Genomic DNA, 72,089 nt, shown 5'->3' with positions numbered 1-72,089 from the left:
GCCCTGGTGGTGTTTGACCGGAGGTTAAGGAGAGATGAGAATTAATTCTGTAATGCAATTATTCTAATGTTTCAGTCCCAATTTAAATTCCAACTGTTGACCAATTTATCCCAGAGTTCTTATCTCAACGTAAAATTAATGAAGCTAATGTCATTAATCTCCCCCTTGATCTCTGACATCATCTGACATACACCAATCAAGATGGTGTGAATCAGCCAAGCTTTACCTGCAAGAAATAGCAACCTAAATGCTTTTAAATCAGATCCCAATGCTGGATGTTCAAGAACCAAATGAAGGGACATCCTGATTCCAAAAAGGTATAGTATGTCTATCTAGAGCAAATGTTGACTGAGATACAGGGGTCCTAGACAGACAGAGTTTTGCATTTATTGTTATAGAAGATATGACAACATGTTAGCTAGGAAAGCTAGTTATATTGTCATGTTGTGAGAGGCAGAAAAATTGTGTTCATTGTAGACAAATGATTCCTTTAAAACAGGCAATGACCAAGAAACTTGCTTTTTTGTAGACCTCTGTTGCCTCTCAGATTGTGGTATGCATTTTAATTTATAGCTGTTTCAGTGAGAAACTCATGAAAATTTCTGTTTGAAATTATACAAACAATTAGAGTCGAAATACTATTGGCCAATAATTAGGCCAAATCACTTGATATACTGTGGCCTATTTCTTGTTACTGAGCTAATGTGGTTTCAAAATCTACGCCCCACTAATATTTATTTGTGTTTTCATATATTCTATTTAACCTGCACTACTTATTTTTATTTGCATACATATAAATAATTTTATAGAACAAGAGGAATCTTCTGTAGTACAACTTATGTACTATGTAATACGAAATTAGTTCTTAGTTATTGAAGATGAAATTAGTTGAAGTTAAAACCTGAGCATATAACTAATACATAAGCATGTTAAAACGGAAATCTAAAAGAAAGCAAGAGACCAACTCACTGAGTAAAGTGGTATAGTTTCATGTGGAATCTAGTCTGATGTTGAATTTAACCAGCTTTTTATAACCATAAACCAATTTTTCAAGAACCTTTTATCAAGTTATTTGGTAAGAAAACCCACATACATACTTTAAGGTTTAACATGGCAATCATGACAAGTCAGCCAATGATGATTAGTCAAGCCATATTCACATAGCCATGCCTTTTATGGTGATAATATAGTCTTAAGTTGGGAAAATCTAAAAGCAATGGTTCGCAATTCAGCAGAAGGTCCACTACATAGCTATAGTATTTAGATATGATGCTTTAAACTCTATAATCAAATCATGTCACTTTTAACTTTGCCTTTCATCCTTGCGGGATCAATAAATTAAAACATCAGTTAATTACTGGGCTTCTTCCATTCACATTCACATCCTAGATGTAAATAGACCTATAAGTGATAAAAACAGAGAAATTCTCATGGTAAGGGTTTTCTTTTTCTCTTTTATGTTCCTCAGATTGTCACATCTGAGGAACAAAATTCTCAACCATGTGTTCTTGGATTCAGTCCCAACGTGAAGTACCTTGGACAAGTGTCTTCTCCTCTAACCAAAGCCTTGTGACTGTACTTGCTAGACAGAAACTGAAAGAAGCTGATCATATATATATATATATATATATATGCATATATCTATGCATGTGTGTGTGTAAAGGTAACACACTTAGTCGCATTAACAAAGGGATGTGGGTCCAACTCTCCCGTGGATAGGAAAGCCTTCCTTTTTCTGTTGGGGGCTTATAATGCCCCTTAATTAGACTGTTTTCCTTAGTCATTTCACGGTGAAAGATTTATGATTGACACTAAATATGATTAGGGTGTTAGGAAACATCTGCATTGAGCTAGAAATAAGAGCTAAAGTGCTCTAGTGCTGTACTTAACGCACATGGATGAAAACATATATGCTAACAGAGATTGTAGTTATCCCAAAAAATGCCGATTGAGAATTCTTAATACTGCCAACAGTTTCAGCAATTTCCATTGCTTCATCAGTTAAGCCCACTTGATTGTTCAACTTTCTCCAGACCTGCCTCACTCTTAGTATTTATGTTTTTGTCATCCAAATTATTGGATGATTTAGCGATTTGCTAATGTGTATATATAAAATTAAGATAAAGAGCAGTTTGCAATTTTTCACCAAAATGGAGAATTATAATTGTCACTAATATATATAAAATATAGCAAATGGCACATCAACAAATAGTTCTGACACTGCTTATATATAGTCATAGACTGGTGATTCAATTCAAAATGGTGAAATGTCAGGATCTGTCACTCCTGAATTTGATCCAAGTTGAGTTGTCTCGTGTGTCTATGAATTTCAAGTGCTTTAACTAGCAAAGCATATGCTGAGTATGTGCGATAATTGATAATATATATAGGAGAAGATGTTTGGTAATCAATCAACTCTCTTTAGAAATGCTATGACATAATAGCAAATTATGATCAAAGCTATGAATGTTTTCAAAGAGTGTAGGGGATGTAGAGGGAAGTTGCACAGAATATAGACAGTCGTATATATATTTATTAGCATGGAAAACGGACGTTAAACGATGATGATGATGATGATGATATATATATGTTTATGAATTTATTCACAGATTCATATACACATGCAGAAACATACATATATACTTGGATTAGTTTATTCAACTTCAACCTTTCAATGTAACCCAGCAGCTCACCAGTTTTCTATTAGACTGTCCTATGCATACCTGCATGGAAAATGGATGTTAAACAATGATGATGATGATGCTGATATATCTATGATGAGCTTCTTTCGGTTCCTATCAACAAAACCCACTCACAAAGTTTTGGTCAGTGTAAAGCTATAGCAGAAGACATTTGCTCAAGGTGCCATGTAGTGGGATTGAACCCAGAACCATTTGGTTGAGAAGCAAGCTGCTTACCATATAGCCACACTTGCACCTATCACAGCCTTGCCTATGCCTGTTTGATATGAACAAATGGAATGATATAAATTATGTGTCAGATACTGTGCTTTGCCTTTGGCAATAACACTTAACCCTTTTGCATTCAGGTTTCTTTGTCAAATTATAATACTCATTTATTCATATTGTTTTGAATTAATCACATGTTATTTTGTAGCTTCAAGATTTCAATGGCGTGTTGATATATTTTAAGAATGATATTGGAGAGTAAATTTCAGAGGTTGGATGTAGTCAGTTTAACATAAAACAGGTAGAATATTTGGGATGGATATGGCTGGATTAAATGCTAAAGGGTTAAATCTCAGTAGTTTAACTTGGTATTACTAGATTCTTTGGAGAATAACTTTAACATTGAAGAATGCTTCAAAAGCTTACCATATAGAGCTGTAATCCAGACAGAAGCTACTGGTGATTTGACAGGTATTATAAGACTTATAACAACACTATAGAGCGCTATATATAGCATGTTATCATAGGAAGTGATATTTGGAAGCAGTTGTTGTTTAACCTGAATTCAGCTTTGACTGAACAAGCCTAGGATTAAAGGCTCTCTGATCATGACCATCTCATCTTTTTTTTGTATATGCTGTTTACCATATATGCTGTTTACCATAAACTGTTTCACTTTTCATGGTTGTGGGGGCCTCTGATCAAAGCATTCCAGCCATGATTATTCTGTCTTTTTTTTTCCACACGATGTAGTGAGACAGTATCTAATATATCTTCCTTACTGAAGACAGTAGTGTGTGTTTTGAAAAAAATTAGGTTGCTATTCTTGCAGTTTAAATGGCATCTTTGAGACAATAGTGTTCACATTAGCTTGTGTGCATCATTGCCACTGTTTTTGTGGTTGCTTAGTCAAGGAAATCTGTAATCATCAAAGGCATTCCAACTGTTTCAGACATAGTGTATCTGGACAACATTACTAATGTGTATAGTAGGTTGCAATTTATAGCAGATTTAGCTGTTATTTCTAGCAGGTTGAAGAATCATCTAAAAGCTCTCTCATCAGTTTGTGAGCATTGTAAAGTAATGAGTTAGTGAATTCTGTTGATTTCTATAAAGAGGATCCATCATTGAAATCAATTGAGTTGTTTGTCCATTTGGATTATCTGCTCATTGAATTAGCATGGAAGTGGATAAGAATTATACAGACACCTGTTTCTGTAATGTAGATCTGAGGCAGGATCAGCATGACACAGTGTGAAAAGACTACCTTTGAATGACATGTACAATCCATTCAATGAGCTTGTGCACAGTTTCTGTCTTCCTAGTTTCCATTAGATTGATCTGAGGTAATGGTAAAAGACACAAGACACTTACCCGTAATGCCAAGCATTATGGGTAAGCATTAATCAGTGCGATTAAACTTTGGACCTCAGGATTATAAAACAAACTTCTTAACCATTTTGCATCCATATGTGAGCAGTAGAGAGTATATACTGTGTAATGATAATATTTAACCCTTTCGTTACCATATTACTGTTGAAATAGACCAACTTTGTTTCAGTTAATTTTAAAAACACTGAAAAATTTACACAAATAATTATCGCAATTAAACTGGTATTTAGAACATAAATTAACCTGAAATTTTGATGGAAGATTTTAATTTAAAGGTTTGTATCATGGAACCAAGGCTGGCTTCAGGCAGGTTGGTATCAAAAGGGCTAAATGTGATAATGTAGAACAGAAATGATTGGAAAACAATAGTTACTTGATTATTAATAAGGCCATTTATTATATATCAATTATCATGTCATTACAACTTTGAAGATGATTATAATATTAGTTATTACAATATATAAGAAATATACAATCTTATCTGGTTGTTTGTTTGTGTACACAGCTTTTTGTGCATGCAGTAGAATATTTGTCTCTGGTTCCATGATCTTTGTATGTGGGAGCTAGCTTCATCCTTGTGCTGTTAAAGAGAAAGACAGAATAAAACAATCAAGGTAGAATAATATATTAAGAGGTCTACCTTTGTATGTATTGATCAGCATACTGACAGAGATGCTGTCTGTCCTCAGTAAATTGACTAAGTAGAAGATAGCTATTTGCTTGTGTTTTTATAACTTGCTGACTAAAGTAAGTTGAGCTAAACAATAGGGTTCTTCATCCTTAATCAGAATTGATCAAAGAATGACTTGAGAAATATCAAAAGATCAACTTTTTCTCATTAATCTGGAAGTGCATTAAGGCTAAATCAACAGACTGAAGATTTGCTTGACAATGTATAAAAATGTGGATTTGGTTTCAAATTCCACCTTAGCTATTCTGTAGCCGTTTGCTACTACTGTATTTGCCCACATGCTGAGACAGCAACCTGGAATTAATTCTGTTGCTCAGCATATTTTGCAGTCATTAACACTCATGGTTAAAGTTATAAGTTCTGCAGCTCCTTTTAATTCTTGAAATCAAGGGCTTCATAATTATAGGAGAAGATGGTTGGTAATCAATCAACTCGCTTTAGAAATGCTATGACATGATAGCAAATTAGGACCAAAGCTATGTATATTTTCAAAGTGTAGGGGATGTAGAGGGAAGTTGCACAGAATATAGACAGTCATATATTTATCATCATCATCATCATCATCATCATCATTTAACGTCCGCTTTCCATGCTAGCATGGGTTGGACGGTTCAACTGGGGTCTGGGGAGCCCGAAGGCTGCACCAGGCCAGTCAGATCTGGCAGTGTTTCTACAGCTGGATGCCCTTCCTAACGTCAACCACTCCGAGAGTGTAGTGGGTGATTTTATGTGCCACCGACACAGGTGCCAGGCGAGGCTGGCGAACGGCCATGCTCGGATGGTGTTTTTATGTGCCACCGACACAGGTGCCAGACGAGGCTGACGAACGGCCACGATCGGATGGTGTTTCTTACGTGCCCACAGCACGGAGGCCAGTCGATGCCGTACTGGCTACGGCCACGTTCGGATGGTTTTCTTGTGTGCCACCGGCACTGGTACCACAAAGATACAAATTCCATTGATGTTCATCTATTTTGATTTGATTTGATTTGATTTTCACTTGCCTCAACAGGTCTTCACAAGTGTCACAAGAAGGAAGGAAGGTATGCACAGGTGAACTGACAACGTCCCAGGTAGGGGACCACGGGTTATGGCCTGACTAGTCTTGCCGGGTCTTCGGATGATGTTTTTATGTGCCTCCGACACAGGTGCCAGATGGATGGTGTTTGTTACGTGCCCACAGCACGGAGGCCAGTCGATGCGGTACTGTCTACGGCCATGTTCAGATGGTTTTCTTGTGTGCCACCGGCACTGGTACCACAAAGATACAAATTCCATTGATGTTCATCTATTTTGATTTGATTTGATTTGATTTGATCACTTGTCTCAACAGTCTTCACAAGTGTCACAAGAAGGAAGGTATGCACAGGTGGACTGACTACGTCCCAGGTAGAGGCCACGGGTTATGGCCTGACTAGTCTTGCCGGGTCTTCGGATGGTGTTTTTATGTGCCACCGACACAGGTGCCAGATGAGGCTGGCGAACGGCCACGATCGGATGGTGTTTGTTATGAGCCCACAGCACAGAGGCCAGTCGATGCGGTACTGGCTACGGCCATGTTCGGATGGTTATCTTGTGTGCCACCGGCCCTGGTACCACAAGATACAAATTCCATTGATGTTCATCTATTTTGATTTGTTTTGATTTGATCACTTGCCTCAACAGGTCTTCACAAGTGTCACAAGAAGGAAGGTATGCACAGGCGGACTGACTACGTCCCCGGTAGGGGCCACGGGTTATGGCCTGACTAGTCTTGCCGGGTCTTCAGATGGTGTTTTTATGTGCCACCGACACAGGTGCCTGATGAGCTGGCGAACGGACATGATCGGATGGTGTTTTTACGTGCCCACAGCACGGAGGCCAGTCGATGCCGTACTGGCTACGGCCACGTTCGGATGGTTTTCTCGTGTGCCACCGGCACTGGTACCATAAAGATACAAATTCCATTGATGTTCATCTATTTTATTTTGATTTTCACTTTCACTTGCCTCAAAAGGTCTTCACAGTGTCACAAGAAGGAAGGTATGCACAGGTGGACTGACTACGTCCCAGGTTGGGGCCACGGATTATGGCCTGACTAGTCTTGCCGGGTCTTCGGATGGTGTTTTTATGTGCCACCGACACAAGTGCCTAGTCTTGCCGGGTCTTCGGATGGTGTTTTTATGTGCCACCGACACAGGTGCCGGATGAGGCTGGCGAACGGCCACGATCGGATGGTGTTTGTTACGTGCCCACAGCACGGAGGCCAGTCGATGCGGTACTGTCTACGGCCATGTTCAGATGGTTTTCTTGTGTGCCACCGGCACTGGTACCACAAAGATACAAATTCCATTGATGTTCATCTATTTTGATTTGATTTGATTTGATTTTCACTTGCCTCAACAGGTCTTCACAAGTGTCACAAGAAGGAAGGAAGGTATGCACAGGTGAACTGACAACGTCCCAGGTAGGGGACCACGGGTTATGGCCTGACTAGTCTTGCCGGGTCTTCGGATGATGTTTTTATGTGCCTCCGACACAGGTGCCAGATGGATGGTGTTTGTTACGTGCCCACAGCACGGAGGCCAGTCGATGCGGTACTGTCTACGGCCATGTTCAGATGGTTTTCTTGTGTGCCACCGGCACTGGTACCACAAAGATACAAATTCCATTGATGTTCATCTATTTTGATTTGATTTGATTTGATTTGATCACTTGTCTCAACAGGTCTTCACAAGTGTCACAAGAAGGAAGGTATGCACAGGTGGACTGACTACGTCCCAGGTAGAGGCCACGGGTTATGGCCTGACTAGTCTTGCCGGGTCTTCGGATGGTGTTTTTATGTGCCACCGACACAGGTGCCAGATGAGGCTGGCGAACGGCCACGATCGGATGGTGTTTGTTATGAGCCCACAGCACAGAGGCCAGTCGATGCGGTACTGGCTACGGCCATGTTCGGATGGTTATCTTGTGTGCCACCGGCCCTGGTACCACAAGATACAAATTCCATTGATGTTCATCTATTTTGATTTGTTTTGATTTGATCACTTGCCTCAACAGGTCTTCACAAGTGTCACAAGAAGGAAGGTATGCACAGGCGGACTGACTACGTCCCCGGTAGGGGCCACGGGTTATGGCCTGACTAGTCTTGCCGGGTCTTCAGATGGTGTTTTTATGTGCCACCGACACAGGTGCCTGATGAGGCTGGCGAACGGACATGATCGGATGGTGTTTGTTACGTGCCCACAGCACGGAGGCCAGTCGATGCCGTACTGGCTACGGCCACGTTCGGATGGTTTTCTCGTGTGCCACCGGCACTGGTACCATAAAGATACAAATTCCATTGATGTTCATCTATTTTATTTTGATTTTCACTTTCACTTGCCTCAAAAGGTCTTCACAAGTGTCACAAGAAGGAAGGTATGCACAGGTGGACTGACTACGTCCCAGGTTGGGGCCACGGATTATGGCCTGACTAGTCTTGCCGGGTCTTCGGATGGTGTTTTTATGTGCCACCGACACAAGTGCCTAGTCTTGCCGGGTCTTCGGATGGTGTTTTTATGTGCCACCGACACAGGTGCCGGATGAGGCTGGCGAACGGCCACGATCGGATGGTGTTTGTTACGTGCCCACAGCACGGAGGCCAGTCGATGCAGTACTGGCTACGGCCACGTTCGGATGGTTTTCTTGTGTGCCACCGGCACTGGTACCACAAAGATACAAATTCCATTGATATTCATCTATTTTGATTTGTTTTGATTTTCACTTGCTTCAACAGGTCTTCACAAGTGTCACAAGAAGGGAGGTATGCACAGGTGGACTGACTACGTCCCAGGTAGGGGCCATGGTTTATGGCCCGACTAGTCTTGCCGGGTCTTCGGATGGTGTCTTTATGTGCCACCGACACAGGTGCCAGATGAGGCTGGCGAACGGCCACGATCGGATGGTGTTTGCTATGTGCCCACAGCACGCTATATATATATATATATATATATATATATATATATATATGTTTATGAATTTATACACAGATTCACATATACATGCACAAACACACATATATACTTGGATTAGTTTTTTTCAACTTAAACCCTTCAAGGTGGTACCCCAGCAAGGCCACAGGCCAATGACTGAAACAAGCAAAAAAAAAAAAAATAAAAGATTCTTGCAGATCTGAGTTTAAGCCATGCTGGGTTTGTCATTTCTTTTCTTCCTCCACAGTGATCAAAATAAATATCGGTGTACTAGTAATATACTAGGGCATAAATTCAATCAGCTTTCTCCAGATTTATTAAAATGGTACCAATCTAAGAAATCATTATTACTGCTGTCATTGACCTAATGATAATGGTGCCGTAAATCATGGTTGTCATAGATTATTGATGTTGTGCGTTATTTACATTTTATGTTAAATTTATATCAGCTATAAGTAATGCATCATCAGTTATTGGTGTTAGCTCTTTGTGATTCCATAGCACATTAATGTCATCTTCGAGCTAAGTTATTGTTGTTATGCCTGATATTGATAGCACTTGTATTTCTTCCGGTAGTTTAAGTTCAATTAATTTATAACTGCTAACATTCTTATCACTTCATCATTTTCTACATCATGACACATTGAAAATTTATTAATATATTTCGATTTCTGGGCTTGCATTGTTGTAAACATTACAAGCAAATATACTTCGTTGATAATAACAAATGAAGTACCTGTTTTTGGGATTATCACTTAAGTTTGAATTTTTAAAGAAAATAAAACTTTTATGATTTAATCAGTACACATGACCTTTGCAGAATCTCAATGGCTAATAGATTGGAGTAAGAAGTAGGAAATTTTTTTTTAAAAAAAGCTAAAAAAACAATGAGATATTAGGAAGCAACAGATTAAGGTATCAGGTTTCTCTCAATCTTGCAATCTTGAAATCTGGTCTGAATGCTTTCAACAAAGTAAAAATAGTTTGCCTCAAGCAAACAGCCTCATGTAATCAGATCATATCCAAATTGTCAAGATATTTAAGGTTTAGATTAGTGGTTCTCTACTGGGGTCTACATGACCCTATATAAAATTTTGTTAAAATTTATGTGCAATAAATTTCTTATACTTCTACAATACACAAATTATTTTCCTAATAATATTTAATTATAAAATACAGTAGGATGTTTTTTTACACAAATTGAATGGCTATGTGGGACCAGTAAAATTAAATAGGAATCAAAGGGGTCCATAGACAAAAAGTGGTGGAGACTAATTTAGTATATAAAACTTCCCATTGACCAGAACACCAATCAGCTACAGGGCTAATCCCCAAGTATCACTTGCATTCATTTTCTGCCGAGTTTAGTGGTGCAACACAAAAACAAGAGTCTTGCTCAAGAACTCAATGTGCTGCCCAGTTCAAAAATTGAACCTATGATCTACTAATCTTTAGTTCAAAACCTTAACCATTACACTAAGCATCTTCACCTGCAACAGATTGGGATCCTCTAAACATATTCTGAATGTTTGCAATATCGTAGACTCTGGTAAACTTTAAACTATAACTTTCCGAATTATCTTGTCTTTAATTCTTTTTATCGATTGATTTATTTCCTATGTATTTATCTGTCTAATCTCTTATAACTCTCATAGCGGTGATAAGACTCTTCCCAAGCCTAATCTGTGATGTGGTATGATTTTCTAGTTGATGTCATTTTTCACTACCTGAGTGTTACAAGTGTCTTTAGACAGCTTAATACTTTTGTAAGAACAGCAGAGAAACTAACAAAAAAAAAATACTTTGGCAAGTACAGTGAAATCTATGCTTCACTGAGGAAATTTAATAACATTAAAACATGCCTGGGGTTGTCTCCCACATTTGCCAGAATATTATTTTATTCTTTTACTTGTTTCATGTTAGGATACCATCTTAAAAGATTTAGTTGAACAAAGAGATCCTAGTACTAATTTTTGAAGAGTAGTACTTATTCTGTTAGTCTTTTTGCTGAACTGTTAAGTTACAGAGACACAAACAAACTAATACTATTGGTCTGGTGGTGAAGATACACATGTAAACACATACACACACAAGTGCGTGCGCACACACACACACACACAAAACAGGTTTTCTCACTGTTTCTGCCTACCAAATTCATTCACAAGGCATTGGTTGGCCAAAGGTAATAATATATAACAATAAGAGTACAATGCAGAGAAACTGAACTCAAAACTACACAGGTGTGAAGCAAACTTCTTAATCACATTGCCTTGGTCATTGATTAATAGTCTTTTCCTCACAGCATAATTATTCCTAATTAGTTCATTAAGACTCATGGCATTAAATATGGTAAAACTACCTTGGCTATTATTTTTATTGCAGATGGTGCATCTAAGTAATTTTTCTCAGTTATTTTTTTTTCTCTAAAATATATGAAAACAACTTTTCGAAATTAAATTATTCTCAAGATCTTAGAAAAATCTTACTTGATTTGAAATCGCATCTGGAAAAACATCATATTTCTTTATCATAGGGGAGCTATATCTAGAAACAGTGTCTTTTTTTAATCCCAAGTCAGCCTTGATTGATCAAGCCAAAACTTTTAGTCATTCCAGCCATAATCATCTCTTCATTTTGTATATCTATGTCTACAGTCTTCAATGCATCCTTCCTTTCTTAAGATGATGATGTGTAATTTGAGGGCAGTTTTAGTTGTAATTTCTGGCTGATACATCACCCACACAGACGTTTCTTCACTGGCTCATCTAAAAACAGAGAGGCTACTTTGTGAATGAAAAAAAAGTGGATAGAAAGAAATAAGAAGCTTTTATTAAATTAATAAGATGTCCTTGCTCATAAAATGACTATAAAATTTCCATTCTAATTTAATGTTTCTTTATGAAAAGAAAATATTTCTCAAGTTGTAATATTTCATTTTATATTATAATTTTTTTCAGTAAATTTAATGTAATTCAAATGATAATGCTTGAGATGATGTAACTTGCACACTATTTTATTTCTTTAGTGTGAGCTAGCCGTCATGGCATAGTCTGCTATACTGGAATACAATCTTCAAACCATTATTGCTACTAACATAAAAAAAAAAAAAAAAAATCCTCACCAAATTACTCAAGTTAAATCTCTGAATTTAACCATATATAAGGCATGAAATTTCTTATAAAATTAAACTGAAATATAACTTGCTTACAGCTATAATTTCTACTTTACTTGAATTAATCTTCTCACTAACACATTAATATTCTATAATCTATGGTAGAAGGAGTTGAAATGTTGAAAAGACGATCTGATAATGAAATTTTGCTCCTTAAATTTTAACCTACCACTGGCAAAACTCCAATAAACGGTGCATAGGTGTATTTATATGAATAGGAATAAATGTGTGTATACATGTGTGTTTGTCTGTGTATGAGTGCATACAAATGTATGTATGTATGTATGTATGTATGTATGTATGTATGTATGTATGTATGTATGTATGTACGTATGTATGTGTGTATGTATATATGTATGTATGCATGTATGCATGCATGCATGCATGCACATATGTAATATGTATGTATGCATATGTACATACATGCATATATTCCTTCACTTACATTTACATATATGCAACTATGCATATAAATGTACATGGTTGCAAATACACACACACATGAATATGCATATATTCACACATGCATATTCATGTGTGAGTGAATGAGATAAAGATATATATTCATGTGTATATAAATATGTATATATATATACATACATATATATGTATATGTGTGTGTGTGTATATATATACATATATGCACATATGTATGCATATACGTATGTATGTATGTATGTATGTATGTATGTATGTATGTATGTATATATGTATGTATGTATGTATGCATGCATGCATGCATGTATGTACGTATGTATGTATGTTGTATGTATGTATGTACGTATGTATGTATGTATGTATGACATTGTTCAGTTTTATTTCTAGATTTCTTGCCAATAAAGAAAGAGCCAGTTTCTAACCTAGATTCAAGGCTCCTTCATTGGAATTTAACATCAACAACAGGGTTTTTTTTTGCTTGTATGTATGTATGTATGTATGTGTGCAGATTTCTATATTTTGCATTATGTATGTATTCTCATGCATATAGTTGCATATTTAGACATGATCATATATATTTAAATGATAAACTTATGGAAAGTTTTACAGATTTTTACAGTTCCAGTGATGGATTGGAACTGTAGTCTTCGAATTAGCTTTCTCCTTTCTGATTTTGGGAAGCCTAATTTCTTAAGATTGGTATTTAGATAGTGTGTTACATATACCAGGGCCCTAATAATTACAGGTATAAACCTGAACTTGTAATTTGGATAGGGTAACTGCAGATTTTTCAATAGTTCATGGGTAAATTGTAACCACTTCATATTGTTTGTTTTTGATTTTGTCAACTACACAGTATTGTAGGGTCAGTTGGGCACCATCTGTGAAAAAAACAGCACCATGACACAATTTACTCTGCCAGAAATTTTGGAAATGATATGTTGTACTGCTTGGTATTCGCACTGGAAGCTCCAATATGAACATTTAAGAGTGTTTGAGTGTCAATCTGAGTGTTTGTCATGTCCCCAAAACATGTACTGAGATTAATAAAAATCAAACATCTACTCAACATCATGTTGTTTGGAGTGATCACTAGTGATGGGGATGTTATGCCTCCATTCATCTTTCCATACGACCTCATACACAATACAGATGCCTACATCAAGTGCCTGGGTTAAGAGGGTGGCTGCTGGAAGACTCTATGCCTGGCAACAGGACTCTGCACAATGCCACACAAGCAAGAGAAGCCAGTCATGGCTGTCAGACAATTTCTGCGACCACATCACTCCTAACATCTGGCCACCTAACTCTCCAGACTGCAACCCTCTTGATTATTATGTGTGGGGTTCAGTTGAGCAAGAGACCAACAAAACACCTTATAGCACCAAAGATAAAATGAAAGCAAGGATTATGGCAGCATTCACCAATTTAAACAAAGAGACCATCCAGAAGAGTTACAGGAGATTTCGAAGTCATCTGGAGGCCATGGTTGAAGCCAATAGCAATTTTATTGAATAAATTTACTATTTAGTATTTCAAGCTATTTTTATGTAATTTTGGTAAATATATCTGTTAAAATGAGATGTCAGTGTTATTTTCATTTTTGCATAATTTAGACAAAAGTTTATTCACAGCACCATGTACATATATATACATATACATCCATACATATATATATATATATATATATATATATATATATATATATATATATATATATATATATATATATATACATATATATACATACATATTTATATATACTCACACACACACACACACACATATATACATGTACGTATATATATACATACACACACACACACACACACCACACACACACACATATATAGCCCACTCTGCAGGGCATTCAGCCGTAAAACTATGCCAAAAAAGACAGTGAATCATGGTGCAGTCTTCTGCCTAGACGGCTCCTGTCAAACTATCCAGCCCATGCCAGTATGGAAAATGGCTGTTAAATGATGATGATGATAATATATATATACATATATTGTTAGTTCACACTACTTTGTACGGAGCATAGTGTTGGTTTCCTAGTTTCTCTGGTGTATGTATATTCTTCCCTTGGTGGGATGCTGCTCTGTCACAGAATTACTCATTTTTCCCATTTGAGTGGGCTGGAGCAATGTGAAATGAAGTGTTTTGCTCGAGAGTACAATGCATCACCTGATCCAAGAATCAGGACCACAATCTTACAATCACCTCTAAGCCATGCACCTCCACCATATATATATTTTGAAACTATCCTCCAGTAAAGAATTTTTTGTTTTGTCCCCCACCCCACTACCTTTGATGTCCAGTATGTTTGAGGACTGCATCTCCTACATGCCCAGCCCTACAGCCCTAACATCCACAAACGAAACACCACTGTAAAGTCATTTGGTTTGCCCCACTCTTCTCACTCAATGTCAAAACTTGTGTGGGAAGGATATTCATCGGATTAGTGGACAAACACTTCACATAGTTACATAGATATAGGTGTTTGATTAATAGATACAACTTAAGGGTATCTTTCAGGTGTATGCTGAGCATTAAAAAAAATATTAGTGGGCACCCTTAAACCACGCTAAGGTAGTGACCTGCACTGGTGACAACAGTGGTATTGGTAGCAATAGCAGCCACAACCAAATGCCACCACTGATACAGCCATTTGTCAGGCGGTTATTCGTCAAACGTTCTAGCCGATGCCAATTCAACACCCCCGTCTGAAGGAAGTCTTCACAAAGAAGCCGGATGACAGAACTGAAGCAGCCCTCTCGAAGACAGACTTCACAGACATGATATGCTTCCGTAGCGGTCATCATCTGGCACTCAGGTGGTGGCAAAAGAGTGCAGGATGCAGTGACACAGATCAATGCAGACTCTGTAATGAAGAGGTGGAATCTGCAGAACATCTCTGGCTGAGATGTCCAGCCCTGATGGTGGAACGCTATATCTGCCAACTAGGGGCTACACTGGATGAGATGATTCGTTTCCCTTCCGCTGCTCTAGCGCTTCTGAGAGTTATCATCAGGTGCTTGAGGTGACCAACAGCAACAACAACAGCAGCAATGGCATTAACAACACTACCATCAATAACAACAATGGTGACAGCAATTGTAATAGTCATGGCAGTTAAACCAGCAGCCCATAAAGCAGCAGTGCATTAAGCAGCAGCTATGGCAGCAATAGCAACAGCTACAATAGTAACAACAGCACCAACATTGCAATCAGAAATAACAGTGGAAACATTAATGATACCAGTAACAGCACCAGTGGCAGCAGCAACAGAGTAACAGCACCAGCAGTGGGTCTGGTAGTGACAAGAGCAAAAACAATAACAACAACTGCAGCTGTAATGCCATCAGCACAAGGGCACAGACATGGAAATATGTTGATTCTATAGGTGGCCCATTCAAGCATTCTCTTAGCAGTCACAGGTCCTCTTTTAGAATACCAGAGAAGAACAACATCACATTCCTGACCAGTTACACATGGCATTTAAAAAAGTAGGGTGCACCATGCAAAATTAAATCCTAGAACAACTGGGGCCATACTTCAATGGGAGAAAACGATGTAAGCTTTGCTTGACCAAAATAGTAAGAATCCCAAAAAATGTATTTGACTCGGAGGCACTAGCATAGCTAGAGGGAGACAGAGGGGACAATCCGTCCTGGGTGGCACTTTTATGGGGATGGCAGTACTTTTCAGTCTACTACAGGCAATATGTATTTCTTGTGGAGGTCCAGGGGCAGCAAAATGGAGGGTCAGCCTGGAGAGCACACACTTTAACTACGCTAGTGCTTGAGGACCTTTTTAAACTCTAAGAAAGAGGTGTTTTGTCAGTGTCTTCATTAGGGGAAATTCCTGTTGGAATCATAGAATTCCCTATTTGTTGACTAGAGAAATGCTACCACCTTCAGAACCTTTTGGCAGGGGTAGTGGACATAACTGGAACTGATCTAATGGGGGTAACTTAGCATTCTCCAATGCTTTGCCAACAGAGTTTCATTCTGTAATTTTTTGTTTATAAATTTAACTGACCCTGGTGTTTCCCTCCCTTCAGTTGTTGAGAGGTTATGTGCTTCTGGCCATCTGAGTCTGATGAGTCACCTATACAGCTAAGTTTTTTACAGGTGCAAAACTAATGGTCACTCTCTGACCAACGATAACAAACTATCTTCTAATGATATATATATATATATATATATAATATATATATATATATTATATATATATATACCGTATATAATTATATATATATATATATACACACACACACATATATATATATATATATATATATATACAGTATATATATATATATATATATATATATATATATTATATGTAGAAAAATGCAAACTGGGACGAGAACGTAAAACATTTAGAAGACGATACAAAAAACACGGACGGGACATTCGAAGCCTTCAATCTTCAGTCAAGAACCGGATCATCCTCACAATTTCGCCTGATTAATCTTGAGATTAATATATATGTATGCATGTATATAAGTATATATATATATATATATATACATATCATCATCATCATCGTTTAACGTCCGTTCTCCATGCTAGCATGGGTTGGACGGTTCGACCGGGGTTCTGGGAAGCCAGAAGGCTGCACCAGGCTCCAATACACACATACACACATATACCATATATGTATTTGCGCATGTGTGTGCGCGTGTGTGTGTGTGTGTGTGTCAGTGTGTGAGTGGGAATCTGTTTGTATGTGTGTTAGCAATGTAAAACTGAATATCAGACCCATGTTGAAAATACATGAAAATACATGCACATTGCTTATAATAGCATGATTATATTTCTTAATGGTGTATACAACTATTAATTTGTGTTGATAGGAAGCTAGAAATATTTTGTGATATATATTTTTGTTCTGTTGAAAATAAAAAGTAAATAATGTGTCAGAGGTGAATTTATGTGATAATTGTAATTTAGTTTAAGAAATAGCGGTGTAAATAATTTTATTTATAGACCCAATTTAAACTGTAAAGCAGTTTAACAACTCCATTCTCATTTCTCCATTGGCAATCAATGCATGTGATTGAATAAATATGCTATGAAATTGTAATTAAATCAATCAAGCCTGAAACAAAACTATCATAGATATTGATTAGAAAGAACAGTCGAAGTCTTATTCAAAACAGCAAAGCACATTTGCATCATTTCACATTAACATTTTTTTTAGGTGCTTACATTCATGGTGGTGGTGGTGATGGTGATGGTGGTGGTGGTGGTGGTGGTGATGGTAGCTGGGTGCAGATATATTCAAGGTTTGATGACTGAATAGTGAAGGTGCTGCACCTACAGAGATGAGTTTTAGCTTTACTACACTAATCTGGACTTTTTTTTTCTTTTGTTTTGCTATTCTTTTGATAAATTTCTGAAGAAAGTGGAAATATTCTTGATGCCTTCACAGACCCTCTGAAGCTTAACTTGATCAACCAACGCATAACACCAATTCTTAATATTTTACTAGTGTGACCTATTTTTAGTAAATCAATTATCCTCTATGACCCTCTTTTTTCGTTTAATACTTAAAAAAAAAAATATTGGGTTGCACTTAACATTTGATACTTTTCTTGGAGAAAGGTAGTGCTTTCTGTCATTACTTCACATTCCATGCCATTTTTGTCTTCAGTTCTTTTGACATGACTAAAATAAAGACTATAGAGCATTCTTTTGTCCTTTATCTTTTACTTGTTTCAGTCATGCTGGAGCACTGCCTTGAAGGTTTTACTTGAATATATTGACCCCACCAAAACTTCGTTCTTTTTTTTAAGCCTGGTACTTTTTCTATCAGCTTTTTTGACGAACTGCTAAGTTACAGAGAGAGAGAGAGAGAGAGAAATGTATATAAATATACATACGATGGCCTTCTTTCAGTTTCCAGCTATCAAATCCACTCACAAGGCTTTGGTCAGCCTGAAGCTATAGTTAAAGACACTTGCCCAAGGTACCATGCAGTGGGACTGAACCCAGAACCATATGGTTGGGAAGCAAGCTTCTTACAACACAGTCACACCTGTGCTTGTGAATAATTGTATATGAATGTATAATTGTAAATATGAACATATGTATGTGAATGCAGAGATTAACCCACATATCAAAATGAAACTGAATGAATGTATCATCATCATCATCATCATCATCATGCTCTTCCTCTCCTTCCTCCTCCTCATTATCATCATCATCTTCTTAACGTCCACTTTTCCATGCCTGCATGGATTGGAAAAATTCTAATTGTGGCAGAGTTTCTACTGCCACATGCCCTTCCTGTCATCAACCCTCACCTGTTTCCAAGTCAGGTAATATCTTTCCATGATCAGATATGTTTACACAGACTATTGGGAATAAATGACACCACTTGTCTAACAGTGATTATCATTTACGACTATCAGGCATTGTCAAAACAAGGTGAAACAAACACATATACTTACACACAAACATAAACAAGCATTCATGTGTGTGTGTGTGTGTGGTGTGTGTGTGTGTGTGTGTGCATGTGCGTGCATGTGTGTGTGGGTTTGAGTAGATGGATGGGTGTATGTGAATGTTTCACTATAACAAACAATATAGAATATTTGATGGAAATTGCTAGAAAATGTTGTTGTTGATGTTGTTGATGTTGATGATGATGATGACGACTACGATGTTACAAAGAGGTACATTTGTTATAGTTATTGTTGTTTAATTTTAGACCAACCCTCATTCAGTAGATATCATTAAATGCATTCCAGTTGTGACCATCCCACTTTTATGTAAGATGGTGTAGAGTATTTGAAAAAAATTTAGCTACTATTTCGGGCAGTTAATCAGTTACTTAAATCAGTTGGCACATCTACGCTACTGAAGGCCAGTAACGAAGTAAATATTCTTTTAAAACTAAACTTATAATGATGATGCCCTGAATCAAAAATGTAACTTTAAAATAGTTACCCGAAATTAAGATAAAGAAGTTGTGAAGTATTCAAGCAATTCATATCACATATTCAGTATTGTTTGCTCTGTTGCTACTTATATGCAAATAACTGAGTTACTGCCAGAAATTTAAAAGCTAACATTAAAAAATAGAAAGGAAAGAAAAAGTGAAAGCATTAATGCTAACTTTTTTTACTTTTGGTATTAAGAGATAATATAATGTTAAAACATTTTGTTATTTTTATAATTTCATTTATCTTTTTCTTGAAAATTACTAATCAATATTTTCAATTATATATACTTGATGCTGATTTTATTTTCAAGTGTTGAAAGTACTAATGATAAATACCAAACATATTTACAATAAGAAAATGTTGAAAGGTCAGTCAAGGTGGCTTAGAACTAGAACCAATAGTGATAGCTGATATAAATTCCAATCATTTTGGAGTTAGTAAAATTAGAACAACAAACAGTGCAGTATGTTAATCCTTTTATGAACATATTTCAAACAAATATATACCCCATTCATTGTGTTTTAATTTTCAAATTAATCAAAAATTATGAGAGATTTAATGAAATAACTAACTTTCAACTTGATAAAAGACAAATGTTTACCTATTGAAATTATTATCACTTAGTTAATGAGATTTCAGTCCAAAATTTTAATGTAAATTGGCATCTTTTAATTGAGGTGATTTTGAGCAAGTTGGTGAAGAAGTGATCACTGAAGAATTTGGAGTGCTAAATTGAGTAAATCCTGGTCAGAAGAGTTGGATGGTGCATAACTTGAATGCAGTTTCACTTTGTGAGGAAAGACCACAGGACTGCTAGAAAATCTCTCAAAATATATACCTATATGTATGTATATATGCATGTTTTCTTCTGTTTTTAATTATTTAAATTCTTCCTCTGAGGAAGGAGCTGGTTTCTAACAAAGATACAAAGCTCTCTCATTGGAATGTAGATATCAAAGAATATTACAGCTTAAACGTGAGAAAAGTCTTGCATATTTTAAAGTGTCCCACTTACATATTGTATTTATAATGTGTGAGTTAGCTGGTTCATTTCTTTTTCTGAAAACCCTAGCTTATCCAGATTGTCACTTAGGTATTTACTCTCAAAACCAAATGCACCAATTATTATGGTATAAATGGGAATTTGTAATCTGGATATAAAGCTGGAGGTGTTGAAGAAGTTGTCCATAGTTATCCTCTTTTCCTTTGATTTTCAAAGAGATATTCACATCAGCAGGACAGCTGACCACTATGATGGTGCATGCTTTTTCTTGTCTGTCCCAAACAACAATATCCAACCTGTAATATTTATACTTGAAAGATGTTTTGAAGGGAATGTTCTACCAGTATTCCTTGTGTTGATGTTTGTGTACATATTCAATAACAGAGGGATTCTCTATATTCATACATGTGTATATGCATGTATCAATGGATCAATGTAATATGTATGTATGTATGTATGTATGTATGTATGTATGTATGTATGTATGTATGTATGTATGTATGTATGTATGTAAGTAAGTTTTTGTTTAAGATTTATTAAATTTCTCTTTCCTTTACAGAATTCAACCTAATTACTTACAAAATTGCAAGGTCATTTTGTTTAAGTTAAGATGGCTCTTAGAATTTGCAGTTATCTGAATTGGTTGGTGTGCATATATATATATATGTGTGTATGTGTGTGTGGACAAACTTGCATCCATATAGCATGTGTGTATGTGTGTGTGTCACATTAGTACATAAGAGCGTGTGCTTCATTACTGTGTAATGGAATGGAAAGTTTACGATACCTGCAGAGTATCTTCTTCTCCCATTATAATTATAAAATGGTGACACCAGTCTAAAAGGATTTTCAGCAGCCGAGAGCTTGTATCATTGTTAAAATGGCTCCCCTGACTTAGAATACGCATTCCTTTCTGTAGTTCAGTCTCAGCTTTCATTTTACTTTAATGACCAACTGTTCTTTCTAATTTCACTCGAGTGTATGCTACAGATAGCCCCTCACCAGTCATTTTGTGAGAGACAAAATAGACAATAAAAGGAAGATATTTCTGTAATGAAGAGGTGAAATTAGAAAGAATGGTTGGTCATTAAAGTAAAATGAAAGCTGGTACTGAACTACAGAAAGGAAAGCATGTTCTAAGTCAGGTGAGCCACAACTAAAAATCAATGGCCTGATGTCAGAATACCTTCTCTCATTCAAGTGAATCTTTAGAATTCATGTTCTTTGCCTCAAACTTGTACCTCGCAGAGTATGCATTCTTCTTACAAGGAAATATACAGTATTCTTTCAAATAATCTCCTTTTGAAGTAATTTCTCCCGCAACGTTGACGGTCAATATTTAATACCAGTAAATACACCAAATACAGCAACGGGAGGACACTTCAAGCAAGCCGGCCATCCACATCCAGTCATTGTTTCCATCTACCACTATGTTCGGATGCTTGATGTGTTGAGACAGAAAATTACCAGTTCACCCACCATTTTCTGATGCCTTCTTAAACAAAAAAAAAAATTCTTTTAGCAGACTGCAACACAGGTTTGGCAACTAAAAAAAAAAAAACTGTAGTGTACAGTCGAGTGAAATTAAAAAGAACGGTTCGTTATTAAAGTAAAATGAAAGCTGGCACTGAACAACAGAAAGAAATGCGGGTTCTAAGGCAGGTGAACCATTTTAATAATAGAAACTTTCAGCTGCTGAAAATCCTTTTAGACTGGAGTCACCATTTTATAATGAAATGGAAGGTTTGTGACACCTGTGGAGTATCTCCTTTTCCCATTATAATTATAAAATGGTGACCCCAGTCTATAAGGATTTTCAGCAGCCAAAAGCTTCTATCATTGTGAAAATGGCTCACCAGACTCAGAACACGCATTCCTTTCCATAGTTCAGTGCCAGCTTTCATTTTACTTTAATGACCAACCATTCTTTCTGATTTCACTCGAGTGTCTGCTACAACTGTTCATGTATATACTTGTGTGTGTATTCCAACCGTATATGTGATTATGTGCATATGTTCACCCTAATGGAGAATCCTGAGATATTTTAGATATTTTAAAAATTCTTAGTCTACCTCTTAACAATTATATTTGAAGAATGTGAACCACTCTCCTCTTTTCCTTTTTTTGGAGAACCCTAGTATTTTCAGATTTTTTATTCAAATCTGTTGTTTCATAGTCCAATGCAACAAGTACAAAAGAAAATCTATAACCTGGTTATAAAATTTGTAGATTTTTCATTAGTTCTCCATTGTTGATCTTAACAATTTCTAATGAGAGATTCTTATCCAATGAGAAGCTGATCTCTACAATATTGCATGTCTTTTGTTCCTTATTCGATACAATAATATCTGGTGGAATATATTCATACTAGTTGTTTTTACTGGAATGTTCCATTAGTATTCTTTATTTTTAAAGGTGTAGATACTTTCTGGTTCTGGTGTGTCTTTTGTATGGCCACCAAGAGAATCTTTTCACCATATAGCAGTTCAGATGGTTTTAGTGACTAATGTCATATGAGAAGGTAGCATATCAGGCATTTTTGGATAGCTGCTGATATGGATGGTATCTTTCACACTGGTATAGTACAATTGATATTTTCTATCACAAAATGGAGGTCTACTGTCATCTTTAATTCTCTTATTGATCAGATAGTTAATAGCTATCTCCTGTTTTTGAATAGCAAAGACATAGCCTGCTACGTGAGATATAACGTACTTATTGTATGCCTAAGAGAGGTTACTTTTCCTGTCAATATTGATAGTATTCTTGAGCTTACAGGATATATACCTGTGCATAACTTTCTGCTGGTATAGTATTTCTCAGGGTGAGTATTTCTCCTCCGTGTTTTTATTTAAATAGATTAGTCTGGTCACCCTTGGTTCACATGAAACAGCATGAGAACAGATGAAAATTTCTTGTTCAGGAGTTTTTCACCTGTTCTTATGATGTCATTACCTTTATTGTTGAGTATACATGTTAGATACACATTTATCTCTTTACTGTTCAGAAGGTATTATCTAAGTGACAATGTTGCACTTAAAAGCCTTCTAGACTGATCTTATGCCTCAATCTCCATTGAACTATTTAGCCTTGAGCTTGTCAGTATCACTGTTGATGTAGAATTTATCAATCTTAATATCTTCTTAACCTTAATGTCCAAATTGCAGATTTCTTGAGACATCCAGTCTACTATCCCAAATATTGGTGCTAGCACTGGCACTGTAAAGGCACTTAGTTTTATTGAATGCAAACAGCTCTGACTTCTATAGTTTTTGGGATCTGTTGAAGTCACTCTAACTTTACTCACAATACCGTTGTATACAATTTTCTCAGCAATTCTGAGATTTTTGTAACAGTCATCACTGGTGATAGGGGAGACAAACAAGCCATTGGTATTCATATTCTTTGCCTGGTTGACAATCTTTCCTCATTTGACGAACAATTATGAACATTTATCTTGACCAAGCTTTATTCCTATGTCTCACAAGAATGTTGCCACCAGTTCTAGTGGTCTTTTGGTATTGTGAATATTACTCAGGAACAGCTTAAGGTTGTAAACAAAAAAATGGAGATAACATAAATTTTTCTTCCATCAGCAGAGCCTATCATGTTGTCTTTGTTATTCCTTAACAGAACTCACAAAGAGTTCACTTCTAGGATAAAAAACATTACAAATATTGAAATATTTATTGGTAGCCTAATTCTGTTAGTGATGATAGTAGTAGCTTCAGTTCATATCAATAGCTCTATAAATCAAGTTGTTATCAGTCTCTTAATGCTAAAGCAGTTGGAACATCAGCAAGGCATAATGACTCTATTATACACGAGTAAGGAACAGAATCAACTGCCTTCTTATAATCTGGCCATACTGTCAGCAGGTTTCAGCAGTGCTGTTTCACCTTCATAAGGACAACTTTGTTAATGAGGAGTTGTTCAGCACAGCCCCAGACTTCTTTATTTAATGTTGCCTACTCATTAGTCATCAGACTGTATGATCCTGGAATTCATTCTTCAGTGATCCTGGAAGAATGAATTCAAACAACTTGTGCATAATTTATACACCACATTCAAGCATGTTTTGGGCCTGAAGATTTTGGTAACATGAATCACCTGGTTTTTAGCTACTAGTGTTGTATATACAAATGCCAACCAGTCTGGTACATCAATCTCAGCATTTGTTGAACTAATTAACAAAGGCAGCCAATAACTGATTATGAGGTCTCTCCCAGGTGATTTTTCCATTCAGTAGTTGCCACCTTCTGGATTTCCAACATCCCTCTGCCTACATTTTACTCTAAGTACATTGTTATATAGGTGCAGGCATGACTGTGTAGTTAGGAAGCTTGCTTTGTAACCATGTGGCTTTGAGTTCAGTCACACTGCATGACACCTCGGCCAAGTTGCTTCTACTATAGCTCCCAGGCTGACCAATGCCTTGTGAATGAACTTGGTTGATAGAAACTGTGTGGAAGCCTGTCATATATATATATATATAAATTATAAATTAGGGTATCTATGAGATACCACAATGCTGAAAATAGCAGCCATGATCTGACTCTAAAACCACCTTAATTGTCCATATAGAGTCAGATCATGGCTGCTATTGTCAGCATGGCGGTATCTCGTAGATACCTTAATTTATAATTTGTAATAATTATTACCATTGAAGGTTATTTTTTCCATGCTGGCCACTTGATAAAATCATTATTTTATTTTAAATTAATGATCTTATCCTTATATATATATATATATATGTATATATATATTATATATATATATATATATATTATATATATTATATATGTATATATATATATATATATATATATATATATATATATATATATATATATATATGTCAGGTTTCCACACACTTACATATCATCATCATCATCATCATCATCAACATCATTGTTTAATGTCTGCTTTACATGTTGGCATAGGCTGGATGGTTTGACAGGAGCTGACCAGCTGGAGAGCTGTTCAGGTTCCAGTTGTCTGATTTGGTATGGTTTCTATGGCTTGATGCCCTTTCTAATGCTGATCACTTTACAGTGTGTGCTGGGTGCTTTTTTCATGCCACCAGCACAAGTGCATTTTATGTGGCACAAACACGATTGGACTTGTGGCATGAGTGCATTTTATGTGGAACTGACACCTACAAAACAAAGCTTGCAGAGGGTATGGAGGCATGGCCATAAAGTACATGCCTGTATTTCATCTGGGAACACTTTATGGCATTATATTTGTAGAAATCAACTGATTTCTGCAACATCCAATGCAGAAATTCCGAACAACCACAAGTGTGATACTTACATAGAGAACAAATGATATAAACCTGTGTTAATCATAATTTCTTCAATATTTGCTCAGTATAACATAACAAGAATTACTACAAAGTATAGAAGTAATCAAACAACTATACTGGAAGCAGAATGGGTGATGATAATCTACGTAGAGTTCTAAATGCAATAGTAGCAGTAGTACATCTAACTGTACACACAAGATATGGTGTGCATATATGTGATGATAATGATGATGATGATGATGATGATGATGATTGTGTGTGCATGTGCATATGTATCTATGTGTGTGTGTGTGTGTGTGTGTGTGTGTGTGTGTGTGTGTGTGTGTGTGTGTGTGTAATTATAAGATCCAAGGATCTAAGTGTAGAAAGGTTGTAAACTTCAAGCAGCTTGTGGTAGGTATAATAAACAATGTTCGGGAATAATAGCAATTTATTGGTATTAAAGGTTTTAGGCTTTCTCATATTGAAGTTCAATAAGCTGGAAAAATTTTTTTATAACTCACGGTTAGCAGCTTGAGTTGCTATGAATGTGAATAAATATCCAAATTGAGAGTATGGAAACAGGCAAAATCCCGGCTATATATGTTTCCTAGGAAGCAGATCCTTTGATGTAATAATTACTAAATGCAAGGTACTCAGCTAGCTACTCATTAGACTGAAGATCCCTTAATTATATGAAGCTACATTGTCATTGAGGAATCCTAAGTTAATTTGCCAAGGTATTTTTTTAATTAACAAAAAATAAAAAGTAAAAATAAAAGCCACAAATGTTGTTGTTTTCCTGTGGTGGGTTTTACATACATGCATGTACATGTATATACACATGTATGTGTATGTACATTCGGGGTGAGCTGTCTAAACCTGTCTATGACTTTCAGATGTTTTAGCACCTGGTATATGAAAAGAAAGTCATGTCTACTGTGTCAAATCACATACATTAAGTATGCACATTCGATAATGTATATAGATACATACATACATTCATGTATACATACATACATACATACATACATACATACATACATACATACATACATACACACACACATACATACATACATACATACATACACACACACACATACATACATACATACATACACACACACACATACATACATACATACATACACACACACATACATATATACATACATACATACATACACATACATACATACATACATACATACATACATACATACATACATACATACATACATACATACATACATACATACATACATATACATATATCATTATTCAGTTTATTTCAAGATTTCTGGCCAATAGCGAAAGAACCAGTTTCTGACCTAGATCCAAGGCCCCTTCATTGGAATTTCAACATCAACAACAGGGTATTTTTGTTTGTATGTATGTATGTATGTATGTATGCATGTATGTATGTATGTATGTACACTATTCACATCAGCGGGACAGCTGGTCTCTATGATGGTGCATGTTTTTTCTTGTCTGTCCCAAACAACAATATCCAACCTGTAATATTTATACTTGAAAGATGTTTTGATGGGAATGTTCTACCAGTATTCCTTGTATTGATGTTTGTGTACATATTCAATAACAGAGGGATTTTCTATATTCATGTGTGTATATGCATGTATCAATGGATCAATGTATGCATGCATGGATGTATGTATATATGTCTTTATGTATGTGCGCGTCTTTGTGTTTGTTTCAGTCATTTGACTGCGGCCATGCTGAAGCATCGCCTTTAGTCGAGCAAATCAACCCCGGGACTTATTCTTTGTAACCTAGTACTTATTCTATCAGTCCCTTTTGCTGAACCCCTAAGTTATGGGGACGTAAACACACCAGTATTGGTTGTCAAGCGATGTTGGGGGGGGACAAACACACACACATATATATACATATACAAGGCTCCAGTCTTATCTGGCAATGTTTCTACAGCTGGATGCCCTTCCTAACGCCAACCACTCCGTGAGTGTAGTGGGTGCTTTTTACGTGCCACCTGCACAGGTGTCAGGCGAGGCTGGCAACGGCCACGGTCGGATTGGTGTATTTTACGTGCCACTGGCACGGAAGCCAGTCGAGGCGGCGCTGGCATCGGCCACGAGTCGGATAGTGCTTTTTACGTACCACCAGACCAGGGGTCCTGGCTGGTTCAATTCGATTTTGATTTCGCTTGCCCCAACATGTCTTTGCAAGCAAAGGGGGTTGGCATGGGTGCCTGTCATTGGATGAGGTTCTATATCGACTTCGCTTGCCTCAACAGGTCTTTGTATATATATATATATATGTGTGTGTGTGTGTGTGTCTGTGTATCTATATATATGTATACACACATACAAAGTATTCCTGCTCTTTTAGGTCACAGGTTAATCACTGCTTGAATACCTAACTTCTACTTGAATTATATTTGTACTGTGAATTTTTTTGCTTTTTTTCATCATTATTTTAATAATATATATATACGATGGGCTTCTTTCAGTTTCTGTCTACCAAATCCACTCACAATAATACTTACAAGGAATACTGGTGGAACATTCCCATCAAAAGGCTTTGGTCAGCCTGAGGCTATAGTAGAAGACACTTTCCCAAAGTGCCACACAGTGGGACTGAACCCGGAACCATGTGGTTGGTTTGAAGACTTAACAAAAAATAAGTGGCGGGGTTGATTTTCTTCAGCCACGATGGTCTCTCAGTATGGCTATATGCTAGTGACTGGAGTAATTAAAAGGTAAATAGCAGAAAAGATACAGACCATGAAGCTTCCATCTCATCAGTCTGAGAACACCTGCAAAAGTTATGACTGTTTACAATTATCCTCAGAATAACTAAATGAAAATTAAAAAAAAAAATCTTCTAAGGAGATGGAAGTGACAGTTCCTTCATTAATGCATCACATATCTTTGATCCTATGATATAATATGCAAATACTGGTGTGATCAGTTTGTATATTTAGATAATTTTTATTTATGTAAATATTTAGAGCAAATCATATATTTGTTTAAATAACTTTAATTGGTGATGTTTCAGTTCTGATGTTTAAGTCTAATCTTTATAAGTATAAATGCAAATAATTTGTATGTTTGTATTAATGTACTTATGTTTGCATGTATGTATATGTGTCTGTATGTGTGTGTGTGTGTGTGCACATATGTATTTATGTATGTATGCATGCATAATTGTACGTACACATATTCGTATATGCATATGTGTGTGTGTGTGTGTATGTTTATATGTGAATATCTCTCTCTTTCTCTCCATTTTCTCTCTCTCTCTCTCTATATATATATATATATATATAGAGAGAGAGAGAGAGAGAAAGAAAGAAAGAAAGATAAGGGAGAGAGAGAAAGAAAGAAAGAGAGAGGAGGAGAGAGAGAGTGAGCGACATACATATGTGTGTATATATACATATGTATACACACACACATACATACATACACACATGCAGACAAACACTCACACACACATGCAAATGTATATTCATATATGACTAGAACAGCTTTCCTCCTAGGTCATATCAAAACTTTGGCAATGCTCTAGTTTTGATGTGTTATTAGGGTTTTCTGTATCCTTACATCCATATACTGTCTTGCAGTTCATTTGGAACAATAAAGTTCCTAAATATATGATCAGCATTTTTAAGCTTTGATAGTCTCATTATTCACATGTAAAGTGTTAAAGGCATGTGTAACTGTCACTTTTATGGTGGGCAAATGTAATTTCTGTAGATTTTATCACCTAAATTTGTTTAAGATGTTACTGTTGGAATTTGAAATGTGATCATTAGATTTATACACCATTAGCCACATAATTATTATGTTTATGACATGTATTTGTAGTCTGTGTGTCTGAGCACTACCCTATGTTACAAGTAATGCTTCTATAATTAGTCATCTACTTTTGCAAGGAATTCTGTATAGTATGGATGTGTTATCCATTAATCTATCTAATTTCGTTGTTTTATGTTGTATTGCATGCTATATTGAAATATTGTAATATGCTATATTGTAAGTGCATGGTGAGTTTACAAGACATTGTTACACTTGTATGACCAATGTAATAATAGGAGTCTTGAAATGCTTGATGCAGTGTCGCATAGCATTTGCGCCCATATTCTTATGTGACTTGGTCTACTAGTCTGTGAGAATATCCTTTGCTAATTAGTGTTTGCTTTATTATGTAGATTTATTTATACAGTACTTTCCTTGTGGAAAAGAATGTCAATGATTTACTAAGTAGGAATTTTATCACTGGCATTTTGTAGCTGAATGAACATTCATTGTTTCCATGTAAACTAACTTACAAATGCTTTGATGCTATTAACAATTGCCTGTCCATCTTTTATTTTACTTTCATTAGCTTAACCACTATAATTCCTATAGCCAATTCTGGTTTGCCTGGATTGCATCTTCCATCGTTTGATGTTGGATTTAAGGTATTTGATCTGGTCTGAGGACTAATCTGTATTCATTATATGCGTTTTGATGTACTACCCATTATATAGAGTCTATATAAATATATACATTCTTTTGTGTGCTTGATGTACATGAACATGATATGTCTATTCTTTTCACTTTGGATCTTTATACATAGAAATGGAATGCTGTTTGTACTACCAAGACATTAAATTTTTGTACCAAGCTGTTTTTGAAATCTTGTTTTAACTTCTCAATATATTCTAGTATATCCATCACAACAATTGTATCTTCCACATATCTGTTTATATTATATGTTTGTGTTTTGGTACTACTTTGTTCTCTATTGTGGCAGGACAGAATGTTGCAAAAATAGTCCCCCGGAGAGAACCCATGGCTTCAACATTTTTTTTATATGTATATAAATTGACCTGTGAGCAATGTAAAGGTACTTACTCTTCTGTTGTACATTTCATAAATCATATGTTGACTGGTCTTATATGTGACTTTATTTTTGGTTGTTTGTATATATTGTCTAATATAAATTTTATTGTTTCTGTCATTGGAATGACAGTGAACAAGCTTACCACATCTAATATAGAAATGATGCCTACTTCATTGGTTTCTTCCGAAATCTCTAGAAATTCTTCTGAGGACTGTATGCATGTGTACCTACATATGCATATATATATATATATACATATACATAAATTAAGAAATGGAGTTAAACGCAGGTGTCATTCAAATCTTTATACTTCCAACATATGTTTTGAAAAAATCATTGGTATTATTCCTGAGGGAATAAAATGATGTAGAACAATGTAATCATCTCATCAGGGAAAAAAGAGAAACAAAACACATCAATAACCCATTTTAACCGAATGTGATTACCTCACTTAAAATGGCTTATTGATGTGTTTTGTTTCTCTTTTTCCCTGATGAGATGATTACATTGTTTTACATCATTTTATTCCCTCAGGAATAATACCAATACTTTCTTCGAAACATATGTTGGAAGTATAAAGATTTGAATATCACCTGCATTTAACTCCATTTCTTAAGTTTTCTATGTTATTCTAAAACATTTTACTAAACCCTGGAATTTATGCCTGTAACATCCTTGGCACTTATGTGAATTTTTGCTACCCTGGTAACAATCTATTTATGTTTTCCATGTTATTTGTATACATTGAAAAAATACACATACATTTATATATATATATATATATATATATATATATATATATATATGTATGTATGTATGTATGTATGTATGTATGTATGTATGTATGTATGTATGTATGTATGCATAGTTCAAATTTACAGAAAACAAAAGATGAAGACAACAAGGAGGAGTATTAGTTTGAGGCTTGGGAAGAATTGAAAAATTAATATAAACAGCTAGGTGCATATAATACCACAAAGGAAAAATTTTATTGTTGTTAATTGTGACTGAGGGTGCCAAAGCAACTATATTGCAAGAGATAAGAGTTAAAAATTCTTAATGCTGTATGAAGCACACAATATATATATATATATATATATTATATATATATATATATATATACAATGACAGGGGAAATAACCACCCCATGAACAACTCTAGGATTACTGAACTAGACTAGTTTTGCCTATTAGTTGTAGGCTTGTCAGCAGTGGCTACTCAACCACTCGCTAGTTTGGCTATATCAGCAAGATACATACGTGCATACATACAAACATACATGCATACAGATAGACAGACAGACAGATAAAGCACTCATGCTGACACCATGCAAAAAGCACCCATTCTGGTGTCACATAATGTGCACCTGTGCCAATGCCACACTCAGGCTTGTCAACTCCTGTCAAACCATCCAACCCATGCCAGCATGGAAAACAAATGTTAGATGGTTATGGTAATGGTTATGAGGATGATATATATATATATATAAGCAAGTTAGGCAGATCAAAATACAAAGTATATTAAATACATGAAATTCAAAAAATGTATGTGAGTTTACATACAAAGAAATCTGATTTACACAGAATAGAAACAATAACAAGAATTAAAGGGGTTGAAGAAAAATATTACAAATCCAACAGCTGTTCCTGGGTGGTTGGTGGTTCAAAATAATGCTTGTAGATTGATTCCATCATCAGATGAGATTAGGCTTCATCTTCAGGGAAGAGATCTTACATTTGGGTTGACAGGAAGAAGTTCAAAGATAGAATTTTTTGTATGTAAACATACATTACATTACATTTCATGTATTTAATATACTTTGTATTTTGACCTGCCCAACTTGCTTATCCATACATTTACTTCTCTATCCGCTCAAGTTTAGACCTCTTGAACACTACTAAGCATATTCTATGCAGAGAATATTTCATTCTCGTCTATGAGCTATATATATATATGTGTGTGTGTGTGTGTGTGTGTGTGTGTGTGTGTATACATATATATGAGACCAAGATGTACGTACGCTGCTATGTATATATATATACATACAAAATGGGACAAGAACGCAAAACATCAGGAGAGCTAGGTGATACAAAAAGGGACAACAAAATATCCAGATAGACGATACAAAGAAAACAAGGATGGGCCATTTGAAGTTTTCTTTCCTCAGTCAAGCACCAGATTATCCTCACAATTTCAGCTGATCATTCTTGAGATTGCTCCAATCTGGCCAGCCCCAAGGAAAAACTAAGCTAAGAGCATTAGATTCCTTGGAAGAAAGCAGTGAATGTATACAAAAACAAGGATGGAAAAAACGGACAAATATAAATACAATAATACATACAATAAAAATAATAGCAGGACATAACAACAGGTGTCTTTCGACTAAGGACGAATTGAATTAAGCTGGTGCATGTGGAAATGAATCCTTATGGCAGAGATACAAAAATTTCACAAACACAGGGAAGAATATCGATGTTGCATGGGCAATGGTCAGACCAAGAAAGAAAGAACAGGCTTGACTGACTGGCGGTCACGTGGGAAGAGAAGAGAGAGAAGTAGAAGCAGAGGGACAGAAGAATTAAGGAGGGGCGAGAAAAAAGGACAGGGATACAGTGAAGTGAAAAGTGGAGGGAAAGTGACTAAGAAGAGAAGGCAAAGAAATGTGAGAAAGGGGGAACAAAAGAACAAAGAGTGGAATGAACGAATAAGCATGAAAGGGCTGATAGACAGAAATAGAGTCATACAAGATTTAGAAAAATGTGTACTTACATATAAGAGACCAAAGTGTATGCATGCTGCTATATATATATATATATATATATATATATCATCATCATCATCATTTAACGTCCGCTTTCCATGCTAGCATGGGTTGGACGGTTCAACTGGTGTCTGGGGAGCCCGAAGGCTGCACCAGGCCAGTCAGATCTGGCAGTGTTTCTACAGCTGGATGCCCTTCCTAACGCCAACCACTCCGAGAGTGTAGTGGGTGATTTTATGTGCCACCGACACAGGTGCCAGACGAGGCTGGCGAACGGCCACGCTCAGATGGTGTTTTTATGTGCCACCGACACAAGTGCCAGACAAGGCTAGCAGACGACCACGCTCGGATGGTGTTTTTTTATGTGCCACCGACACAGGTGCCAGACGAGGCTGGCGAACGGCCACACTCGGATGGTGTTTTTATGTGCCACCGACACAGGTGCCAGACAAGGCTGGCAGACGACCACGCTCGGATGGTGTTTTTTTTTATGTGCCACCGACACAGGTGCCAGACGAGGCTGGCGAACGACCACGCTCAGATGGTGTTTTTATGTGCCACCGACACATATTATATATATATATATATATATATCATCATCATCATCATTTAACGTCCGCTTTCCATGCTAGCATGGGTTGGACGGTTCAACTGGTGTCTGGGGAGCCCGAAGGCTGCACCAGGCCAGTCAGATCTGGCAGTGTTTCTACAGCTGGATGCCCTTCCTAACGCCAACCACTCCGAGAGTGTAGTGGGTGATTTTATGTGCCACCGACACAGGTGCCAGACGAGGCTGGCGAACGGCCACGCTCAGATGGTGTTTTTATGTGCCACCGACACAAGTGCCAGACAAGGCTAGCAGACGACCACGCTCGGATGGTGTTTTTTTATGTGCCACCGACACAGGTGCCAGACGAGGCTGGCGAACGGCCACACTCGGATGGTGTTTTTATGTGCCACCGACACAGGTGCCAGACAAGGCTGGCAGACGACCACGCTCGGATGGTGTTTTTTTTTATGTGCCACCGACACAGGTGCCAGACGAGGCTGGCGAACGACCACGCTCAGATGGTGTTTTTATGTGCCACCGACACATATATATATATATATATACACATATATATAAAAATACAAAATAGGACAAGAATGCGTCTATGCAACCAGACCACCATTCATCATATAGCAACACCACTGATGCCTATTGTCTCCATATTGTCTTCTTCTCCAGAAAATTTTGGCGCCATTTTCAAGTGGGAAACTGCAAATCATTTTTCCTCAGGTTGTAACCGAATTTACAACTTGGTCTTTGCATATACAGCGTCGTAGGGGAATATTCTTTTTGCTTGTAAAAGAAAATGAATAAAAATTATTTGGAATTTTCTCCAGAATTCACATGGACAACAAGTTTTTCCTATATGCCAGGTATGAGTTTCTGTCTCTCAACCACCCGGATTACCCACAAGTTGACCATGTTTTGTTCTTTATCCATTAGCAAGGACTTCTATTTTCATCCTCTGCTACTGAAAAAAATTTCTTAGTTCACTGCTCATTATGTCTTCTTTCAATTAGGGTGTTTTGACTGCTATTCCTAATGGCATTTCTTTCAACCAGCTTATTCTTCATTGCATTCCATTCATATTATCTTCAAAATGAGTCCCTTTTCCTTTGCCTCAATGCGCTTCTTCATCTTTCTCATGAACTTTTATTTCTCCTGCTCCGGACAACACTGCATTGGACACAGCAATTGTTGCTGTTATTCTCTCCCTCAGCCATGTGAATGACACCTTTAGACATATTGGCCACTTTGACTTAATTGAACTCTGCTTTAAAGAATGGAACTTTAACTTGCCTGTGCATTGTATTGCATTTCAGTTGTCTGATTTTTTTTTTTCACTTTTCTTTGCATATCACTTCCTTTTTCAGGACCTTACCTCTATATGTACATATTTTTGAATATTGTGTATATGTTAACTTGTTTCAATGTTCATACACACATGATTCTGAATATTGTGTATAATATATGTTAACTTGTTTCAATGTTCATACACACATGCACCACATTCTAGGATTTTAGTTGCTTTCTCATTGCTCCTGCATGCTAGCACCACCAGCCTTTGCAAGTGACCCACCGCTCTTGCAGGCTTACAACACTAACCCCTGCAAGCAACCCATCACTCTTGCAGGCTTATAACACTAGCTTCTGCAAGTGACCTACTACTCTTGCAGACTAACAACACCTTTTTTCTACAACAAGCGGCTCACTGCCCTTGCAGGCAAAGTCTTGGCACTGCCCATGTCTCAGCAGCCAACATTGCATCTCAAGCACTTTGACTTTTGCATCCTGTGATTTCCAGTTTCCTGGACAGTTGTTATCACTTTTGCATGTCAGACATTCTGTATCTCAGACTATTTACATTTCTTAACTGTGCCTTGCCAGTGACTGTTCCAGAGAATAGACTTATATTGTTATAGACACCACATTCATATTTTCTCTCTTTCTGTATCATTGTACATATATACCTTGTTCTATTTGATTGGACACTCTTCTTTTCTGCTACAGAAATCTTTTTTTATTGTCTATTTTGTTTCCCACAAAATGACTTGTGGGGCTGTCTGTAGCGAACTCTAGTGAACTTCCTCTCTCTATTATATATACATACATATGTATGTAGCAGGTAACAGCTAACCTTTGGACGCTGTTTTGTACCCTGTTGTGTCTACCACTCTGATTGGTTGATATTGGTGCAATTTGTCTCTTACTCTATCACGCACCAATATGCAACCTAACCAATTGCAGCCTCCAAATAAATCATGCAAAAGTCTGTTCTAAACTACATTTGAGCCTACTGTTAGCTATAAAAACTCACCTCCTCCTAGTCTCAGGGTCTGTTGGTTCCAAATATTCTAAGGTCTAACCACTTACCACATTACAGTGACCTCCGTCTACATCACCACCATCATGTCTCTCACCAACGTTGTCAACAACATCTACACAGCACCAACAACACTGCACAGGTTTTAACATATGGCTGTTTATGAGCTTCTCACCAGGGTTAACAGAAAACATACAACTCACGCAGATGCATGTAGATATATGAATAAAAGTCCATCAACCACTTCCATTTATCATTCAGCTTGTGTATATATATATGTGCCCAGCATTAAAGACATTTAAAGTTACCACCTTGTTTCATGTATTTTTTTATACTGTATTCCTGTCAAATTATATTACAGCCTTCTGAGTAGTCACATTATATGGAATACAACCTATCCATCTAAAGATAGATAGACAGACAGGCTGACAGACAGACAGATAGATAATGCTATCAACTTGTTTGGTGATTTTATAAGCAGGTATATCTATCTGTGATATCATAGATTGGCACAGGCTGTTTTGTTTCTTCACTTTTACTGTGTTTTTATATATGTGCTGGAGTTTATTCTCCTTTGATGTCAAGAAAGCAGATGATTCTTAGGTGTGAATTTATCATTCCAATTAGTTTTCTGAATTTAACTTTTAATTAGTTGGTGTTATCTTCTGGATCTTTATAAATTTGTTTTTATCATTGAGAGAAAACATTAATTCTTGTAATACATTCGTTTCTATTCATAAATGCAAACATGTTATTTTTGCTGCTCTCGCATATTTCATAATTCGTGAAGGCTTAAATTCCCTGTTGAGTGTATGTTTATTATTATGGGAATGTCTATTTTTATCACATTCACATAAGAGTAAGTCATCTATTGTCAATAATGTTCTTTTCCCTTAAATTTTCTAGGTTTTGATTTAATGGTATGATTTCAAGTTTTTCTTGTTTTGATTATATTTAGGTTGTAGGTGGAAGATAGTGCTGGAGTTGGGGAGTATGATTCAATATGTGCTCAGTGTATACTGTGATAAGCTAAGAGATTTATCTTCTGGTGTGGATAGAAGGATTTTTCCTTTGTAGTGAAGCTTAGGTTATCCACATTGTTACGTTTCATGCACTTTGAAAGCAAAATCTGTATTTTATAGAGAGTCTTATGTATGTATGTATGTATGTATGTATGTATGTATGTATGTATGTATGTATGTATGTATGTATGTATGTATGTGTGTGTGTGTGTATGTATGTATGTATTTATGTATGCATGCATTTATGCATGCATGCATGCATGTATGTATGTATGCATGTATGAATGTGTATACATACATAAATATATAATATATATATACATATACATATATATATACATGTAGACATGAATATATGGACACACACAAATGTATATATATATACACACACACTCACATATATATATGTGTATGTATGTACATATATATATACATACATACAAACACATACACAGACAAACACACATATATATACATGTATGTATGTATGTATGTGTGGAGAGGCATGGCTTTCTGGTTAGGCTGTCACTGTCATGACCATACAATTCTGGTTTCAAGTTTCTGGACTGGGCAATGTATTTTGTCCTTTGGCAAAACATTTTGTTTCATGTTGCTTCAGTCCACTCTGCTGGCAAAAATGAGTAATCCTGCAAAGGACCAGCATCTCATCCAGTGTGGAATATAAACACCACATAATTCAAGAAACTGTTTCATGAGCCTATGACCCAAGAAGAGCCTTTGATCCTTTTGATGTGTATATGTTTGTATATAAAAACATAATCTCACATAATGTTATATGATGCTGCTTATTGTTACATGCCAAATAATAAGCAACTGTGTTTTAAATAAAATTTTGCAGTAGAAACATATGTATTCATTTCATCATTATCACTATATATATATATATATATATATATATATATATATATATATATATATATATATATATATATATATATATATATGTATGTATATATATACATATATATATATACATATATATATATATATATATATATACATATATAGGTCCCGGGTTGAGTCGGGGTTAACCACAGTAAATAAGGTACTCAATACATAGCAGAGTAAATTAATTTATTTTATAGAAGGAGCTTCTACAGGACTAGAACTGTTTCATTCAAAAGAAATCATCAGGAAGCTAGGTGACAAGAATAGTTTTGGCATTTATACACTTAGGCAGGTTTAAGGGGTGGTGGTGGGGGACTTTTTGGGGTAGGCATGGCGAAAACTATCATTCTTAGGGGAGTGGTCAAAGGAATCAGTGATAAAGTAGATAAAAGAATAAATAGAATAATAGAGTTTACATACACATACCCACATACATCCATATACACATGTACATATGCACCCATTTACATACATCTACGTACTCACCCATACCCATACTCATACATACACACAAATATCTACACACATATATAAGTAAAATAAATAAATATATAAATATAAAAGAGGATATACACCCCGTACACACACGCTCACATATCCATATATATATATATATATATATATATATATATATATATATATATATATATACATATATATATATCTACACACATTCATACACACACTTATATATATATATATACCTGACAAAAGCAACACCCGATTCCTACAATTAGATATTGAGGATTACTACGCCTCCATATCGGAGAGCCTGCTGATCGACGCGATTAACTTCGCTAGGACGTTCTCCACCATCACCGAGGCCAAGCAAGATGTGATCCTCCATGCACGTAAGACTTTTCTTTTCCACGACGGATCCCACTGGATCAACAAAAAATCTGTGACCCCCTTCGACGTCAGCATGGGTGCTAGCGACTCGGCTGAAATAAGTGACCTTGTGGGCCTTTTCATCCTCCATAGGCTGAAGACCCTATTCACAGGCCTCTCCGGTGGTCTTTACCGCGATGATGGCCTTTTTGCCCTCCACAAAATAAACCCCAGGACCACGGATGGGTTCCGGAAAAACCTTTACACTTTTTTAAAAACTTAGGCCTTAGGATTACCTTAGAATCCAACTTAACCAAAGCTAACTTCCTTGACGTTACCCTCGACTTAAAAACCTCACTTTATTACCCGTACCATAAACCAAATGAATCCCTTAGATATATAGACATTAACTCTAACCACCCCAAAAATATATTAGACAACCTAATGAAAAGTGTCTCAATTAGAATATCTAGCCTGTCCGCTACTGAAGATATCTTTAACGCCGCAGCCCCCTATTACAACGAGGCCCTGGCCCGCAGTGGCTTTAAAGATAAGATCACCTACAGTAGCATAGCCCCACGCCAACCCAGGAAAAATAGGCAAAGACACATTAGCTGGTACAAACACCCCCTTCAACCGTGAGGTCGCCACACCTGTAGCCAAAATTTTCTTCACTCTCCTACAAAAACACTTCCCCACCCAACATAAGTACTATACAATCCTAAATAAGAACACCATTAGACTCTCCTACTCCACCATGCCCAATCTAGCCAGGAACCTAGCCAACAATAACGTGAAAAAACTTAATAAATCTACTTTTTCCGAGGCCCATCCAACATCCGAAAGCAATTACAACTGCCCTGATAAAACCACTTGCCCCCTCAACAACAACTGCCTACAGAAGGACCTAGTCTACACATGCGAGGTACGATCAGGCCCCGATGATAAAAGAAAATCGTACATCGGAATGACGTCAAACAGCTTTAAGACTCGTTGGTACGCCCACACACATTCGTTCCGGCGACCTGACAAATCTAACCAAACTACTCTCGCTGCCCACATCTGGTACCTTAAAAGGAACTCCATCCCCTTCAAGATCAAGTGGAGACTACTACAGAGGGCGCGCTCGTACACAGGAGGCCATACCTGCTGTGACCTTTGCATCTCTGAGAGCCTGGAGATCTTGTTCGCCAAAGGCCCCCTCCTCAACAAGATCTCGGAACACTCCTCAAATTGTATGCACAAAATTTATGCAAACTATAAAAACTACAGACCCACCCGGCAACCCGATTGACGACACCCCACCCCCAATTACCTTCTCTCCTAAGACTATTCACATATTGTATATGTACACATGTATATATGTATAGATATGTATGGATGTAGGTATGGTGTGTACGTATGTGTATATATATGTGTATCTATATGTATGTGGATATATATATATATATATATATATATATATATATTATGTACGCTTGTGTGTTTATGTATATGTAGGTATGTAGATTTATGTGTATGTATGTAGGTACATATGGGTAAATAGGTATACATGTGTATGTTAATATGTATGTATCCGTCTTTATGATGGGTAATTGCACGTATATATATTTATTCTTTATTATTTGAGTATGCATGTATGTATATATGTATATGTTTGTATGCATGTATGTATTTATGTATATATAGATGCGCATGTGTGTATGCGTATGTGTATTGGTGTATATATGTGTATATATGAGTATTTGTGTGCGTTCGTGTGTGTATATATATATATATATATATACATATATGTGTGTGTATATATATGTGTGTATATGCCTGTATACCTCTGTGTGGATGTATGTATGTATGTGGGTGTGCATACGGAAGTATGTGTATGTGTATGTAGATGTGTGTGTATGTATATGTATATGTATGTGTATGTATGTATATATGTATATATATATATATATATATATATATATACATGTGTGTATATATCTGTGTGTGTATATATGTGTATATATGTATGGGTATATATTTGTGTGCGTACGTGTGTGTATATATATATATATATATATATATATGTGTGTGTGTATGTGTGTGTGTGTATGTGTGTGTGTGTGTATATATATATATGTGTGTATATGCCTGTATACCTCGTGTGGATGTATGTATGTATATGGGTGTGCGTACGGATGTATATGTATGTAGATGTAGATGTGTGTGTATGTATATGTATGTGTATATATATATATATATATTATATATATATATATATATATATATATATATATATATATACATGCGTGTATATATGTGTGTGTGTATATATGTATGGGTATATATGTGTATATGTATGTATGTATGTGTATGAGTGTATAAGTATGGATTTGTTGGGTTTCTTTTTTTATATATGTAGATAGATGTGAGTGCGTGTATGTGCGTAGATATGCGTATGTGTATTGGTATGTGCATGTGTATATATATGTGTATGTATATGTATAGATATATGGATGTATGTGTATGTAGGTATGTATATGACTGGTGTAGGTATATATGTGTATGTATATGTAGGTATATACGTGCGTGTATGTGTATATATGTGTATATATATATATATATATGTATATATATGTATATATGTATATGTATATATGTGTATATATATATACTTGTGTATATATGTGGACTAGTCTTCTGTGTGTGTGCAGATGTATGTATGTGTATGCGTGTAGATATGAATCTGTAGGTACGTGTACATATGCGTATATATGTGCATGTATGTATATGTATGAGTGTAGGTAGATATATGTAGGTATGCTTTTATGTACACGTGTATGCGTGCATGTGTGCTAATATGTACTTAAAGGCGTATGGATGTGTATATATGCGTATGTATGTTTATATGCACAAATGTCTGTATATAGGCATATGAGTCTATATATGCGGGCAGATGTTCTTGTGTGTTTATATGTACTGAAGTACATTTATTTATATATGTGGTTTTGTGTGTACATAGTTATGTGTACGTTTATGTGAAAGTCGGTACACTTATGTATGTATGAATATAACACGTGCGTCTGTGTATGTGTATGAGTGTGAGTGTGTGTGCGTGTGTGAGTGTTTGTGTTCGTATCAGTGGGTAGAAAGATAGAAAGGAAGGTAGAGGGGCAATAAATGGTTTTTTAAGCCAGCAAGGCAAGCTCCCTTGGGAGAAACCAACCTCTGTGTCGGCTTCGTTGGTCGAGGTCAAATAAAAACAATGTATATATCATCATCATCATCATCATCTTCATTTAACGTCCGCTTTCCATGCTAGCATGGGTTGGACGGTTCAACTGGAGTCTGGGGAGCCCGAAGGCTGCACCAGGCCAGTCAGATCTGGCAGTGTTTCTACAGCTGGATGCCCTTCCTAACGCCAACCACTCCGAGAGTGTAGTGGGTGATTTTATGTGCCACCGACACAGGTGCCAGACGAGGCTGGCGAACGGCCACGCTCGGATGGTGTTTTTTATGTGCCACCGACACAGGTGCCAGACGAGGCTGGCAGACGGCCACGCTCGGATGGTGTTTTTATGTGCCACCGACACAAGTGCCAGATGAGGCTGGCGAACGGCCACGATCGGATTGTGTGTATGAATGTGTGTAGATATATATATATATATATATATATATATATATGGATATGTGAGCGTGTGTGTACGGGGTGTATATCCTCTTTTATATTTATTTATTTTACTTATATATGTGTGTAGATATTTGTGTGTATGTATGAGTATGGGTGAGTACGTAGATGTATGTAAATGGGTGCATATGTACATGTGTGTATGGATGTATGTGGGTATGTGTATGTAAACTCTATTATTCTATTTATTCTTTTATCTACTTTATCATTGATTCCTTTGACCACTCCCCTAAGAATGATAGTTTGCGCCATGCCTACCCCAAAAAGTCCCCCACCACCACCCCTTAAACCTGCCTAAGTGTATAAATGCCAAAACTATTCTTGTCACCTAGCTTCCTGATGATTTCTTTTGAATGAAACAGTTCTAGTCCTGTAGAAGCTCCTTCTATAAAATAAATATATATATACATATATATATATACATATATATATATATGTATATATATGTATGTATATATATACATATATATATATATACATATATATATATATACATATATATATATATATATATATACATATATATATATACATATATATATATACATATATATATATACATATATATATATATATATATATATATATATATATATATATATATATATGTATGTATATATATACAGTGTACATTTAAACACATAAGAGATGGCCATAATCAGACATCTGAACCACTAGAAGGAGTAGTTAAAATCCAAAACCACAATTAGGGTAATTTCCCCTAATTGTGGTTTTGGATTTTAACTACTCCTTCTAGCAGTTTACATGTCCAATTATGGCCATCTCTAATGTGTTTAGATGTACACTGTATATATAATAAATAATCCTTACGAAATTGCAGGAGCTTCCTGTTCCTATAAATGAACGTCTAATGACTCTACAATTGCACCTGAAAGGTGGGCGGTTTGCCTATGCACCTACTTTGACTAGTTGTGATGAAGATAAAACTACTTTTTATACCCAGCTGAGAGCCATACTTAGGAAAATCCCCAGTTCTGATAGTCATTTTCAATTTCAATGCCAGGGTTGGAATAGACTAGCAAACATGGAATTCTCTAGGACGTTTTGGTATAGGGAAAATGAATAGAAATGGTCTCATGCTGCTGGAGCTTTGTGATGAACATGGACTTTACATTGCAAGCACTCATTTTATGCACAAAGGCAATCACACAACAACGTGCATGCATCCAAGGTCTAAAGTTTGGCACTTGCTGGATTGTTATCATCTGCAATCGTGACATCTATGACACTTGTAATGTCAAGTCCTTTCATGAATCGGAATGCTGGACAGACCACAGTCTGGTACAAGCAAAGTTCTGGATGATGATTAGTGTGAAAGAGAGAAGTGTTAGGAAATTATAAATTATTATGTAAAGCAAACAGGAAAACAGTTGTCATGCTGCACTGTAAGGGAGAAGTCCATTGTTAAAATGGGGGACGCTATAGTTATTAACCAAAACTGAAACCATGACAAATTGGCCACACCCTGGCAAACTTTATAAATAAAGATAATTTTACCCCCTAGATTTTTGTGACAGTTTGTTCAATTGGATTTTAGAGGTTGTGATTGCCTGTTTGGTTCGTGCACTTTGTACTTTGTGTTGGGCATTTGTGGAATTATTTATGCTCCAGGAATTCGCCAGAACTTTTGTCAAATTTAAGATAATGTCTGTGCCACATCTGGGTGAGTACAAAAGAAAAATCTCTTAAGTTTTGTTATATTACATTATTTATGTGAATTTTGAATCCTGTGTTTGTGGCAGGTTGTGTAGTAATTTTGCTAGCTATTTTCTGTTAAGTTAAGTGTTAAAATTTATATAAATAGCTAAAGGGTGTATGAATTAAAATTTTTCATGTAGCTAATTTTTGTATTAGACAACTAACTGTAAATTTTGTCCAATGATTATTCAGCATGCTTGTATTAAGCAGGTTTGTGTGAATTTAAAGCAAACTAGCTTTTTGCTGGACTATTTAATATTTTAACAATAATTATTGATGCAGTTTGGCAGCTGTTTTGTGTCATGAACCTTTAGTTTAAATGGTTGCTTTGACATTAGATTTAATTATGTGTATGTCCAAGGTTTCTATATTCCAAGGTTCAATATCCAAGGTTTGAAACCCAAAGTTGAACACCGAATTGATAGACAGATTTTATGAAATCAAGGTTCAAAATCCACTGTTGAAATCTGAAATGCAAAAACTGAATTTGTACAAAAATGGAAATCCGGATTTTATGAAATCCAAAATTTTTGGAATGCTATTTTTGAAAAACCAAATTTGTGTGACGCCAATTTTGTGGAGACCAAAAACTGGGATATGGAGTCTGAACTGTGTATATATGTTACTCTTGTAACTGACTATTAATAATATTTCAATAGATGAAGTAATAACATCAATAAGTAAATTGAATCTTGGTAGGGCACCTGGAAAGGATGGAATTTGTGCTGAGATCTTGCGATTTGGTGGTGATTACATCATACAGTCCCTTCATGAACTTACTAGTGCAGTCTGGAGGGATGGTGCAATGCCTAAGGACTGAAAAGATGCAATTTTTGTCCCTCTCTATAAAGGAAAAGGAACCAGAACAATGTGTGGTAACTACAGAGGTATTGCTCTACTATCAGCTGCTGGTAAAGTTCTGGCAAATATTCTTCTTACCTGCCTGAATGGGTGTCTTGTAAATGATGTCCTATCTGAATCTCAATGTGGCTTCCGATCTGGTAGAGGGACAATGGATATGATTTTCACAGCAAGACAGATGCAGAAGTGTTATGAACAGAATATGGATCTTGTCCAGGTATTCATTGATTTAACCAAGGCCTTTGATACTGTGAATAGGGCCTTGCTATGGAAAATACTTGGAAATCTTGGATGTCTGAATCATTTTGTATCTATAATTAAATCATTTCATGGTGGGAGAAAACTTGGGTCAATGTTGGTGGTGGCATAGCGGGACCCATTCCTGAAGAGAATGGTGACATCCTTACCCCAACTCTCTTTGCTGCTGCTTTTACTCAAGCTAAGGTTAGCTTTCTGGGAATTATGTCAGGTATCGATCTTCTGGCTGCCTCTTTAATCTGCGCCAATTTGCTGCCAATTCAAAAGTTTTCCAGTCTCTTATTTGTGATCTCCATAAGTGGAACCAGCTATCTTGGTTGAAGGAACAATTCTGAAAGTGGTAGACAAGTTTGTCTACCTGGGCAGCACACTCAGCTGTTCTTGCACCCTGAATGATGAAATATCTTTCAGGCTGCAGAGAGCAACTAATTCCTTCCGATCTTTTCAGTCTCATGTCTGGTCCCAGCATGGCATCATAAAGCAAACAAAAACTGCTATGTACCATGCATATGTACTGACATCACTCCTTTACTCATGTGAGACATGGACCCTTTACAAACATCATGTAAGGGTCCTTGAACATTTTCATCAGAGATGTCTCAGACACATTCTGAATGTTGGCTGAACCTTAGAAACTCCAGATATACATGTCCTGAGGACAGCTGATATCTTGAGTATTAAGGCAGTGGTACACAAATACCGGTTAGGATGGACTGGACACCTTATTAGAATGAAGGATAGCAGGATCCCTAAGCAGATGCTATATGGGGAACTTGTGAATGGATAGAGACCCCAGCAGAAACCAAGGCTGTGATTTAAGGAATGTGTCAGGTCCTCATTAAAGGCCTGTGATATGCAGGAGACTGACTAGGAGAGCAATGCCTGTTATCGTCACAGATGGATAAAGCAGGTTAAAAAGGGGTTCAACACTTTTGAGAGAGCACATGTTCTGCATGAAGAACTTAAGCGTGCTGCTCGAAAGCACATTGCTGGTTTAGTGAATGGGGAAGGTTTGGTTTGCAATGTTTGCAGTCATGTAGGCTTGTCAAGAGCAGGACTCATTAGCCACCAATGGAGCCACAAATGCAAAATATAAGTTAGTCCTAGAGCACACAAAAGTTCCAAGTGAAAATTTACGTAATGTCAACAGTTTTAAACTGTGAAAAGATGGACTGAGCAAGTACTTGTCCTATCCATCTTTTCACAGTCTATTTACATTTTTATTTTTATTACTTTTTGTTTTCTCCTGATATAACCAATACACAAAGCCCATCAGACATACAATATAAGAGCATACCTTTGGCGCAGGTCTGAAGAGGTGCCACTCTAAAGTTAAGAAACTGTGAATATTATGTAAATATTCACTTGGAAATTTTGCCTTAATTGGCATTGGAAGTAGTTTCCATCATTTACTCCCATTTACATAAGCCCCCAGCTGTCCAAGGAGCTTCCATTTAATTATGTATGGGGTTCCTTTCTATTTAAAGTACCATACATAGTTGGTCTGGAACATGATGTTGTAACTTTCTAGTGGCAGGGAGAGCAAGTATCCAGAAGAACTTGCTCAAGCCAGGGACCTTTTTAAACTTCAGGAAAGAAGCATTCAGTCAAAGCACTTATCTAAAAGGTTGCATATTTCAGACTTGGAATTCCTCATTCGTTGAATAGTACTACCACAGCCTCTTTGAATATCACCATGGCTGGAGCCGATGTAATGGGGATGAACCCATCCAATCTGCAGCACAGAAAATTATATTTTGTTTACAAAACCAACTGACCATTACGTATTTCTTCCTCTAGTAGTAGAGAGGTTATGTGCCTTTAACCATTTGAGTCTGACAAGATACCTATACTGCTAAGTGCTTTATAGGTGCAAAACCAATGGTCACTTTATGACCAGCCATAACTTTTAACTTTCTAAAAATACACACACACACACACATTTGTTGATTACTGTTTATAATTTAATAATCTTACTACTTCAGTTTTTAACTGAAAATGTTCAGCTTTTATGTCACTTAGATGGCTATGTATATTTGTTGTTCAATCAATTTTCTCTAGAATTCTGATGTGCATTCTTCAGTTTTTGCTCTTATATCATGCTGTAATTACATCTGCCTTCTATTTACCTTCATATGCCAATAATACCTCACATCCTGATGATGAGGCTGAAAGTCAGAAATGTTGAATTGTTGATGATGGATTGAAAAAAAATGCTATTGTTCTAAGTGAACTGCAAGGGACAACTCATATGTAATATCTCTAATACACACACGTGCATATATATATATATATATAGTAAATATATATATATATATATATAATAAATATTAGGGAATATATCCAAATTTACAGGGAAAAAAATCAGATTTAGGATTAAATCCAATTTTATAGTAAATATTATAAAATATTATTTGAGACAAAACCACTATTTTGCAAAACAAACAAGGAAAGACTTAATCAATACATAAAATTAATAAATAGTCAAAAAAAACCGCCACTACAATCGTTTCTTGTCTTGATCGACAATCTTCAGGTGGACTTCCAATAATTCAGTTACAAATTATGAAGATTGTCGATCAAGACAAGAAACGATTGTAGTGGCGGTTTTTTTGACTATTTATTAAATTTTATGTATTGATTAAGTCTTTCCTGTTTGTTTTGCAAAATAGTGGTTTTGTCTCAAATAATATTTTATATATATATATATATATATATACACATGTAAATATCCATAATTTAGCATTAATACTTTAGCATTAATAACATTAATAATGTAAACTAGGGAAAACAATTTGCCATAATTTTATTTTACTGTGCTTTCACACTTGAAAATATAATTATGACAGAAACATATTGTTCTTTAATTAATGCTAAGCTAATTTTCTCAAGTGATTGAGCATATTTCATTGAATTCATTTAAGTATAATGTGCCTATGTAAGAATTGTGTGATGTGAGAGAAATGATCAAATTTTCCCCAATTAACATTTTATCATCTTACACAAGGAAAGAATATATTTGATGATGTAGTTCTAAATACTTTTAAAAACACAGGATGGTCATGGTTGGAATAATTTTGATCGTAGTTCTGCTGGATCAGAAGGAATTTAAGATTAGTCATCAACAAGTGTTTGTTTCTTTGACTAAGAAGGGATAAAGGCTATATTTGAACTCAGAACATATTGAAACACTTACTGATATACCATTTTCCTCTCCATTTTATTATCATTATTCCTTCACTAAATATATTAAAAGGTGGGTGATAGTGGTAAAAAAGTAAGACAGAATGGATCTATGAATTCACTCTCTGCATGTATCAGAAAATAATAGTTGGGAGAGGGTCTTTACCTCTGGTAATCAGGTTAGCCTGTGTGTCAAGTGTTCCTTGATTGACGACGCTTCTCTATAACTGTATAATCAATTATTTAATGCGAAACATCAAGATCAAAATTGTAGGGTGGCATTATACTCTTGTGTAAAGAAAAAATTAAAAGAGGTTAAAATATAACATTGATTTTCACATAAAAGAAGTAGAGCTCACATTATATTCAATATTGCATTGTATTCAAGTAAAAACAGTATGTCAGAAATACTACCTATTAGGAGTCTACACATACACATAAATATATGCACATTTATACAGCATATGAAAATGTTATAACGTTGGCACATACATTACACACACACACACACACAAATGTGTGTACATAACTTAGAGTGTGCTTTTCTTTTGAATTTATGATTTACTGATGATATATATATATATATATATATATATACAGGGTGCGATGAATAAACTGTCGTCTAAATTACGCAAAAATGAAAATAACACTGACATCACATTTTAACAGATATATTTACCAAAATTGCAAAAAACATCTTGAAATACTAAAGAATAAATACATTCAATAAAATCGCCATTAGCTTCAACCACGGCCTCCAGATGACTTTGAAATCTCTGGCAACTCTTCTGGACAGTCCCCTTGTCTAAGTTGGTGAATGCTGCCATAATCTTTGCCTTCAGTTCATCTTTAGTGTTACAAGGAGTTTTGTTGGTCTCTCACTCAACTGCGCCCCACACATAATAATCAAGAGGGTTGCAGTCTGGGGAGTTAAGTGGCCAGATGTTAGGAGTGATGTGGTCACAGAAATTATCTGACAGCCAATACTGGGTTCCCCTGCTTGTGTGGCTTGGTGCAGAATCCTGTTGCCAGACATAGAATCTTCCAGCAGCCATCCTCTTGACCCAGGGCAGCACTACCTCCTCCAGGTACTTGATGTAGGCCTTTGTGTGAGTCTGAGGCCATGTAGGAAGATGAATGGAGACATAACGCTGCCATAACTTGTGATCACTCTAAACACCATGATGTTGACTGGATGTCTGATTTTTATCACTTTCAGTATGTCCTCAGATTGCCACTCAAGAACTCTGAAATGTTCATATTGGAACTTCTGGTGCAAATGTCAAGCAGTACAGCATGTCATTTCCAAATTTCTGGAAGAGTGAATTGTGTCATGGCGCTGTTTTTCTTGCAGACGGTGCCCAACTGACCCTACTATATTGTGTAGTTAACAAAATCAAAAACAAACAATGAGCATGCATGAAATTAAAAATATACCCATCATACCCTGTGTATATATACAAGGGGGTCCCCAAAAGAAGCCAGAATTTTGCAATATTATTTCATTCACTTAATTTTATATGTTTACACTTTTAATGCCTTCAAAGTATTCTCCATTTGAAGCAATGCATTGGTCCAGATGTGTTTTCCACTGTTTAAAGCATGACAACAGTTTCAATTGCCATTTTCCCCAACAGAAGACAGAATCTCACAGAAGCATCCTGTTCCTTCTTTTCAGCCATTTCAAAAATCGATGAACAGGGGAGAAGCACTGCAAATCAAAGATGCACCATGTTTCATCACGTCATCACTCGCTGCTGCCGGTCAGCAGACTGATGCCTGAGGGTCACATCAAGTGACTTCTATTGGCAGAAGCCTGAATTACAACAGGCTTCTCTTACAGAGGATGTTTCCAGTTACTTTTGAATACTTTCTTGTATATAGTCCATTGTGGTGGGAAATCTGGATTTGGAAGCAACATGGAGCACACATTGTGACACAGTGTACAACACAGCCATGAATTGCCTTGGGCTCTTAATCAGGAAGTATAAAGATTGATCTGATGAAAACTTCTAGGTGTCCAGCCTGTTGCCCAGTTGCTTGTAAACAAATGCTGCACATACAAAGCCCATCTTGATGACACAAAGTCTTCAGTAAATAAGAGTGCCCGAAGGAAACTTCACAACACTATCAAGCTGATACTATGTCAGATCCAGAACTCATGGTTGAGCAGCATAGCTGATAAAATCCAAGGCTATACTGGTAGAAATGATATGAAAAAAATCCAACAATAGCCTGAAAGAAATCCATGACTCTGCCACCTTAAACATCATCTGTCCCAAGCATTTTGTCAATGTACTGAATCACCTTTCTACCATCAATGATGAATCCATTGATTAGCTCCCCCAGGTTCTAATTTATAAGAATGTGGATGCCAAATCAGCTTTGGAGGAGTTGCAAAATGCTATCCAGTGGTAAAGCATCTGGTTCAGAATCTATCCTTGCTAAGATCTACAAAGAAGATGGATTAGCACTAATTGAGAATCTTCATGAATTGCTTCAAATTATTTGACAACATGAGATCGTTCCACAGGACTTTAAGGATGTTTATTATTTACCTTTACAATATGGCTTCTAGAAAGATTTGCTGCTGGACAGCTTCAATTTTAGGAAGAGGATACCAAATATTCTATCAAAGCTTTTGACACTAAATAGAAGACGCACTTTTGAAAGAAGCATGGAAAAATATGGATGCCCCAGAAAATTCAGCTTATCCAAAGTTAATTACAAAAAGACAGAGAGAAGTTGTCATCTTAAATGATTCTATATATCTGTTGATCTTTTCCTTCCAAATATTAACTCTACACTCTTATGATGAATTTCCTTTTCTAACAGGCACCTAAACTTTTTTAAATCTTGAAGTGTTCTCATCTTTGCTTAATCCACAAGTGTGGAGACTAGTTCACATTCCTTGTCTCAACTCATTATCTTTGTCATTGTCATCGCCACTGCTGCCACCATCATTACTGCTGCTGTTATTGTTGTTGTTGTTATTATTATTATTATTATTATTATTATGGCACGTAAAAAGCACCAGCCGATCGTGGCCGTTGCCAGCCTTGTCTGGCACCTGTGCCAGTGGCACGGAAAAAGCAGCCACTATACTCGTAGAGTGGTTGGTGTTAGGAAGGGCATCCAGCTGTAGAAACACTGCCAGATCAGACTGGAGCCTAGTGCAGCCTCCTGGCTTCCCAGACCCTGGTCAAACCATCCAACCCATGCTAGCATGGAAAACAGACGTTAAACAATGATTATTATTATTATTATTATTATTATTAAAGCTGTGAGCTGGCAGAATCATTACTGTGTTGAGCAAAATGCTTTGTGGCATTTCATCCATCTTTACATTCTCAGTTCAAATTTGGCTGAGGTTAACTTTGCCTTTCATTTTTTGGGGGTTGGTAAAATAAGTACCAGTTGAGTACTGGGTCGATGTAATTGACTTGCCCCCACCCACTAAAATTCAGGCCTTCTGCCATTAGTAGAAAGGATTATCATTATTATTACTTTAATTATTATTATATTGAACAAAATGCCTTGTGATAGTTAGCTACATTCTTTTATTCTGATTGTTATTCTCAATAAGGTTGATTTCACATTACATCTTTTTGCTGTTGATTAAACAAGTGTTAGTCAAGCACTAGGGTTGATTGAATTGACTATTCCCTCCCTCATAATTATCATTGCATATTAATAACATTTAGGTGGTGAAGTTCTAAAACATAGGGTAAACCAAGTTGAGTAACATCTTTATTGTTCCTAATTTGTTGTATAACCAGTATCACAACATTTTACACTTGGAACATAGAATAGATTTAAAAAAAGATACTGGCTTACTGTACGATGCTTTCATTATACCTCTTTACGTCAATGTCCAAAATTGATTGAATTTAATTCAATCAAGTGAAATCTAAGATGCTCCTAACTTGTTATCTAGCTTGCATAATAATAATAATAATTAATAATAATAATAATAATAATAATAATAATAATAAGTAGCACTGACGTCATCATCAATACAACTACTATCCTTGTTATCATCATCATCATTGTTGTTCATATCATCATCAAATTCATTTTCATCATCCTCATCATTATTCTAATTGTTAAAAAAAAAGATATAACAAAACCTAAATTAAAAGAAGATTAAGTTTAATCTCTCTTAAGTAAGTTCCACTATGTTTTTATAGCTCTATTTTTGAAATTAAACTGGCAGAAAAGCAATGTTTCTTTACAGGTCTGAACTACTTTCATCCTTTCTTCTGCACCAATGTTATGTTTTCATTGGAGACTGGTAATTTTTTTCATATAATGTGCCAATGGAGATACTGAAAGAAAAAGAAAGAGAGCTGAGAGAGTATCAGAATAAATATTGAACATGCTTCCAATATAAGGAATTTCCTTGATGGAGTATTTTTAAAACATTGATCCCATTGATTTCCAAGAGTAAGGTGGGGAAATGGTAGCTGAAAGTTTGTGTAAAGTAAGATAAAATATTTTTTAAGCTTTTCTAATACGACAGTTAATGTTTATTGGTGTTTAATCTTTTCCTCTATATACAGCACTTAATAGTTAAATGCTCTTTCTAACTATTCAACATTAAACTGCTGAATTTTTTGCATTTGGGTACTAAATATTGGATCTAACAGTAAAAATCTTGATTCTTGTAGCAAAATACTATGTTTAGCAATTTAAATAGAAACTGAACCCTGATAAAATTGACACAAAAAAGTGATAATGAGAATTCTCAACATACTGAAATGAACAGCTGAATAAATCCTTGCAAAAACACAAGCAGTATTTCAAAAGAGCATGTTTTTTTTTTAATATCAATGCTGCATCAATATGACCTGTTTTACAATTTTATAGATTTTTACCAAGGTGTTGGCAATTGATGAGAAATTTTAGGATCAATACTAGCCTCATCTGAGCAATCAAAGAACTCTAGAGAGATTCAAAGAGGAAAAAATACAGCAGAAATACTTCAAGCATATTTATTACATTTTGTTGTGTTCAACATCTACTTTTGATTAGTACGTGTATACATCATGCAAGATATTGTACTAAACTTGCACTTCTCCATTATCTAAAACCTGTGATTCAGTAAGCATATCAACATCTAAGAAGGCTATGAAACTAGATCTCTGGAAGTTATTAACAGGTAAAAACAACATGTGGAATAAAATTATGGTTCTTCCTATTATTTCAAATCCTACTAGAAAAGATACTGTCTTCCATTCTTCTGAGGTCAAATTTTAGAGTCAATAAAAGTAACTAACTCCTCTTAAAAATATGAGACCTTCTCCCTATGCAAGAAATCAATATGTATAGTAATCAAATTAAATAAGGAATATATAAGGCAGGTAATTTTAAGGATTTTGATGTCACCTAAGGATAGACGATAGATCTTGAAGCTATATAAGGACAGCTATTTGTCAAGAGCAATAAAAGCAAGTCTAAAACCTACCTTATCTGCCATAATTTGAATGAGCAACAACTTCAAAAGTTTCCTGCAACACTGACACTAAATAAGATGTTATAAAAGTAGCAAAACAGGTTCTTAAATATTTCCAAATCTCATGATTCACTTATAAAGATTGCAAAGTTAACAATTTTGTAAAATAATTTACTGCACTTACTCGCAAACAGGACTCCTTCCAGAATCCTTTCTTGCTAAACAAGCTTAACTGATATGTTTACATTTTGCAACATAACTTTCTATCCAGAATGATATTACAAGAATCTGTCAAATGTATTTTGGGATGAAGTAATCAGAAAAGAAAACCATTCAAGAGGAACAGTGTTAATGACTGAACTGATCAACAGAACAATCCTTTATTCTGTTGTAAGAGAATAAAAAAACAAAATAGGAGTGGATGAAAAAACAGTGGTTGCTAAAGGAATTCTTAAAACTCTTCTGATAGATTATAGATTAGTTAAATGAACAGTTTGTAACTAAGCTTAAAAGTCACATCTGAGAATTTAGTAGCTAAATACAAGGTCTTGCGTTTAAATACTATGCATAATTGTTAGATATTCCAACTATCAAATATTTATCAAAGACTTAAACATCAATAAAATGTATGTTAAATATATAGCTTAATTAGTCAATATTGTATGAAACACTTAACTATTGAAATGCTACATAGTTATGCTCCTGTAGTATAGTAACAATTGTATTTCTGTTTTATGAGTAAGAAAAATGTACACCAAAAGTTACACACACAACATGCATGCATGCATGCATGCATGCATACCTACCTACCTACCTACTACCTACCTACCTACATACATACATACATACATACATACATACCATACATACATACATACATACATACATACATACATACATACATACTACATACATACATACCTACATACATACATACTACATACATACATACATACATACATACATACATACATACAACATACATACATACATACATACATACATACATACATACATACTACATACATACATACATACATACATATACATACATACATACATACATACATACATACATACATACATACATACATACATACATACATACATACATACATAACATACATACATACATACATACATACAACATACATACATACATACATACATACATACATACATACATACATACATACATACATACATACATACATACATACATACATACATACATACATACATACATACATACATACATACATACATACATACATACATACATACATACATACATACATGAGGAACTGCACATCAGAAACCCCACTTCAACTCTGTAAGACTCAAAACTTTAGGTTGGCTACTTCTAACATTGGCACTATGTAGATAAGTCAGGTGAGATTGTAGAAATGTAAAAGTATTGAAGAGTGGATATTTGCTGCGTGCAAGAGCTAAGGTGGACAGAATCCTCAGCCAGATTGAAACAGGTGTACAAATTCTGCTGGGTTAGTAAGAGAACTGGAAAGAGTGGGATGGCATTCTCTTAGCAGAAAAAAGATTACATAAGATAACTGAGGTAATCAGATCATCTGACAGAATTTTAAAGTTTAGACTAGTCGTAGACAAAACTCCAGTGATTATTATTTCCACATATACACCATATTCAGAGCTTGTGATTGAACAGAAGGACTATTTTTATGATACTCTTCTGTAAACTACTCTAATAACAGATGACAGTAGCTTCATTATCATAGCTTTCAATTTAAATGGCCTTGTTGGAGAATACTTTGATAGCTTCTCTGAAGTGTGTGTTGGCTTGGGATACTGTAAAAGAAATGAGCAAGGATGTAGCAAATGATCTCCTAATCTACAGCACAAACTTTAGAAAATCTCCTACTCCAAATACTAACAAGGAGAGCACACATGCCAGATAGATTTTATTCTCCCCAAGAAGTGAGATTGGCAGATGATTATAAATGCCAAATCCTTCCCAGGTGAAGAATGTATTACCAAATGCAGATTAGTAGTTAGTGACTTCAAAATATGAGCTATTCTGACATAGAGATAGAAATTGAGTGGGAAAGGAAAGAACTGGAAATTCAGAGAAATCTCTGCTGGTCATAGATTCAAAGTGGTATTAACTGATGCATATGATAAGAGGGAAGAAAAGATATAAGAAACTGGCAGTTCATGTAAGACAATTTTCTGAGAGCTAAATATACACGCATACATACATACACATGTGTGTGTGTGTGTACATGCGTGTATGCATGTGAGAATATATATATGAATACATAAGTAGGTGGAAGCACAGCAGTATGATTAAGAAGCTCACTTCACAAACACATGGTTTCAAGTTCAGTCCCATTGTGCGGCACCTTAACTAAGCGTTCTTTTCAATAGATTAGGCTGACCAAATTCATGCAAGTGGGAACAGAGGAATGAGAAGTGTGAGTGAGTGGAGGTTTCACAGCTGCATGAGGAAAAGATCTGAGATGGGAATGGTGGGGAAGAGGGGATATATGTTTTTATACATATATATATATATATACTGCAAATTTAGGGTGAATACTTGATAAGTGTAAGCACCTGTATACGCCAGCTAGTGGCAGAGGTAAGAGGGAATATATAAAATAAAATCAAAAACAGAACACAAGGGATGTCGCGGTATCCTTTGTGTTCTGTTTTTGATTTTATTTGATATATACATATATATATATATATATATATATATATATACATATATATATCGTGAAGTATATTTACCACTTAAATGTGGCTAGCCCTTAAGGGTGGATGCTACTGTAGCTTGTAGCATCCACCTTTAAGGGTTAGCCACATTTAAGTGGTAATATACTTCACGAGAGATTTATTATATATATATACATATATATATATAGCGCCGCCCCGACTGGCCTCGTGCCGGTGGCACATAAAAAGCACCATCCGTTGCCAGCCTCGCCTGGCCCCCGTGCCGGTGGCACATAAAAAGCACCATCCGTTCGTGGCCGTTTGCCAGCTCTGTCTGGCACCTGTGCGGGTGGCACGTAAAAAGCACCCACTACACTCACGGAGTGGTTGGCGTTAGGAAGGGCATCCAGCCGTAGAAACACTGCCAGATCTGACTAGGCCTGATGAAGCCTTCCGGCTTCACAGACCCCAGTTGAACCGTCCAACCCATGCTAGCATGGAAAACGGACGCTAAACGATGATGATGATGATATATATATATGAATGTATGTGTGTGACCTTATCTTGACATCACAGGCTAGTCATAAACAAGCACCACAAATATGTAATGTATTTCTTTTTTTTTTTTGTAACAGCCTATTGAATGTTATATTAAGGAGATTAGGATGCCATTTCTAGCAGCTCAAAAGACAATATAGAGGCTCCTTTGCTGGCTTACTGTTATTGTTGTTGTTTATTGTGTCTAATTTCAACAATTAGCATTGAGCAAACCTATAGCAAAAAAAGTATATAGATAAGAAGAGTTTTAGATATTTAACCCAATATTTTGTTGTAGCTCAATTCATTAAACATGTTAAGAAGAATGGTTGACAAAAATCTGAACTTACAACAACAGTATTTTTTAAACAATTCTTTCGTGTAAGATGGTGAGTTTACCATCCACAGCATGGAGCTACAGAAGAGCTTTTGATATGAGACATTCTTTGGAAAACAGTGAATTCTTAAAGAGAATGGATAGTGACAATGGCGCAGAAAAAAACTTTTCTGAGTAAGTTTTAGAAAGACTGGAGACTTCATGGATAGAAATATTTCGAACGAATCTAAGCCAACTGAATTTAATGAAGAATGTAATTCGGATCCTCCTATAACACACAAACACGTGCGTGCACGCACACACACACCACACACACGTAACTTATTTACTCCTTTCCTAGTCTTTCTGTAATGGTACTACTTTAAACAACATATAGAATATTACATTAAAAAAACAGAAAATAGTGGCCCATTCTCTTTCTGTCAATGAAGAAAACACACAATATAAGTGAGATAGTTTTAAAGAGAATTGTAACCCCATATTGTCACAGATAAATGGGTGTAAAAATGTGCATGAAAATGATAAATAATATCAAATATTCATCAACTCATCTATGAATAGCATTGCAAGGAAGAAGAACTGGGTGATGTTTGCTAGGAGAACTTGCCAATAGCTCCAGCTAACGAAAAAATAATAAAGAAAAAAGAAAAAGAGAACTTATCAAAGAGAAATCTGTAAAAACAAAATAAATAACAGCACAATAATGACAACAAAGTAAATAATAAACTAAAAGTGTAATGACATTAAAAACATTAATATGAAAAAATCTAAACACAACAACATACATGAACAAACTCAAGAAATTTTCATTTATATGATTAAGTAAACAGTAACAATAACAAGAAAAATCAATAGCATCAACAAGCAACAAAAATATATGTTGAAAAATCAATGACAAAAAGGACAATACAAGTGCAAAATAAAAACAAACACAAAAGTACGGTTAGCTGTTGCATCAAGTTACGTTGCATAAAATAGAACAGCTTTCTGGTCTGACAAAAATGAACACTACCGGAAAGTTGACGATTTTTTTTTCCTATTGAATAGATATTGTAAACTGTTATTTGTTTATAGTTTCTCACATATAATTTTGTTTGGAACAATTGGCAGCAGAAAATAGAGGGAACGAAAGACTTTTAGAAATGTATGTTGGCATTTGTGTAATCAGAATTCAGTTATTCCATTGGTTATTTTCAAAGGAGAGAAGAAGGAAAAAAGAATACGCAGCACAAGAGAAAGTGACTCGTAGCTATTCTTATTTCATCTGTTGATCTTTTAACCTGGAATATTACAGACCGAATTTCCTTATGTAAAATTTATCATCTGTGTGGTTAATTGCATCTTCTAACAAAATATTTGCAGGAATTTCCATATTTTAGCAGTATATTATGAAAACAACATGTACGGAGGAAATATTATATTTACAAGAACAATCAAGTGGTAGAACATTCTGTTATTCTCAGCTTTCCTCTATCAAAAGATGTACTACGTATTTATTCCTTTCTTTGACTTTCTCCCAAGGCCCTGCATTAATATATTGTCAGTGGCTTCTTGGGTCTGAGGATTTCAATTTCTCTCTGTTAAAGGAAATATGAGCAAAAAGAAATGCCAAGGGCATAGATTTATCTACAGTAGATCTGTACTTGCCAGAGGGCAACCCACTCATTTTGGTTTCAGGACCATTCTCTGTGGCACAGGTGATAAAATTGCAATGAACTGCTGTTGATACAGATGCAGACTCAAGTGGTGCCTTCTTAACCATTCAATATGGCATTGCCCTCCTTTACCAGTTCAAATGTTATTCAGATTAACCACTATTTTCGACTGGTATCTATTTGCTGGGGTCATGAAGTGAAAATGGTCATGTTAAGTCTGGAGTCTCTTACAGGAACCCTAACAAGTTTAATAATTTCTAGACGGCATCACTCTCAGATTTATTGTACCATGCAAGCCATATAATCACATTTCATGTGGATGATCAGATATGCTATATTTCCCCATTGCAATGTAGATTATTTAGCTTTGGTTGCGGTAAGAGGCTTGAGGAATATAGAGAGAGCACTGGTCAAACAAAAGAAAAGCCAGTAATTTGAATCTTCTTACCACAAATATATTATGACTATAATCAAGATACTCAGTTCTCCACAAATAATTATATAGACACCACAGGTTGTTATAGTTCAATGCAGTATTACTTTAACTATTTAAGCCCTTCACTCTTGGTGGAGAATAAGCTATCAATAACTTTTTTCCATTCTTCTTCACTTCTGGCTATCTTTTCTGCTTCTCTCTATCTGGATCCCTGCTTTCTCAGCTCTGCATCTGTCTCCTGCATAAATTTCCCCTGGTGGTAGACCTTCCTCTCCCAGGTCATGTTGGTTTTGAATTGTTAATGCTTCTGTAATTTTGCTTTTTACTTTGGTAGGGGTGTTGGCACTTCACAAATCCCTTTCTTTTACCTTTAGGAAGAAGTGATTCCTATTAATCTGGCCTCAATTCTTCGAGCTATTCAAAATAGGAGGCCCTACCAGGAGCATGTGCTCCACTGACATAGCTGTTAGGTTCATTGAAGTACATAAACCACCACCTTCCAACAGGAACTAGTGGTGTAAGCAGCTGGAGATACATAAAACTGATCAAGTTTTCATTGTCCTGTGCTACTGAACTGGAGAATAATGTCAATGGGAAAACCTCCAGTTGAGGAGAAATTGATTTACTGCTTTGTGAATATCTCATAAAAAGCAATGTTACAGGAAGTAACCCTTCAACAGAGTAGTAGCAATTCAAAAATATTGCATCATATTGGTAATATACATCAAGCTAAGTGAATTGTGATCATTACCCATGTTGAGGACATGTAAAAGGCATCTGTACTAGTGACATGTAAAAGGCACCTATGCTCTTTTACTCTTTTACTTGTTCCAGTCATTTGACTGCGGCCATGCTGGGGCACCGCCTTTAGTCAAGCAAATCGACCCCAGAACTTATTCTTTGTAAGTCTACTACTTATTCTATTGGTCTCTTGCCGAACTGCTAAGTTATGGGGATGCAAACACACCACCATTGGTTGTCAAGCGATGTTGGGGCAACAAACACAGACACACAAACATACACACACACATATATATACATATATAATATGAAGGCTTCTTTCAGTTTCCGTCTACCAAATCCACTCACAAGGCTTTGGTCAGCCTGAGGCTATAGTAGAAGACACTTGCCCAAGGTGCCACGCAGTGGGAATGAACCCAGAACCATGTGGTTAGTAAGCAAGCTACTTACCACACAGCCACTCCTGCACCTATATGCTGCTAAAAAACACCCAGTATGCTCTATAAAGTTATTGGTGTTATGAAGGGCATCCAGCTGTAGAAACTAAGCTAAAAACAATGGGACCTGGTTCAGCTCTCTGGCTTACCAGTCCCAGTCAAACTGTCTAACCCATGCCAGCATGGAAAATGGGGATTAACTGATGCTGATGAGGAAGATGATGGTCAACTTAGTCAATGAAATGAGCCTTATAAGGTTATAAGTAATAGTGAAGATAGGTGGACCACTGGTTTGGATGTTGGGTGCATGATCTTAAGATTGTAGGCTTAATTCATTGACCAAGAAATATAACATGTCCTTGGACAAGGCACTTAATTTTACATTGCTGATACCCACAGAATGGTGGAGGTTAACTATGTGGCAGACTGGCAGTCTGTCCAAAGGAGTCTTTAAAGGGAGGAGTAATAACCAGTTGATGTTCTACTTCTGCTAATAGAAAGGACATTGTGTCAGTCAAAGTTGCTCCCCTCGTCTGGACTCAATAATAGAAAATAATTATGCAGTGAAGAATATTTATTTCTTTACTACCCACAAGGGGCTAAACACGGAGGGGACAAACAAAGACAGACAAAGGGATTAAGTCGATTACATCGACTCCAGTGCGTAACTGGTACTTAATTTATCGACCCTGAAAGGATGAAAGGCAAAGTCGACCTTGGCGGAATTTGAACTCGGAACACAACGACAGACGAAATACGGCTACGAATTCCGCCCGGCATGCTAACGTTTCTACCAGCTCGCTGCCTTCAGTGAATAATATTGGTCAGCAACTGAAACAACCTTGGTCAATAACTAATATTATTTTAATTATGCTGGTACATATGGAATGGGGCAATTCTGGGCATCATCATCGTCATCGGCATCATTGTCGTCATCACCACCATCACCACCATCCTCACCATTGTTTTTAAACCCACTTTTTCCATGCTGGTATGGGTTGGACAAGATTTATTGTGACAATATTCCATGACTGAATGCCCTTTTAGTTGCCAACACTTAATTGTTTATCAAGTAAAATATTTTTATTCCAAATTGTCTTTCTACAAAACTGACAAAAGCTCTAAGCAACAGGACATTATTAAAAAGTATTAATCATTAACTAGTCACATAATTAGCTTGTTGATGTTCCCTACATTAAATGTGGTAACCCTATCTTGACTATGGGTTTTCCATTGTGGATGTCACCCCTAATCATATTAGCCACTCTCAGGGTTTATGAGGTATATAAGCTACCATGCTGCAACAAAGACTGAGCTCTGTGGTGATTATAATTCTAAATGATTTACTTTAGGGATTTATCTTTGAAAGAAATTATATTATACATTCTGTACATTATGGAAGTATTGCACTCTAGAAAATTATGCCTTAATGTAGAATTCAGTAATATGAAACCTATTTTCCTATTGATTTCTATCTTCTGTAACATGGTGGTAAATGGGAAAATAGCATTCATGTTATGGAACTTAAGCAAGATATTCTTGAATACAACCCAAACCTCCTGGTCTGTGTGAAAAGCATTTCAACCTTGATCATTCTAACTTTTTTTATATAGTGCTCCAACTATGACTGCATTGTTTAAAAGCATTCTATCTTTGACAATTCATCCTTTTTGGAAGCATTCCAGCCATGACATCCTATCAGTATTAAAAACATTCCAGCTGTGACCATCCAGTCCAACCTCTTAAAGTGCTCCAACCATGACAATTTGACCTGCATTAAAAACATCATTCCAAATTCAACCATCCTGTCCATTTTAAAAGTGTTCCAACCATGATCATCATCCTCATCAATATTTAACATCCATACTTCATGCTGGCTGGGGCTGGACAATTTGACAGGAGCTGGTTCTGCTAGGGGCTGCACCAGGTTCTATTGTCTGTTCTTGCATGGTTTCTATAGCTGGATGCCCTTCCTAATGCCAACCACTTTACAGAGTACACTGGGTGCTTTTTACATGGCACCATCATCAGTGCTTTTTATTTGACACCAGCACCAATTTTTTTATGTGACACTAGCACCAGTGCTTTTTACATGGCACCAGCACCAATGCATTTTATATGGCACCAGCACCAGTGCTTTTTATGTGACACCATCATCAGTGTTTTTTTAGGTGACACCAACACCAGCGCTCTTTACATAGTGCCAGTGCCAGTATCAGTGCTTTTTATGTGGCACCAGAATCGGTACTATTACATGGCACCAACACCAGTGATTTTTGTGTGACATGAGCACCAGTGTTTTTAGGTGGCACCAGCTCTAGTGCTTTTTACATGGTACCAGCATCAGTGCTTTTTATATAGCACCATCACCAGTGCTTTTTATGTGGCACTAACACCACTGCTTTTTATGTAACACTAACACCAGTGCTTTTTACATGGAAGCAGCACCAGTGCTTTTTACATGGCACCAGCACCAGTGTTTTTTATGTGACACCATCATCAGTGTATTTTTAGGTGACACCAGCACCAGTGCTCTTTACATGGCACCAGCACCAGTGCTCGTTACATGGCACCAGCACCAGTGCTTTTTACATAGTGCCAGTACCAGTACCAGTGCTTTTTATGTGGCACCATCACCAGTGCTTTTTACATAGCACCATGACAAGTGCTTTGTAGGTGACACCAGCACCAGTGCTTTATATATGACACTAGTACCAGTATCAATTCTGCTGTGGTAGACAGGTTTCCATCATGTCTATATTAAAAAGCACTCCAGCATTGACTTCCCAGCATTCTATCTGTAACCATTCCCTTTGTTTCAACCCTTTAGCATTCAGATTACTCTATCAAATGTAATGCTTATGTATTCACATTGTTTTGAATTAACCATGCATTATCTTCTGGCTTCAAGATTTTGATGATGCAATTGTTTAGCTCTAGAATGACATTGTAGGGCAAGTGTGAAATGTTGGACTTGGCCAGTTTGAACATAAAAGAGGCAGAATATTTTGGCTGGATATGATTAGAGCATTCCAACTCTGGCATCACATCTGTTCAGAAGCTTTCTAATACTAAATTAGTAGTACAGGGGATGTGTGTACTAGCACTTTAATATTAGATCCTCTGACTTGTTTGTTATCAATCATTGTTATCCATCCATCTCACTATCCTTATATAATATGCGACTATATTACGTGTGAGCATATGCATTCTTGTGTTTATTAATAATATTTTTTTAGCTTATTTTTTTCTTATTTTATAATGACATTTAGGTTAAATAGATTTTATGATAGTACTATCACGAATTTGGTATTTTTGTAGCAATTCTTTTAAAATATATAGATTCTGTACAATGTGTCATTTATCTGAAATGTAATTTGCATTAGACACTCTCTAAAAAACGTAGATAAACTCAAAATGGGTTAAGGAATATTGAAAAGAAAAGAAAGATATAATGTTGAAAATAGGTAAAATATAGACAACGAAATAAAGACACGTGTACATAATCATACACACACATACTTGCATACACACACTTGTATACATCTACACACACACACATACATACATACTCGTATACATGCACATGTACACATGTGTACATACATGCATATACATACATACAGGCATATATATATGCACACATACACAGACATACATACATACACACACATTACATATATACAATCACAGATACACACACACATACATGCACATACACACACAGGCACACATGCATACATTCACACACACGAACACACACACACACACACACAAAACAGTATATGAATATTAGATGCAGTATCATGCACTGTAGACAGCGTCCTGCAACCATTTTAGTTTCATGGACCTCTATACATCACTTTCTCAAAATTATTTCAACATCATGATTTATTTTGATTGTTTTGTTGTTCTCTAGCTATAAGACAGCACTGACTGAGAAGACCTATGATCAAAGGCATTCCAGCCATGACCAACCCATCTTTGTTTTCAGATATAATGTGTCCCAGACTACATTGTACAATGTTTTTTTTTATTTTTAAGAAGCAACAAGAGATGTTGAATAATATGTGTTTTCAAGAAGTTATGTAAGTGTCTTTCAATTATCTCTGCTGGTTTTCTGTAGAAACTAGACTCAGCAATGGAAGTTATGATGTTTCATGTACTATTACTGCATCTATGGAAATAATGCAATCAAAAATAGAAAAATGCATAATGGGTGGATACGCATATTTCAGGAGTTCTTGTTCTTTCTTCAGCACCACTTCCAACCCACTAACCATCCATGAACACCTTGCTTAAATAACCACCAAATATAGTGGTGTAACAATTGAGTATACCAATTTTACATGTAAAACACATTCCTCTTGGCAATTGGTATGTACATATTAATTACTGGTTATTTTAATATAGAATCATAACGTGCTATCCTGTACATTTTATTTCTTTATTGCCCACAAGGGGCTAAACACAGAGGGGACAAACAAAGGGATTAAGTCGATTGCATCGACCCCAGTGCATAACTGGTACTTATTTTATCAACCCTGAAAGGATGAAAGGTAAAGTTGACCATGGCGAAATTTGAACTCAGAACGTAACAACAGATGAAATACTGCTAAGCATTTCACCCAGCATGCTAACGTTTCTGCCAGCTCGCCACCTTATAAGTCAATACAGTGTTCCACCAGTGTTAGTGGTGATGGCAGTGGCTGTGGCAGCCACAGCAGCAACAACATTGAGGAGGAGATGGGGGATTGGTGGATGTAACTCCATTTAGGTTGTTTCATACTTTGTGACTACATTTGGTCTGTGAGACTCTGTTTGGGATGCATCTACTTCTTTTGTATGTCTACTGTTGGATTGCATAACACAAATTTGGTTGTGTTTACATTGAGTTTGTGTTTATATTTGATATGTGTGGATCCATTTGAGTTATACAACAAGTGTAACTGGCCTTAATGTGTGCAGCTGGTATCTTCAGCAACAGATGAGTTTGAAAACTAATCCATGCCCAAACATTATGAATTTTCTCTTATCTGTTATGAAAGAAAGAAAGGAGAGATGTAACATTCCTATTGTGGAAAGTTTGACATACATGGGCAGTCATGTGATCCATGTGCTAGTGCAAGCCATTTAGCAAGGCCATTTAGCAAGACTATATAAGCAGTACTATTCAGCAATGCTTAGAGTTGGACTTATGAGAGAACTAGACTTTTGAATCTAGAATGACTGTGACATTACTCAGATGAATTTTTACATCTAAGTAAAAGGATTGGACTCTAGGTTCCTGCAGTGTCATAAAGCAATTCATTATCTAAAAGCAACCAGTCCATTCTATATAGTGATTGGTATTAGGAAGGGCATCTACTTGTAAAACCATGCTTAAAACAGACAGAGCCTGGTCCTTTGGCTTACCAGCTCCTGTCAAATTGTCCATCCCACACCAGCATGGAAGCTTGATATTAAATGATGATGATGATGATGATGGTAGTGGGGTGATGATTATGATGGGGAAGAGCAAACGTGACTTTATCCCAAGAAAAGACATGGCTATGTGTATCAAAAGCATGCCCTGTGAGAACTGTGCTACTTTAATATAGATTACTAATTAGTGACATCTGCTGAAAGTGAGGAAGATAAAGTATAAAATAGCATATCGTTGTTGTTTAGTCTCTATTTCAACCTAGATTGAGCAGATCTATAATCAAAAGCATTCCAACCAATATCTATGTTTCTCCTTTTATTTTATTAAAGATAGTAAGATATAAATGCTTATCATTTCTACAGAGACGTGGTTCACTAAACGAATGGTAGAGGTATCCTCTGCGGATCAGAATGACAAATAAGAAGGTCTTTAACCCTTTAGTTTTCAGATTATTCTGTTAAATATAATGTTTATTTATTCATATTGCTTTAAATTAATCATGTGTTGTCTCATGGCTTCAATATTTCAATGATGTGGTTGTGCTGGGTAGGTGTATGAAGTTATATCTGGCCAGTTTGAACATAAAACAGGTAGAATATTTTGGCCAGATATGGCTGGCTTAAATACTAAAGAGTTAAATAAGCAAAGATCCCAGAAAGTTTCTTAACAACATAAGGAGGCAACACACAAAGTTGACTGGGATGTCAAGAAAAGGAAAAGAAGCCTTGAGCATTTGGTGACAACAAAGAAAATGAAAAGAAGTAACTGGAAAGTACAAAAACAAGAGATGCTCAGTGGCTTAGGAGCTAGCTTCAGAAAGACTGACTCAATGCGCAATGATATGTTGAGATGTCTGAGGGATAGTAAAGCATGGAGATCCTTTGCCTGTAGGGAAGGCACTTGAAGAAGAAGGTAGGGTGCTATGTAAAAGAAATTTCGTTGCGATTTTTATCAAATCATGTAACTAAGTAGGGATTCCTTCATCAGGTCATGAAATGATATCTAAGGTAAGGAAAATATGGAAGCCTCCTGTTATGTAAAATTTCTAATTTGTACAAGATGTCACCTATTCAAAAAAATGAAATAGAGAAGTATATGAGAGAAAACTGAGAATTCTTCAAAGACAATCTGTTGCCAATCACAAAAATGGTCTATGGATAATGAAGCATGTGAGTAACATTATTAGAACTAAGGGATTAGCCTGAGAGGAATTAAAAAATGTGGGAAGCAAATAAGGACACCATGAAATTAAGCAGGGAGAATAATGTCAGAAAGGTTTCAAATTTTGGTTGAAGGCAGGCAATTTCAAGAAGGAGTAAATCGATTACATTGATTCCAGTGTTCAACTAGTACTTATTTTATCAACTCCAAAAGGATAAAAAGTAAAGTTGATCTCAGGGGAATTTGAACTCAGAATGTAAAGATGGGTGAAATGCCACTAAGCATTTTGCCCGATGTGCAAAAGATTCTGCCAGTTTGTTGCCTTTAATGTCAAGAAGGTTGAGAGCAGGATATTTATCACTATTTTGATCATAGGGATAAGAGGTATGAAGTATTTCAGACTAAAAGGTAATGTCAACAGGGGAAAAAAATGGATCTAGAATGATACTGTCACATTTACTCTCCAATGACAGTGAAATGAAACAGGTAGAGGAGTACATAATGAAAAGTTCCAAAAGAATATTTGAAAGATAGTTAGGATCTACAAAGAGACCATCTACTAAGATTAGTCTCAGTATAGTGAGAAAGACAGTGAAGGGGATATTTACTGAACAGTTGAATGCATGAGGATACATAAATGCCATGTAAATTAGTAAATTTAGTTAACTAGTTAGTACTGGAAATGTTATTTGAAATAATTGATGAAATAGTATCAGCATATGCTGTTACAAAATCTAAGAGGATGTACAGTAGTGCCACCGTTATATTAGTCTCAAGCTAATTGACTAATTAGATGAGTCTTAACAAGATTAGTACTTCTGTGCTCTAATGGAATGGTGCTGCTTCTATAAAACATGAACATTTTTGTGTTTTCAAAGAAGGCCACCTGGAAGATTGGAGGAGATTTTCTCTACAACCTCTAGATCATGCATATACCATTTCTCTATCTTCTCTACTATTACAATAACTTCTGTTTCTCTGAACTAGTAAACTGTTTGCCACCTCTTAAAACTACTTGATGACCCTGCCCTTCTTCACAGTGTCCCACTTTACTTAATCCTTCTATTCCAGAACTACAAAAACAACATTCCTGTATCGTCACACTGCATCACATATACTAACTCACTGCATGTTGGAGCACATAGCATGATTCTTCATAACCAAAGGTGTGGACTGTCAAGAAACAGTAGATATTTGGATTGTACCTGGTTGTACCATGGAGTTGCTTGATCAGTACTGATCTGGGTCTACAACATAACAGCATGAAACTAGTATGTTTCACTAGTATGCCTGTACAACAGAGTGTGAGCATCTTGAGAGAAAAGTTGGGCATAAGAGGCATCAGGTGTGGTGTGCAAGAGGGACAGCTGTGCTGTATGATCATGTAATGCATATGGATAACGACAACTGTGTAAAGAAGTGCCAATCTCTATCTGTGGAGGGAACCTGTGGCAGAGGTAGACCCAGGAAGACATGGGACAAGGTGAAGAAGCATGATCTTTGAACGTTGGACCTCATGGAAGCAATGACTAGTGACCGAGACCTTTGGCAATATGCTGTGCTTGAGAAGACCCATCAAGCCAAGGGAAATCGTAGTCATAGCCAATGCTGGTATCACATAACTGGCACATAATAAGCACCATTCAAGTGTTGGACCTCACAGAGGCAATGTAGCTGATGCCAGTGTCACATAACTGGTACCTGTGCCGCTGGCACGTAAAAGGCACCCATTACACTCACAGAGTGGTTGGCATAGAAACCATGCCAAATCAGACTGGCGTTTGATGCAGCCCCTCAGCTTACCGACCCTGGTCAAACCGTCCAACCCATGCCAGCATGGACAATGGACATTAAATGATGATCTAGATTATCAGAAATTTATCTATTCTTAATGACTTACAGTTATATTTATTTCTCATGGCTACATGATTGAGAAGTTCACTTTGCAAACATGTGGTTTCAAGTTCAGTCCCACTGTGTAAGATCTTGTACAAGCACTGGGTTAAGCAAAGCTTTATGAATAAATCAAGTAAGTGTAAACTGGAAAGAAGTCTGTTGCATATACATGTATATGCACATGCACGCATGCACACACACATCACGCATACACATACAAATATATGTATTATTTATGGTTTGCATATGTGTCTCTCTGTCTTGACATAGTGCATTAATTGTAAACAAATTTCACAGTCATATAAACATTATTACATTTCTTAGAAACAAGTGAATGGTGGCACCAGGAAGAACATCTGAATGTAAAGAATTTTGCTTCAACAAATATTTTTCATATAGGTACAGAGAAATAGGTATTAAAGCAAAAACACAAATGATACCAGAGCTTATAAACCAATTATCTATCCAATTATCTTTAAGACTAAATCGAAAAGTAAGATTTATCAATGTCTTGAAATATATATCTTGAAATTCTATTACTCTTTTTTTTCTTATTTGAATTTCTAAATATAATTATAATATAACAAGGAGGTTGGTGGTAGGAAGGGCATTCAGTCATAAAAAACATACCAGAGATGATGTGAAACCTGTTCAGCTAATATACAAAAATATTAACAACTAAGAACGAATGTACAACCACATTGACAAGTTCTTAATGAACAAAATAATGTATGAAAACTTTAGACAAAAACCAAAAAGAAAAAAAACAAATACTGCTTTGATTATTTATGGAAATACCCTCATTGAAGAATCTATGAAAATGTTCATATTATTATTGTTAGTTGTTGGTTTCTTGAAAACCAGCATGCGTAAATGGAGGACAAATGTAACACAAAATAATAGTGAGGTCACTCAAACAAATTAGATGAACAGAATATTCCATGGAGACTTTATACCTACAATTATTCTGCCTAGTTCTTGCTCCATTAACCACAGCTCTATATTCTACCAGATATAGCTAGAAAGTCAACAGAATCAAGATAAATCATCTGCTTTAAATAGAAGATATAAAGTTGAATGGTAATTGAGAGACACGCTTGGAATATCTTTTTTGAAACAGAGTTAAGCATTTTAGCTTTGATATTGCTATTGAAAGTTAGTTTTGACAAATGTGCCTGAACCACTCTTTGACAAGGCAGCCTAATCAAATTAGTAAACACTGAAGCTGGAATTATGACAAGACATTAAATAATATTTGTTTTTGTTTAGCACCAGGTCAGTTCTAATTCATGTAGAGCTGTGATCAAAAGCATTCCAACAGTGACCATCCCACCTTTTTTTCTATGTGCAAGATTATACAATGTGCTTTTTCCAAGATGATGAGGTGAGATTTGAGGATGATTTGGCTGTAATTTCTTGCAAGCTGAATGATCATCTAGAGGCCTCCTCATTGGCTTGGATAATAACAGTTGAGGTGTACAAGTACATAGTATCAGCAAAAATCCAAAGAAATATCCCATAATAGAGGAGCTGATCTGCTTAGAATATTAAATAGTAAATTAAACAGAATAAAAACATATAAATGACATTGAAGTGTACACTCTACAACATCATTTCTATCACCCTTCATCCAGTAGTAACCTACAGTTTTAATGTAATAAATTTGAATGTGAACAGCTTCTCAATAACAAAGAAGACCCGACAAATAACGTGAGTTCATGGCTGTTTCCTGCACCAGCTTCACATAAATGCCCCAGCCGATCCAAAGTGCCTTGAATCGCAGGATGGCCTTCTGAGCTTACCTTGGATCATAGGGTGACCTGCTGTGCTTGAGGAGACCTATTGAGTCAAGTACATCAACATCAAAAAATCAAATGGAAATTGTAGTTGTGATACCTGTGCCAGTGGCACATAGAAAGCACCAACCAATCGTGGCCGTTGCCAGCCTCCCCTGGCATCTGTGCGGGTGGCACGTAAAAAGCACCAACTACACTCACGGAGTGGTTGGCTTTAGGAAGGGCATCGAGCTGTAGAAATACTGCCAGATCAGACTGGAGCCCGGTGCAGCCTCCTGGCTTCCAAGACCCCGGTCGAACCGTCCAACCCATGCTAGCATGGAAAACGGACGTTAAACGATGATGATGAGTTCAAAGGGAGGAATAAATTGATTTACTGTAAGGAAAAGGAAAAAAGGTCTAACATTTTGGACAAATCTTTTGCTGGAAGAAATATAAATGATTTCCAGAAAGGGTAGAAATGAAACTTCAGACTTATCTGTTCCCTCCTAAAAAATTGATTTAATCCATTTTGAACTGTTTGTACTCATTATTTGCTGATTCTAACCTGCACTAGTTTGCCCTGAACTCTACTCATTGCTTAGTAAACTATATCACAAAGCTTAATGTACATGTCCTGTTTTATACACCAGGGCAAACTAGAGAAAGAAGTTGTTTTTAAAACCTCTTTAAATGGTTGAATACTTTCCTTCATATTGTGATTAACTTTTTTACTTCCAAGCGTTGATAGAATAAATTACTGATCAAAATACTGGAGTCACTAAAA

This window comes from Octopus sinensis, linkage group LG1 (assembly GCF_006345805.1).
Source record: "Octopus sinensis linkage group LG1, ASM634580v1, whole genome shotgun sequence".
Classification (NCBI taxonomy): Eukaryota; Metazoa; Mollusca; class Cephalopoda; order Octopoda; family Octopodidae; genus Octopus; species Octopus sinensis.
This window is presented reverse-complemented; position numbering follows the sequence as displayed.